Source organism: Anser brachyrhynchus, assembly GCF_964034855.1.
Source record: "Anser brachyrhynchus genome assembly, chromosome: 1".
Lineage (NCBI taxonomy): Eukaryota > Metazoa > Chordata > Aves > Anseriformes > Anatidae > Anser > Anser brachyrhynchus.
Genome location: NC_137694.1, coordinates 108710483 through 108782571, shown reverse-complemented (window position 1 = coordinate 108782571; position 72089 = coordinate 108710483). Strand labels below are relative to the sequence as shown.

Here is a 72089-nt window from a genome sequence, read left to right as displayed (position 1 = left end):
CTGGTAAATCGCAAAAGAGTCTTATACCAGCTAAAAGAGAGGCTGGTTAACTGGGCTGTCCTGGTAAACCTAGACACAGATCTATAATCAGTTCCACTTAGAAGGCACAGTCATTTTGTGTCTGTGGTGTTTCTCCCTCATTTGATATGGAGATTGGAGAGCGTACTGTGCCTTGGTTTGGAATGAAAACAGGTCACACAATATACAATGAAATCAGGAAATCTAGTTTCTGCAGTGGTCTTATTAGTATGCAGATATCAAACCTCAAAAACAATTTCAGCAACCCTTTCTTTCCCTGTAATCACTGTATTCCAATGGTGAATTCTAATTCATCACTAATGTTAGTGCTGAAAACAAAGCAGAATAAATAATACCCTCTTGGTCACCAGTAAGTTGAATAAACCTTCACATCTTCAGGAACTATAGATTTCTTCCCTAGTCAATGAATGTGATTGTCCATGTCTAATTTGCAAGGCTTCACTTCCACTGTGCCTTCAGGTATAAAAAATAACATTTCCACTTTGCTTTTTTTCCTTAGTAGTCTCATAACTTCCCTTTAAATGCTTTCATATTTATGTATTTTTAATGTAGGGTCTCAAATGACTAATGACTGAGAGCAGCCCTAACACCAAACAGATTTATTTAATCTTTATCACAAGTTAGAATAGCAAGAAATCTAATGATTATTTATGTGGCTTTATAGCTTAAAAAGTTGTTTGGATATGTTGATGATGACTAACCATTGTCATTACAGTTCATAACAATCAGGAGACCAATTAACTGTTTGATCCTGTGCACAAAAGAACAATCAGTGTTCAGCAGCAGCTAACACTACTGTCTTTTCTTTGACAGTGGCCAGATGAGGATGCCTCAAAGGATATATGAGAGTGCAGGACTGTACAGCACATCTTCATGTTTCAAGTGATTGGTTAATTAGTTAAGTTCACTATTTTCTGAAGGACAGTTATCTATTGTTAAAATGGAAAAAAAAAACAAACAAAAAAACCAGCTCCCCCCCCCAAAAAAACCAACCAACCAACCAAAAAAAAACTCCAATAAAAAATCCAGCCTAAAAATATCTATGTGTATCTGTGTGTGCCTTTCCATTTATTGCATATGGGACATAATGTAAACAAGAATGTAAAGGAAAACAAAACATGCTATTTTTTTTTTTTCTCTCTCTCTCTCTCTCTTTTATTTATTTATTTATTTATTTATTTATTTTTGAGGAAGCAAATTCCTGCATGTTGGGTCTGAAAGGCATTACCATCTTGCAGAAAGTTACACAACTTCATTAAAATAGCACCTGACATTAAATTAAAATGATTCTTCTTGCTGTTGTTGTTGTGGTTGTTCTATTGTCTTGTATGTGTATGTTTTGTTGTTGATGTCGTTGTTTTGTTTGTTTGTTTTGCTTACTATGACATTTTGTTTCCCTCTTATCCTTCTATATTTATCAGAAATCATCTGGACTATATATTCAATCCCAACACATGTGACTTTATAGTCTGCTTCCAACTTCACTACAGAGATTTACTGCAGTAGAAAAGCAAGTCTACATAACAAATGAACACAAAACTACTTAACTGGATACAGAACTATTTAGCTCACATCCAATCTGTTTTCCTTTAAAATTCAACCATAGTTCTAATGATGTCAGTTTCTGAATAAGCTGACAGGTAAAATGTAAACTGGAAAACTAGTGCTTTGGTTTTTATTTTATTTTTTCCCCATCTAAATTTACATTGCAATGAACTTAAAAACAATTCAGAATATTGACATGTAGCAGCTTTTATGGAAACAGAAAAATGGTCTGTAGGCATAGAAATTATGAAACTAAAAAGCCTTTGCAAAACAAAGCATCCATATAACCAAGATGGGAGTATTATAATTTTTTTCACAGAATGTGTTCTGTTAAAAACAACAACAAATCCCAGATCTACTAGGTTTAATCTCAAATAATATCAAATACATAATTCTTTTTAAAAAGCCATGAGTTTGCATACAATTTATGAGAATGCTTAGGTACCATTTTGGTCTGTCTGCTCTGAATACCTTTAAATATGAAACTGAAAGTACTAATTTTCTGTATATTTAGACCTTGTATGTTAGATGTTTCGAACATAACATACATTTTAAATATGTGTACAAATTAAGATGCATTTAAATCCTAAGGTTCAGTCATCTAGATGCAGTTCATAGTGGTCACATTCTATATCTCTTAATTAGACGAAATGGGGAATTCTTAGGTAAGACCTGAGAAATAGATTTAGATAGTTTAAGAAATAGATTGCAGTCTCTATCCCTTATTTTTGACATAAAGCCTATTTAAATTGCAAGTGTGAGTTGATACATCACCCTGCCCTTTTTTTAAGCAAAAGATTGGACAGCTACAAAAACTCACACTGAACCAGACATGGCTGTCTTCCACAAATCTGCTGCTCCCTGTGAGACAGTAGCTCCCGATCCCACCAATTTTGGGCTGACTTGTACTGTGGTGAGCAACTTCGTCTTTGAAACAGTGACTTCCAGGTCAACTACACTGCCTGAAGCAACTCTACAGGTGCTGAGAGCAGCAGCAAGGCCAGGAACAGCTGTCTGACTTGGGTTTGCCTTTTTGTGAGATAGACTTTTTTGGGTCTCCTGAGTTCAGAACTCTGCAGGAACTGCTGCCTCACCAGATAAGTCTAATATGTCTTTTTCTTGCAAATCAGTATCTCCCATTATATAACGGCAGAGAGCCATGAGACCCTCACATAAAGTATCTTCTTTTTGAAGTGCTGAAGGTGTTGGCTTTTGCTCTCCTGATGACTTGTGAACTTGGTGGGGGTTGGAGGAGTCATGTCTTACACAGGAGCAGGGCTGCAAGCTGTTGCTGAGGATGATATCCATTCAGTCTTTCCATGTGTGAAATGCCAAGTTACTGCTTATTAATTGATAATTCTCTGTATTTATCTTGTGCAAGGTACTGAATTCCCAGGGCAATTTGGAACTGTATCCATCTTTTAAATATTTTTTATCTCAAGTTCAGAGCAATATATGTGATTTTCCAACTATTTTGTCAATAGGAATGTTATTAATAGAGCTACAGAAACTGTCAACAACAAGAAATATCAAAAAAAGGTGTGTGGTAAAAATGTCTAGAAAAGGCCTCACCAGACCAAAATTACCATTGGCAAAATAAGAAAGAAATGGTATCTGAGGAAATGACGTCCATCTCTACTAAAAGCTCCTTGCTGGAATATAACAAGTGCTCATGGGGCAGGAATGCTGTCAAATTCTTTAGTGAATCCAGCTCTCCCCAGGCTAACACTGGTGTAAAAGTCTACACAGGTTCATTCTTATAAAATGAAAGTGAACTATGGGAAAGAACTTTATCAGCTGAAGTATTTTTTTAACTGTTCTCTGTGCGATGTCTATTCCTGTTACCTGTGATGAAACAGTGGCACTAATGGCTATGAACAAGTAATTCTTTTACCAAACCTCAAATCTCTGGGTATTTTGCTATTGTGGAGAGCAATTCTCAGAACCAACATAATGTCTTGTTTTATGTTTTGTCAGCACTCTTGGCATCTTACCAATAGTTGTGAATTGCTACTTCTTTGTCTTACACAGAATGCTTCATTTTCATCCAGTTTTGATAGTGAGCAGCATTACTGCTTTTTGAGACTCTACAGTAAGTTTTATACAATTATTTATATTTTTATAAATATCTGGTCAGACAGGAGTTGTATTCTGTGCCATTATGTATGTAAGGACAGTTTCTTTTTAAACAAAACAAAACAAACAAACAAAAAAGCAAAGAAGAAACAATCAGAAAAACAACAGCAACCACAACCACAATAAAACAGTTACCAGTTCAAGCAAAATGTTACTTGAACTTTCTTACTTGCCATGTGAAAATAATTGTCATAAGTTTCTGAGTTGTATCCAAGAAAGGTAGTCAAGTGACTCAGGAGGAAAAGAAAGATACTGTCTGAGCATGCAGATTTGGGGGTAGGAAAGTCAAAGCCCATCTAGAGTTGAATCTGAATGGCAACAGAAAAGGACTCCACAAGTACATCAGCAGCAAAAAGAAGACCAGGGCCCATGGCTGAAAAGGGCAGTAGCCCTGGTGATGAAGGACGTGGAAGACAGGGTACGCAATGTCTTCTTTACCTCAGTCTTTAGAGGTAAGATTTGCCTGTAGGAATCCCAGGCCCCTGAGACCTGTGGGAGCAGGGAGCCTGGGAAGAAGTAAACGCATGCAGCAGTACAGGCTGGGTACTGAGTCGTTGGAAGGCAACTTTGTGGAGGAAGCTCTGGGAGTCTTGGTGGACCTGCTCTTGACAATGAGCCATCAGTGCAGAGGGCAAACAATGTCCTGGACTGTATTAGGAAGAATGTTACTAGCAGATCAAGGGAGATGATCCTTCCCTTGATGAGGCACATCTGTAATGCTGGATGCAGAGCTGGGTTACCTAGTGCAAGAGAGCAGGAACGTACTGTAGTGAAGCCAGTGAAAGGCCACAAACACGATTAAGGGCTTGGAGCATCTCATATGAGGAGACAGAGCTGGAACTGTTCATCCTGAAGCAGGGAATGCTCAAGAGGATCTTATCAAAGTTTATAGATACCTGGTGGGGGGAGTAAAGTAAAAGGAGCCAGACTTTTCTCAGTGCCATCCAATGACAGGAGAAGATGACAATGAACACAAACTGAAACATAGGAAAAAACATTTAAACATGAGAAAAACAAAACAAAACAAAACAAAGATTGTGAACACAGTGGTACACATTGCTAAACAGGGTTGTGGAGTCTGGATCCTTGGACATATCCAAAATCTGACTGGATGTGGTCCTGAGAAACCTGACCTAGCTGACCCAGCTTTAAGCAGGGGGTATTTTTTGTGCTCAATTGAATGCTTTGTTTTTAGTCTTTTTCCCCTTGCAATTGCATCCCTATTGTGAGAAGGAGTGATATTCTGGGGACCATGAAGTAACAGAGCAGTAAAATCAAACAAATCATACTGTCCGTTAACATAATGAGGTTTACTGTGTTGCTTAGGAACAGAACCACTTTCAATTGTCCCTCCAATGTCCAGTTTGTACACGGTAATTTTCAGTGGTGTGAAATATTTATGACACCTTGTTTAGAGCTTTTAGACCTTATTACATCAGATCCCCATGATGTTTCACAAATGAATGTGTTTTCTTTTATAAACTTTTTAAAAGGTCTTCCCATCTGGAAATACACTTGATGATAACCTTTTCAGGCTAAATTAAGATGAGTTCATTTTGATAATTTTTTATTTCACTGGTAATGTGCTGTTTAGTCACCAGATAATGGGGCTTTTCATAGATGATGATAACTCATTATCCCAATCTTCTAATAGAAATGCATCTTATAACAGGTGCATGACTGTTATTCTTGATTTCATTTGAGATCATGTCTGACAAAATGCATAAAATATGGTGTCTTTTTTGTCTGTAGGGCAGCTTGCTAATAGACAATGTCCAGATCATTCACTGTGAAGTCCAGATGTGTCCTGTTTGCCCTCTACTGAGAACAGAACTTTTTATAGTCTGAAATACAAGTTAAAAGTGTATCTATTAATAACAATGAAGAAGTCAGACCTCTTTTATTCCTTACTTATCTGTGTGCACATGCAAGACCAGAAGAAGACATTTTGTCGGAGGTTTATCTCTAATTTTTGTTATTCTCAATTACATAGGGCTTTCAGCACTTTGTACCTCTTACTCTGTTTGGAAATTCAAGATGGGAACATTTGTCTTAAATTTTGATTTGATGATGGAAGGACTTCAAGCAATTCTAATTTCTGAAAAGGTTTTCATGTAGCATGTGAATATAGCTGAAAAAAAAAAAAAAAGATCTATCTTCATAAAGCATACAGCAGATAGATCTGTTCTTCTTGGGAAAAAGCAGTTGTTTTGGCCAAGAAAACAGAATTCCTCTAGAAAAGTGGTCAGACTGAAATTAGTAGATTTTGGGGGGGGGGTGCAAGAGACTTAGTTATGCACTACCCTACTGGTATTGCATAATATGCAATACGTGGCATTCTGAACCTTCGAGTTCCTGCAGGAGGTTTTATATTTCCCAAGATTATGATGCTGTGGAGATCAGGAAAAATATAAATATTGTAATTATATCTACTGCAAGGAGTGCAGGTTGTGGTTTCTACAGTTTTATTTTTTCATGATGTTTTCAAAATGAGCAGGAAAACAATTTTTACAGAGAGTCTTCCTCTGTAATGGTTTTCTTAGAGTTTCACCAGTCTGAATTTCAAGCAAATCTTCCTTTGCAAAGAGTGGCAGGCATATTTTTGTCTGTATTTTCAGTGCCATTAGCTTCTATTTGCTTCAACTCACTTGACTACTGAGTTAGGGTTGTTAGGTTGACATGCTTTGTCAATCAGAAAAAAAGTTGCTGTGGCTCAATGTTTAAAATCAAGCTCCTTGTTTTTGACATGTTTGATAGATATCAATAAACAGAGATCTATGAAGAACAAACAAAAAGTTTGAGGGAGGCATGAGGTTTAAAATATATCAATGGAGTATACATGCATTTAAGAAGTTTATCCACACTATTAAACTCAGAAAATTGCTTAGTCTAGAGTGGTCACTGGTCTTTTTTAAAAGACTACTTTCCGTTTTTTCTTTGCCTCTATTTCTCAGTTTTATTCCCTCTTTTTTATTTTAGCCCCCCCCCCCCCTTTTTTTTTAGGGGGCATTCTTTTAATTTGTCCAAGATAGACTCACCTCACACTTTGTTCTCAGTGGGTTTAGATAATTTATGTTGACATCCACTGCTTTCTAAGTACTCTGACATGATAGGTATGTAATAGGGATGGACTATTTGTAATATTTTTCAGATATTTTTCTATAAATATTCTTACTCTATCCCTTTAATTTTACAGAAAATATTAAAAGATAAATGCTCTTACAGAAAGAAATAACTGTATTATAAACCAAATCACAAGGAAACGGCATCTGTTGCTGCACTGTGCCAATATCATTGAAATCATTTTCATTGGTTGGTGATCTAGTTGCTGCTGCTTTAAGCTGGGCCTGCTCTGAGAAAGAGTTTGGACCAGATGACTCTAGAAGTCCTCTGCAACCTTACATAGTACAGGATACCAGGCAAGACTCAGGTGTAAGATCCTGAATTTGTTCTTAAGCATTTTCTCATTTGCCCTGTGTGTCTTTCGCCAATAGCACAGCCAAATTCATATTTGTAACTTTACTTTCCTGTTCCTCTCCTGAACTCTGTCTAGGCCAGGTCTTATACTCAGACAGGAACTTACACTTCCAAATACTGTTCACTGCTCCTTCTATAAAAATAAAGAAGCCATTTGCAGGTTAGATTTAGTATCATCTTTCATACCTGTCATCTATTCCATCTTTTATCTCCAGGCAACATACTCTTTTATGTTACATTGTGGGAAGGATCTGCTTTCTGGGCTACTCTTGGCACCAGGAGGCCATTTGATCACTCATGGTCCTGAACTAGTTGATGGCTTCTTTTTGTGCATGCAAGTACATCTAAAGAACAGGATTTTACAAATCATATGTGCCGACAAGCATTTAATTTATTTTTTTTAATTTAATTTAATTTAATTTAATTTCTTCCATGGGCAGGAATCCATTTACTTTCATTCAACTCCATTTTTTCTCTCTAAGGAGCTCCAGTCTCCTTAGAGATTTAAGCTTTTTCACATTTCTGCAATCTTTGCAAGTTTCTCATCCTCTTTTTGGAATACAAATCTGAAGTGTTGATTTGGAGTTAATGTAAAGAATTACTGCCTTTTTTCTACATACAGTATAGTTTAATCCATTGAGACTTTAAAGTGTTTCTAATAAATTTGGAAGACATCAATACCTTCCTACTAAAACTACAATATTCTTTACTGGCAAGCTATGACTTAGTAAAGAAAACTCAGAGTTAATGAAGCATGAAGGAGCCAGTTATTTGGTTAAGCAAAATTAGTGCTCACTTAATGTAGGGCCAGAAAAAATCTAAATGCATGTCTGTAATTTAAGTGGTATTTCACTTCTGTAGATATCCTTGTGTTTATTTTTTCTGGGATATGTAACAGGTATAAGTTCCCAGAAAATTCTAAGCAGAGAGGAATTTCTAATGTGATTAAAAAGCATTGCATGGGGTATAAAATATAAATATCTGCGTAAGGGTTCACAGCTCTGTAACAGGAACTTTATTGTGTAATATATAACATGTAATATGTCATGCTTGATACTATAAATCACCCATAAATTGCTCTGAGCACCTGTATTTGCCTTCCATAGTAGCACCCGCATGTCATAAAGCTAGAGTAATATACATCTGACACTTTAGATTAACTAGAATGTGTGTTTCCAGGAGACAAAGAGACTGAAGAAGCTCAACAGTTTTAGGAAAACACATTTTGTACATTGCTATTGGCATCATGCTCACTTTTATATCAAAAGATATGTGCAGAGTTTTCCCCTATAATTATAAACCTACCTTCTAATTATAATCTTTCAATTGAGGAAGTGACCATGCTTTAAAATAAAAGATGAAAAAGCCCAACTTTGAAGTCTGTAATTGTGTCTCATCTTCTATTTTACCTAAAAATATATCTGATCTTCATAAATCATTCTATTTTTAATAAAACAATTTTTTTTTTTTCTAAATACGTAAAAGCGTCTTAGAGTCAGCCAAATTCTATCATGTTTCTTAGTTGTAGCTTGTTAGGTAGTAGCTAAATTCAAGAATTTTTATTCTCTGTATATACTTAAACATGGAAACATTTTAATGATATCATGATATCATTATTTTAACTACTTAATTAAAAAAATAACCTCAATATCATTAATCTAAATTTTGTTATTCTCAAATTCTGAAACAATTCAAAATGAAAGGGAAATATAGCCTTATTTTTTAATCATCCTTCAAATGTTCCTATCTATCTTTCTGTCTGATCCTTGACACACTATCTTTCCTTCTATCTGTTTTTCAGGTCTCCCAAAGATGTTTTGAAGTCACCATCCTTGGAGATATTCAAAAGCCATGTAGATATGGTCCTGCACAACCTTCTTTAGGTGGCCCTGCTCTAAAGAAGTGTTGAACCAGATGGCCTCCAGATGTCTTTTCCAGCCTCAACCATTCTCTGATCTCTGATTCCATTTTTGTACTAGTGGTTTACCATTGCAGTGTTTGGAGCAGTAAGGACAGTTTTTTATCTTCTTGGACTCTTCCAAATACTGTCTTTATTCAGCATGTAATATCCCTTCTCTGACACCTGTAGCTTTTTTTTTTTTTTTTTTTTAATCGTCTTTTCCTCTTAGTTTTTCTCTGATTTAACCTCAATCTGCTGTGAACATTTCCTGGAAGTGACAGTAACATTCTGCTGAGCTGCTTATTACATTTTTGCTCATCTTCCTTCTGTGGCACTGTGACACTTAAGGTTGATATGTTTTTGTATTGCATGCATTATTGCAGGTCCATGGTCATTCTTTTCGGATTCTTCAGTCAGATTTTACTTTTGCCATGCAGCTTCCTTTTTTTACTAGCTTCAATTTTTTACTATTTGGTGGAAAGTCATAGCTAGTTTGGGGGCTTTTCTGTGAGTACTTATGTTTAACTTTAGGTTTTCTTCTATTCAGTGCTCTTTCCATCTTTTTAGTTTATCCCCCTCAATTTTTAGCCTAAGTCCTGCTTAATCCTCTCCTGCAAAGGTTAGTTATCTGGTTGCTTAAAAACTTTTTGAATATTTGGTAGCTAGATAGTTTTAAAAAAACATCTTTTGGAATACACCTTCAGCTTGTTTGACTTTATTGCTTATATTCCTCCTCTATTTCTTGATTTTGCAATGAGGTCTTTCATGTCCTTGATATGATGATTATGACATAAATCCTTTCTGTTGAAAGAATGCAAAGGCTGCTGTAAGAAAATGAGGGATCAAACCAAGTCATCATGGTCCTAACAGTGACAACTAATAAATGTTTTGATAAAGAGTAGGTAGAGTGATCTTTTCTCTAGTGTTGCAATTCAGCAATCAAAAGTCTGGGAGTAAATGACCAGGTGATCCAAATATATAATAGCTACTGGTGGAATTAAAATCACCTAAATCTTCTCTGAACATACATATTCCTTTGACCTCCATTAAATCTGTTGATAATATTTTCTACGGTTGAATTACACACTGAATAAGAAGGTCCTTTGTGTTAAAATGATGCCAGGCAATTTCAGTGTCTGTCTCTGAGAACTAATCACTCCCTCCCTATGCACTTATTCATCTTACTCACCATATACATTGTAGGTGGCATTACCCTTGCCCTATTCCTGAATTTTCTGGATTTCCTGAATTTACCTTGGACTTCTCCTGTTACTTTGCCTAGGCATAAAGTTTGCTGGATGTTGATAGACCCCTTTACAGTCACCACTCTGCTCTGCTCACTTACCATTGGTGCTGTAGGACTGTGCCCTGTCAGTAGGGACATTGTCTAGTTTCATGGTTGTCCTTGGCTCTGAGCTTGCTTTCCCTTAGGGAAAACACTGGTTTTGCTATTCTCTGACAGTACATGTAATTAAATGGTTTGCATTATATAATGCAGTATTATGGTGCACATTATTTTGTATTTATTGATATTTCTTTCTAATCTTCAAGTCATTTGAGAGGACCACTCTTTCTAATCAAGAGGAGACGATCCACTCATTGTAATGACAACAAAGAGGCTTCCTCTTGTTAATCATCATTTTTCAGCTGCTCTTTTGGAGTAAGCTGTCAGCGAGCATATCAGAGGATCTGGATTTCTACATGAAAAAGGCAACGCTTTCAGGTTAGAGCAAGCCTTCAGAATCAATCCTTTTTCTTAAATGCTGTGAGGGCTGAGCTATCAGGTTGTAAGTTAATGTTAATGTCGTCAGCTTTGTTTTCTCATCAAACCTTAGCACCAGCCATTAAGAAAAAAAAACACAAATATAAATATGTGGCTTTCTGGGTTGGAACAGTAGAAAGGAAGTCATACTTGACAGATATTATTTTCTTAATTTAACTTGAATTTGAAAATGTATATTAAGTACTGCAGCAATGACAGGAAGAGATAATAAGACCTAAAGTGCAAGAGAACAGGAGGAAATATATCATGTATTCCTATGAAGCTCTCAGGAAAAAAGGGCAAGGAACAGTGATGATGTTAGCTAAGAAGCTAGGGAAACTGACTGATGTATGGCATAAAGATGTGTAAATTCTTCAAAGGGGTATGAGACTTTCCCTAAAGTCCTTATGCCTTAAAGAATATAGCCCTGTCAGAATTCCAAGTGTTTTTTGTTTTAGTTTATTTGTTTGTTTTTGTTTTTAATCCCAAAATGAAGGGAACTTTCATTTTCAAACACCTGAACAAACAGAAAAGTCAGCTTTGATTTTTGATTGTAGCTCTTGCAAAAATAGAACAAACACCAGACAGAAACTGCATGCTGCATCCCTTAGCTTTATTTGTGTTGTTCTTTTTTTTTTTTTTTTCCTCACTTGCTCCACATATTTCTTCCTCCTACTTGCTTATAGGAAATGCAAGTGACTGTGTAGTGACTTATAATTCTGTGTCAGCTGTTCCCCAGTGTCTCTTCTCTAGTTTCTCTTATTCTTTACATGACAGCTGAAATCTGTCCTTTTTAAACTGTTTAACTAGCACAACTCAAGAAAACAATTTTACCCCTTCCAAAAAATATTGAATATGGATGCAGATGCATAGCAATGCAGGAAGCTAACAAAACCAAACCAAAACAAAAACTGCTGGATCTCAGAAAACCAAACATTTTCATGTTTAGTATTGCATCCCAAATAATTAGAGTAAAACTTAATGGAAGCATGAACGCTTATCCCATAATACTAGATACCAAAGATTTGTCTGTAATGGGTATCTCTGAAATTACAATCATAATCAAAACCTGGCATGGTTAGCAGACTTAGAGAGCCACTTATTTTCTGTTAAGTGTCTTTGTATTGTCAGCTTGGGACATTTCAATGATCAGAAGCCCAAATGTCTCATTTCTAATACACAGAAGCAAGGAGAAATGCAGTCTTGAGGGGATGAATGATATATTCATTCTGGCATTGTGGTAGGACAAGGACAATTCCTGGAAAGCTTACAATATATGCTTCTGGGTCTTTAGTTCTACTATTTGAAGTTTAAGGAGTTAATAAGTCAAAAGTAATAGGTAAAATGTAAGAATGTAAAGAGGTAATGAGATAGAATTACAAAGATGAAGAAAAAAAGGAAACAACAAATATTAATTATCTTATTCAAATTGTACCGTCAGTTTCTTTCCTTTAGTAATTCTGTTCAATGGGTAACCATTCACTTTTCACGCTCTCTACACAAAATGGACATAGTGTGGAGGGTTCTTTTTGTACAGGTTTTTAAATTCCATTGACAGTATTTGGATGAAATGGCTCAAGAAATTTTATTTGTACTCCTGTGGTAGGTAGTTTTCTTTCCTGTCAGTGATGCCCTACACTGACTTCCTGATTTTAAATAACAAACATTATCTGAGACCAAGAAAGTGGAGCTTAATAAATAAAATAGTAACGGGCTGTAAAATCCAATCTGTCATCTAGATCAGTTATATGCAGTAAAATATATAAGAGAAAAAAAGTATGACTTTACAACCTTGCATTTGAAGTTTGATAAGAGGGCAGACATAAAAGTGTAAACCAACACTAAAGGTAGGATTTTTTTCTTTTCTTCTTAAGCACCTAACTACCCTATCTTTCTTAAGGCAGAGTATAAAATTCCATAATCTCTGACAACATTTGCCTAACTTATATAGAAGACTTATTAAGGCAATGATTTTTCCTTGCTTGAGCAAATTAGGACATTCAGCTCAGGAACACTCACATTAAAGAGGTGTTTGACTGGAATGTAGTTATCTATTAAAGTGAACTATTTGAAAGATCTAGAACTTTGCAATAAGGGTGAAAAGTGTGGGATCATGATCCTTCATGGTGTAGCCCCAGACACTTCTCTAATTTACCACCAAGAGTCTTGTAATTCAGTACATCACACTTTGATGATATGCTAATAAACATGGAAAAGGCTACTTCTTGATGACAATTAAATAAAAAATTAGTTTCAAACCTTGAATGGATATTACTTAGCTCACAGTGGCTGTACAGTCATAAAACATTGCAGAATTTTGAACAGTTTTTATAGATATGAAAATACTATCTACGATATCGCTCATCTTTGCTAAGAATAAAATAAGCTTAAAGTATGTACATTCATGGCAAGACATTTGTCTCTAGGAGCCAGATTTGGCACAAAATATCAAAGTATAAAAACTAAGTTTACAATCTACCTATGGTTTTCTTGCAATAAAATTTTTAGTATTTCTCTCTCTCTCCATTTACTTTAAGAACTAGCTAGCTATAGACAGTGTTTAACCTTTACATATTCTTTTTATCAGATTCAAGTACTGTAAGATAATTCAGAGGAGTAATGTCTGAGTGAAAGACATCTAATATGTTATTTATTGACCTCCTTTAACTTTGTGTTCCTTGCTTCAATCACTTGATTGTTTTATTTTTCCAACTCTGCATCCAAAAAAGTAAATTATCAGTCCATCAGCACAACTTGTTATATTTATCAGCATTAACTGAGACTACCTGGATCATCTGTCTCAGTTGAGGTAGTCCTTCTCTAATTTCTTATTTTCATCAGAAACTGTCATGTTCTTATTAAAGTGTCACAAGTACTATTCAAAATAAATTTGATGTTAATATACAGGTATTTTCATCAACTAGGGAGGGTCAAATTTGATAGTCTGCATAACAGTTTGGTCTCTGTGTTTATAAAGAGGTTTCCTACTTGATTCTAGACTTTAGGGCATTTATGAGGCCAGACGGACTGTTAGATTATATTTTCTGAACTGCAATCCTATTCCTTGAATAGTAATTTTTGCTGAAAAATAAAATTTGAAGAGTCCAAATACATTTTCAAAAACAGGAAATAGCTACAGGTATATATATATTTTTAATTATAAAATGTTCATTCATATATTTTTATAATAAGCTATTAAGACAATATCAAATTTTAAAAACACTGAATTAAAGTAAGAACAGAAGGAAAAAGCTGAAGGGTTTACAACAAGCAAAATATTTTGTATTGGCTTGAATTACATGCTTTGGATTGTCCCAAATCTACATTTCTGAAGAGGAAGTGGTGTAGGAGAGAGGAAATCTATTTATATTGTGATAGGAAATTCTATTCTTCACTCAAGTCAAATCACAGACAGTTATATTTTGTCTAATTTAGTTTATCTGACAGATTAAACGATGACCAGTGTTTGATTAGTATTCTGGGAGTTGTAGTTTGTCTCTTTTGTATTTGAGACATCAAAGGTGAGCATGGACATCTTCCTTTTAGTTTGTTATGGTGATTAATCACTCTCAGTGCAGTGAAATTTGCACTCAGGATATTATTCCTGCTCATTTGAAGGTATGTGTGTGTGAAAGTATCTAACAAAAGTAATGCTTAGTTTCTCTGATGACCTTTCTTTGCTATGTTTAGTTTCTTTGAGGACAGTCAAAACTTTTTACCAATGATAATAATGTTTTTATCCATTAGATCTTCATTTGGTTCTTAACCATCTCATCTTAGTTTACTTGTTGTCTGTTTTGAATAATTTCAGCCAAAGAATTTACTCAGTAACTCATTCTACTCCCTCTTTATAATTCCTATTTAGCTGTAGCATTTACCTTTCCAGAACAATAAGACCCCTAAGATTTTTCTCTGGAGATATGATTGCAAATTATACCTAGATTATATTTTAACCTCAGAAAGCTCCAATGCATGCTTTGTTTAATAGTCAAAATTTATCAAAAATTGTGTCTGAATTCCAGTTCTTCATAACATCCTTTTCTCTCCCTTCCCAACTTGTTTTTTTTTGTTTGTTTGTTTTTTTTAAGATCAACTCTTCAGACTTAGATTATACACAGCTTCTGTGTTTTCACTTTCTGCACCTTCTGTTTAAAAACTTCCTCTTGTAATTCCATAGTTCTCAACTGCCTGCCTTTTGCTCAGCTAAGGTTTACAGCAGTCTGTTCATGTCATATACCCTTGCATTCTGTGATGTATAGTAGCAAACTGAACACTGTCTAGATGTTATCAAGTTTAAACAGAATTTCAAGAGGAATCCTGAGTATGGCTCCATCAGGTCATTTTATATTATTTGCTGGACTTGAATATGTACATCAAGAACAGAGAAAGGGTTCTCTCTGAAGCTATGATGCCTATTCCACGTGTCAACAGTTTGGAAATAACAACAATGGGAGATGGCTCATTGAGACTTGAGTGAATAATGTGGGCTTTTTGTCTGAACCCTAGCAATCATCAAAAGGATATTCTGAGACAGCAGTACTATATTTCAAGCAGATTCTATTCCCCATTTTCAGGTATTAGTAATTTTACTGTTCCCTTTAGGAAAGACAAAAATTGACAAGTCAGATTAGATTTGGAATTGTGTAAACCTTTCACTCACTACTTTTCTAAGGCAACACAAATTCAGCAAGTGAAATGTTCCATGCAAAGGATGGTTTTGGATATTGTGAATATCCGTATAGCAACTGATGATGTACAATAGCAGTTTCAGCCACGGCAGAATGTGATCAGAAAGACCTCAGTTTGATAATACTAGACCAGTTTATCACAGAAGTGTCACAAATATCAGTCATTCTCATTAGATGGAGTTAAAACCAGTGAAGTATAATTGAAGCATTGTGTAATAAAGTGCTGTGACAGCAAAAGGCAGGACTGTGTAATCTGTCCAGCTCTATGCCCCAACAAACTTGTCATCTCAAAGGCAGATGCAGTCAAAAACTGAACAAAATAAAGTTTGAGCAAGAAGGATTTATTGACTGAAATGCAGAGTACAGAAGTACATTTTTTTCAGCACCACGCTGTTTAACTCATGAAAGTACCTGTAAGATGGCCATATATATTGCATCAAATGAAGAAACATTATAAAGCCATATTCATCCTTGAACTAGGAAGTGTTAAACATGTCAGGGAGCAGTATGTGAAGCATACAGTACTACCAGAAGAGGAGATCACTGACAGAAAAGGATAATCTATTTATGTAAGACTTATTCAGAAGAGAATAGATGGATCCTGTAATGTGAGAATAACACCAGTGGCATATAAGGGCTGTCTGTCTAGAGGTAAACAAAATAAATTATGGGTATTTTTGGATCTCAAAGACACTATTTCACTGCAGCACGTTTTATTGATGGTGGAAGACAGGAACATTTTTCTTAACAATATAAAGCTGAATCCGATTACCTGTTTATAAGAATCACATAGAAGACTTTCAATGAAAAAGATCTAAGCTGGTCAAGGGATACATTGACCAGATATAAATCTCCATGTAGAGAATTTTATAGCTGGATGGAAAGTGTGTCAAAATCCATTATGCTCAATTTCATGAGATTCCATATCTAAAATATCAAATGTTAAGTAGTGTTTTTTGTTGTTGTTGTTGTTATTTTTTTGCTGCTGCAGATATCCTTATTTACTGATCTTCAAGATTTTGTCCCTCTTGAAAAGAAATCCATCTTTGTTCTTCATCAGCCTGAAATCTGTTTCTCTATCACTAATTATTTTAAGAATTGGTCAGTTGTATATCCCATGTGAAAGCAGAAAAATGATTTTGGTAATTTTAGACAAGTAACAGGAAAAAAAAAAGATAAATTCAAAATGATTAAATTAAAATTTTCTGAGATAGATGTGCCAGGGGTAGGGATGGTGCTTTCACACACTTTTGTATGGGTTATTCAGGCTGGATATCAAGAAAAGGTTTTTCACCAAGAGGGTGCACTGGAACAGGCTCCCCAGGGAAGTGGTTATGGCACCAAGCCTGCTGGAGTTCAAGAAGTGTTTGGACCACACTCTCAGACACATGATCTGATTGTGGTGGGTTTTTTTTGTTTGTTTGTTTGTTTTTAGGTTTTATGTGGTCCTTTGGGGACCCACACGTTGGACTTGATGATCCTTGTGGGTCCCTTCTAACTCAGGTATTCTATAATATTTCTGGAGTTTAGCAATTTGCAATTGTCAGCTCAAAATGAGAATGACTATACATTCAGTGAGATGCTCCACAGCTCATCAGAAGATTTATGACAAATGAAAGCAGAAAAGAAGGTAATATGACACACAAGTTACTGTGTATGTTGCATCACTGGAGAGCTGGTATGCCTGAAAATAAAGGAAGATTGGTCAACAAATAGAGTGGCTTTATTGCCATATTTTTTGTTTTCAAGTAATTTGTGACCAAAAAAAAAAAAAAAAAACAACAGGTATTGGTTATCCTTCTGTACCATTTCAGAATTCATTTTCATTTTTTTTCTTTTTTTTTTTTTTTGTTATTGTTCTCTTCCTTTTCTTTTGTAAATTGTGACGTAATTTCCAGACCGTTCTGAATGCTTGAATATTTTATACTCTGCAAAGGCAGAATGATGGTCTGAAGGGTGCAGAAGGATCCATGATACACTTACCTGGGGTTTAAGCCGTCTAGAAGTCAGACAGCTCTTATCTGATAACAATATTGCTGTGTGAGCACAACACTCAGCAGACAGTACAAGTATCATCACTGTGCACAGTTACATATCTGCTTGGTTTTGAAGTTGCAGCTGCTGCCATGAAAATACTTGGGCTATGGTCAAAAGGTGGCAGAGCCTGTCTTTAAACATTTTGTGTATATACATCCTTTGATTCTTTGCAGACATCTAGTCCCTTTAAAACATTAGAGAAACATAACATTCTGCTGCTTCTAAATAAATACTTTTGAAACAACTTTGGTGTTTTTCATCTAAGCTACTTTGTATGGTTGAGAAACTGCTTCTTTTCTATTGCTTCTTCTTAAAGCTGACATCCTGTCTCTAAAATATTGCCCTCTTTAGAAAGATGGCATATTACAGCAGTGGATGAGGTATTTGCAGAGCTTCTTTAGGGTCCTTGCATCCTACCAGCCTTAGCTCCCAAACTGCAAAACTAGTCCCTTCCTATTCCCAAAAATCAGGAAAGAAAAAAATACATATTTTTTACTCCTGTGTTATTTCAAATTACACAAGGGATAGAAACTAATAGTCTGCGAGTGATTCCTTGAGTTTGCAGACCTATAGTAATTATTGTAGCCGCACAGGAGCTTGACAGACCAAATATTAAATGTTTCTGGATTAGGGCATAGTAAAGTACATGAAAATTGATATTTTCTTCCATTCCTATAGCTTGCTTGTACACCAGCTGTTCCTGAAAGAGGGAGCTTTCGGCCCTCTAAACATGTCTCTCAACTGCTCAATTTCTGATTAAAGGACTTTACAGACAACTATTAAAAAGAGAGAAAGGGAGAGAGAGACCTAACTATATCAAACCTTCTGGATATCAGATTGCCTGCCCAACTAAAACGTGGTCTGAGTTTTCAGTATCATTGCTTTAATGGACAATGTACTACTAAATTTTAAACAAGCTTAAATGTATTTTTGATCTATGCATTAAAATTATTTATTTCAGTAATTGATCAAGGATTTCTGCTTTTCTCTTTTCATTTTTATTTCCTGAAACAGTTTTGTGTCCAGTTACACTTTTCAATGTTCACGTATCTTTTTCTGTATTCAGTTAATTACCTAGCATTATATTTCTCATTCAAAAATAAGTGTTTTATAGGAGATATTTTGAAGACAAAATAACACCTGAAGAAGCATATTATGTAATGTGTTCTTTATTTGCCAAGGGCATTTTTCTGATCATCACTGGGATAAAGTTTTCTTACAGAAACAGTAACTCTCACATGTACACACACAACTCTTCTAGTTAATTGTTAACATATGCCACATTTCTGTGCTTTGTTGTACAAGCTCTCAATCTTCTGAGATCCCTGCATAAAATTAAAAGTACCTAAGATGCTGATAAAGAAAGGATAATATAGAACAGACTGTATTTACTGTGCACCATTTATATATATGTACTTTAAAAGCTGTGTCAGTAATGAATGTTAGCACTGCATTTTCTCATTTTCTTGCTTAACTTTCCAAGCGATACATGGCACAGGTAAAAGAAGGAAAATGCTCATCAAGTGGTGCATACTGTTGGGACACTAATGAAATCTGATTGTGTTTTTTAGTTTTCATTCCATCATTTTCTTGTCTCTCTTACAGTCTTCACCATACTTTTGTCCTTCGTCTAGAGTGAAATCTTGAAGGTCTTTCTTTCATGCTGGAATTCACAAACTCCTGCCCATTCTGAACCAATGTTTACTTCCCTGAGGGTGTGAGTATTTTAGGAATCTGTGTCTCATCTCTTGAGATAACTGTGACTAGTGGCAGAGTGAATGACAGATGTCTTGACAATATATTTTATTTAAGAGTAGGAAGAAACAACAACTAGAGAAAGGTGGACTTTAAAATAATAAAATTTATGTGTCTCTATCATACCAGAGGTATTATGATCATATGAGTGAACACGACAGGCTTAGCATTTTGTGCTTGATCCCATGGGTTCCTGTGTCTTATGTGTTCTTCCTCTACTGACTTCCCTCAGGAAAAATTGTGTAGTTAGTAGCTGTGTATGAATTTATTTATCCACCTTGGAGTATTTTAATCCTGAACTTTTTCTGACTTCCTTCCTCCAGTACATTCAGCTAGTTTGCAGGCTTCTCAGAAGAGCAGAGTAAACCCATTAAACTGTTCTGTCTGGTTGTTTCTCAGAACAATCCTAAAGCATTGGAAGCCAGGTGTCTATAAGAAAAAAAAAAGAAAAATCCTTCCTAATAGGGATGTTGCTACCTTGGCAGAATCCCAGCTACAATCCTCCTGACCACCTAACAGCCCTGAATTTACATTACTAATTTTTCATGAGCCTTCCTTGAGAGATAAATGAAAAATATTTCTAGGTGGAGTGCCTGTGTTTGCAACTGGTATAATTAAGAAGATAGTAGCAAAATTCAGAGGAATCTGAGATTACGCTGTCACAAGCAACTCATAGATTTACTTGCTAGTCTTGCACAAAACAAAACAAGAACAACAACAACAAAAAACAGGAATAAAAATAATAGAAGAATGCAGCAGAAAATACCATTGCAGAAGCAAATTGTGAATGTTCTCTCTCATCTAAAAATTTTATGTATCTACAGTCCAGTGTCTTGACCAGCAGACAGTTGTCTCCATGGCTTCAGTTTTAATTCACAGATGATGACCTTAAATCCTGCTTTACTTTTTACATTTACATTTACAAATGTTCATGAAATTTCCTTTTCTTAGTAATGCATCACTGCTATACATATATATATATATATATTTTTTTTTAGAAATGGAACAAGGCATAGCTAATTTTTTGATGTTTTATTAAATATCTTAATTCTTTAAATAACAACAAAAACCTAAGGAGAAGTTCAATGAACCTCTATTTTAGCTTTGTGCACTGTGATTTAATAAATCAGCAGATATAAAACAGCATGATAATTAATATTGAGATACGAATCTATTGTTATGTGACAGATTTCTTTTTACAGGGTGTAAGCCACAAACTGAAGCCTTTTCCTGAGTAATGTGAATTGGTTGTAAAATCCTAATAGTCAGTAATCTGTCAACCCATTCTCAACCTATGTATTTTGAGAAGTGATACCCATTGATAACCATCTATAATTAAGATTACAATATATTTATATTATTAAGATAAGTTACAGGAAAAGGCTGCCTTTTTTTTTTTTTTCCAGATAGAATCAGGGCAGGCACTGGGGTCACTTTGGACAATTAGATACTCATAATTAGATAATAGAGATTTTACAGATGCAAGAATACAGCCTCTCTTTTAATTTGAAAACCTAAGGATATATTTCACCCTGAAGAGTGGCTGAGCCAAAGGCTTCTAACTCTGAACAACTTAGGGGGAGTGTTGTAGAAGCTTTCTACTGATCCCATATCTTTCACAGTATCTTTATTTTAGTCTGAAATATCAAAAAGTCTCAGGAGGATGGTTCCAACAAGGAAATGGGAAGTTCATAGAGAAATTCTAGTGAAAACACTGAACTATTTATTGAAGATAGTAAGCTCATTTTTATATCATAAATATCTTTTTTATACATTATAACACACAAACTAAGGCTATTTCCTTTCAAAGTAAAACCTAGAGAAGGAAGAATAAAACCTAGAGAAGGAAGAATGAAACCCAAACAAACAGGAGCTGGTACATTTATAAGTTTCAGTGGGAAAAGCAGTAATCTCTTTGTTCTTCCTTATTTAAAAAAATAATAATATTTGATCAAAAAATAAAAGTAACATACAATGGTCTGAGAGCCAATGTCTGACACTGTTATCCCCGTCTGATGTAAAAGACGCAGAGACTTCAGTAAAGACCCTAAATATATTAAGAAAATGCTTGTAGGAAAAAATTTCTAATCAGAACACCGAAGAACCTAAACAAAGGCCTTTGTGCTCAAGAAACTTGGTTGCTTTTCCTCCAGCTGGTCTGAATGAAAGACAATACACCATATTATAAAAGTTATCTGTCTTGTATCCATAGTACTGTTCTAATCAGACCAACAATATGGAAACGATCACAAGGTTTGCTTGGAATAGGGGGGAAATGGGAAGGAAGGCACACTAAACTGAAGGTGTAATTTGTTTTGGAAATAGGCACGAACTGCCTACTGTGGACCTCTTTGCAGATAGCTGTTTTTTGTCTGTTTGTTTGAGAGAAAATGACACATAAATGTCTGTTTCAAGTGTTAAAATTTCTGCTTCAAAAATTCTTTATTTATACAGTCTTTGGTATTTTTGGTACATCTGTATATGATAAAACCAACCCCTGCAACTCTCACTTCTGAAGGCATTCTAGTGTCGTCTGCTTTAGCCTGGTAGAGTTCTGAAGCCAAACAATAGCTCTATAAATTTGACAAATCTGACAAGCTTTTTGCAGAGCTCAGTTGCTATTACCAGAGTTAATGGTAGACAAGAAAAGCAGAAGTGTACCACTCACCTCTGTCCTGAGAGCCAATCTGAGGATTCTTTATAACTTGTCTTACTGCAGATGTACATTAAAATGTTAGCTAAAGAGTTGGAGGAGGGTTGTTTTTTCTTTATTCTTTTCTTTTTTGGTTGAGGCAGGGTGTGTGTGTAATTTTTCAGGGTATTTTATCTTCCAGTAAATAACAAAATATTTGGAAACTGAGTTGCAGGATGTTTATAACAATTGTAGTTTCAAAATTGGATAAAATATAATGCATTATTTTAGCTGGAATAAATAGGAGGAACTTGATTATTTTGAATTGTTCTGTTCTGAAATACTCTGTTTTGATATTTTCACAGTAGCATATATTTAGTATGTGCTAAAATATTTATTTAGACATATGGAAATTAAACATTTTGATTTTCCTTTTGAAATGACCTTTCTTTAAGCTACAACAAATTTGACTTGTATTAAAAATGTAGAAAAAAGGAGAAATAAAACAAAAGAACTTACAATGTTGTTTCGAGCTAAATCTAGAATCACTTTTTTCCTTTACCAACATTTCTAAAAATATGCTGATTTAGTATAAATTTTTCTTTCTCTGTTCTCTGCCCTGCTACAGAATAGAAAAACAAACAAACAAAAACAAACAAAAAATGTAGCTTTTTTTTCCATGTTTGATTCTACTAATTGGTAACAGAAAAAGGAGGTGAGAATTTGCAACCTGTGAATAAATTTCAAATCCAGTAAATTTCAAATCATCTCCCTGGTCACCAATGACAGGATGAAAGAGAATGGCACAAAGGTGGGCCGGAGGAGGTTCAGACTAGACATTATGAAAAATTTCTTTACTGTGACGGCGGTCAAACTCTGGAACAAGCTTCCTAGTGAGATGGTTAATGCCCCATGCCTGTCAATGTTCAAGAGGCATTTGGACAATGCCCTCAATAACATGCTTTAACTTTTGGTTAGGCCTGAAGTGGTTAGGCAGTTGGAGGTCCCTTCCAAATGAGCTTTGAAGGTCCTTTCCAAATGAGCTATCCTATCCTATCCTATCCTATCCTATCCTATCCTATCCTATCCTATCCTATCCTATCCTATCCTATCCTATCCTATCCTATCCTATCCTATCCTATCCTATCCTATCCTATCCTATCCTATCCTAAAGATACTTCTTACTTCTCTTTCTTATCTGTTTGTTGATTTCACAAGTTGTAAGAGGGGTTACCATAACACTTTGCATACATTTTTATAGTTCAATATCTCAAGTAGCTGAGGCTTGTTGAAAACGAGTGGCTAGGAAAAAAGAACTTTAAAAGTAAAGTGCAGATTCTTCTGTCTGTTAGAAAGAAAGAAAGTTTATAATATTTCTTAGAAACTCTTAGGGGCAGTATTTCTTTATGCTCTCTTTCTGTAGACAAATATAGGTGAGTTTGAGTTGGAAAAAATTACAGATGGGGATTGGACAGAGTTTTTGAGCATGGAAGCCTGCATATGTGTGAAGAGAAGCAGAACTTCCATGTGTTTTGAAGAAATGACATCTGGAAAACATCTGGAGAAATTTTTCTGTTTGTGAACTAGTTATAGTGAAAGTGAAGTCTGAAAGAGCAAAACGTGATGGTCATGATGAGCAGGGGAATGCAAAAAGTAATGAAAAATACTAAGGAACTTACTGGTGAATCAGAGATATATGTGTCTGCAAAGGCGAAAGGAGAGGAAGGGAAGGTAGTAAGACAACTGCAAACTAAGATAACTTTGAAGGCAGCCAAGCAATTTTACGGCTCATTGATTAAGGATTAAGTATTACTTTATATGTGATTTGGTAGTACATAGCTTGGATATGTACTTGCATACGTCCGATGTTTTGTTGCTGCTAGCAGCTGGTTGGTTGCTTACATACAAAGTGGTGGTATTTGTGCCTTTTTTTTTTTTTTAAGTTAATACAGTAAACACAGTTTATTATTGGAGAAAATTTTACCTGGGATAATTTCTCTTCAGTAAAACTGTGACATTCTCATAGAATGCTCAGGTAGAAGATGAAAATAAAATTATATATATATAATGATATACCATCTTACAGAACATTTTAAGTATTACAGAATTTTCTATAGATTGCATGCCTGCAAACTGTTAGAATTATGGTCAGTCTTTCTGTACTCTAAGGACAACTGATGTAAGAGTCTGCAAAGCTGACTCTTTAGCTTTTGGGTAGCTACAGCAGGAAAAAATGTACAATATTAACAAAGTCAACACAGTTTTCATTATTAAAAAAAGACTATTTTTAAAAACTCAGATGATAAGAACTGATGTTCAAGATCAAATATACATAGAATGTACTGCAAATAGATGACATTAATAGCTAAACCAAAAAAAAGTATTTCAAATATTGCAATCATATGACTTTTAGAGGATATTTTTTCTAAAATTCATACTTCTGAGTGTTCACATTACTTATTAAAAAAGAAATCCAAAAATCCTTACCTGAAGAAAAACATTAACTTTCTTTCTCTCCCCTTCACCAGTCGGAGAAAGAAAAATCATATTTCCCTTTCTGATGTTTCATGAATTTACGATAGATAGATATGTAACTTGTATTGTCCAGTTATACAACTGATTATCCAGTTGTCTATGTGGCTTATATGTATATGTATGTGGTGACTTATATGATAAATTTGCAGAGCCATATGATAAACAAATGTTGCTTATAAGGCTTCAGCATTTATCACCTTAGCAAGAGATTAAGTTCTGGTACAGCTATAACTGTTATCATTTGGATTGGAATGAAAGTGAAGTAAAGATGATGTGACATCCATGAAGTCCTTGAAGAAGGATCAAAGGAGGCTACATTTAAATTTTACACAGTTTCTCTTCACTATCATCCTGCTTTTTTTTTTTTAAAAAAAATTTGGAAAAAATAAAACGCAGTGTTATGATGATTATGAAGATTATAAATCTGTATTTGAAGATAGAACATCCGTAATTCAGTACATTTTACTACACTGCTTGGAGGGACATTCATTTCTTCCCAACAAAATTAGAATCATCCAATGAAGAACAAACAAAAGACAGCTCAGCTGCTGCAAATCCTTCAGCCTAACAGTTCAACGATTCTAAACAGCGATCAATCAGTGCAATTTTACTTACTTGATTTATCTATAGAAGATCTCAGAGCTTGAGGATCACCAGCCCAAACTGAAAACAAACAAACAAAAGTTTTCGAGAGACTTTCCAGAGATATCAATCATGTTACTATCATTATTATCAATGTCAGGTGCAAAAGTATGGGCTATCAGAAACAAGGTACAGAAGTTGATACTTTGAACAATATCCAGTAAAAGGATGCAGTAGTAAAATGGAAAAAAGCTACACAGAGAAATTATGGTCCCTTGTCTAAAACATGGGGAAGATGTAACTGAGAAAATGTATTGCTTTCCCTGTACAGCCAGACGATCTATACTTTTGTTCAGAATTGCTGGCATGGACAGAAAGGTATACAGAATGAGCTACTTGCTAAAGGATTTCAGTAGCTCAACTTTATTAGCAGTTACTCTGGGCTTTGAAGCAGCTAATATTTTTTTTATGCTGTTCTGTGGGTCACTGGAACTTCTGTGACCCATAGACATGTTATCTCATCCTGACTGGAGCCAACAATGTAAAATTGCAGATACTTTGAAGAGAATGTAAAATCCATCTCAAACAAGCTAGTTGTATTCATTGTGCTGACAGCTTCCAGCTGAGGTGGTATCACTGGAGCAGAAAAATTCTGGTGCTGGTAATGAAGATGAGGAACAAGCAAAAAAGAGGATTTTAGTTGGGGTTCTTGAATCCAGAGATAAAGGAAAGAAGGGGAATAAAAATCTCTAGGAAACAAAACTTTTATTTTTTTATTTTTTTTTTTTTTTTTATTTTTAAGAGAGGCAACTTCTGTGTTTTTTGAAGGCTATCACTGACTTCCTCATCAAAAATTCAATGATAAGAGTACAATATTCACCTCCTATAACTGAGCCTCCTCTTACATATGAGGAATAAAAGAGAAATTGAGTCAGAAGTGGGGACTCAGGAAATATGACAATTTATATGTCTGCGTATATATATATATGTACATATTTTTAATATTACTTTCTGTAATCTTTTTGCATAGATTTACTGCATCTTTGCTTTTCAAATGGAGTAGAAATACGGAAGCTTCATGTCATTCTGATACCTGGAAGAACCATATATAGAAAAATACAATTTGTTATGCATCTGAAAGAAGTGAAACAAAAATTAATAAAAATGGAAATAAAAATGTGTGAATGTATATTGCACTCATTACAGGTGCTTGAATGGTCTTACTGTCTCTTCTTTTAAACTGAGCAGTTTTGTTATTTGACTAGACAAGACCTTTGGACCTATTCAGTAACTTATACTCATCTTAGTCTTTGTATGCATATTGCAAGACTCCTAAACACCTGTTTTTCAGAACATACATGTTACCTGAACCTAAAGTAAAACAGAATGCTGCATTGCCCCTGTGACATTTTTAAAAAATAAGCCATGTCACCATGTTACTAGATTAAAAAGGAAAAAATGGTAAAAAAAAAAATCATATATAGATAATAGAAAGTTTGGGGAATCTGAAAACCAAGTAAGAAAACTATGTGAGAAAAAGGAAAAAGATTAGTTTTGTGTGCCATTAGCTGGAGAAGAGCTGAGATGTGTGTAGTCTGGTAAACTAGGAACATAAGAGGAAGTAGTCATACTTGCATTTTTTTTGTTTGTTTGTTTTGTCTGTTTGTTTTTGTTTGTTTGTTTGTTTCCTTTTGGTTTTGCTTGGGATCAGAAATACCTGATGGTTTTCATGCCCAGAATTCTGAATTTCAATAGGCAACTAAATAAGCAAATAATAAGGAAATAACAAAAAGGTATTATTTACCAAGAAAAACTGCCTTGTCACTAAGTGAAACCCCTGCATTTCCCTGTGTCAGGTCTTGAGCCGTGTCAAAAAGGCAAAGGAGAACAGCAGAAATAATGCAGAGAAGAGCTTACAGCTGAATTACTAATGCATTTCATTAAAGAGCTCAAATTGTAAAGAGGATTTCATTGTCACATGGTGAACAAGTAATAGACATTGCCCTGAGCATAATTTTAATCATTTTTCATTTGTTCTATATTGTAGCTTAAGTTAGGGAACTGGCTCTCTTTCCATATAACATTTGAAGCAGTGACATGAGTCATTGACTTTGTTTATTTATTTAGAATGTTATATGCCAGAAAAATCTCAGTATAATGAACATATATCAATTCCATCACCAATGTGGGAGATAACATAATCAGTACGGAGTAGAAAGAATATTACAGAGATTGTGGTTTAGCAACAGAGCAACATATATTGACATTAATATTAAAACATTCAATTTTCCGCAACAGTGAAACACAAACAAGTATATCGTATATTAGTAAACATGAACTATGTAGACCAAACTACGTGTCTTTGAAAACTGTGTCTACACTTGCAGTCTGAGTATTGACTGGCTCAATTGTTTTTGTTGTTGTTGTTGTTGTTGTTGTTCAGAAACAGGATTTACCTAATGGCACAAAGCAGCTTTCAGTTTGCTTTTGTGGGGAAATGTACTGGGTCTGGCTGGGATGGAGTTAACTTTCCCTGCAGCAGCCCATACAGACCCGTGCTCTGCACTTGTAGCTAGAACAGCACTGGTGTTGTGTCTCCTTCTGAGCAATTCTGGCATCGTGTCAGGACTCTCCAAACCCCCCAGGAGCCAGCAGGCTGCAGGTGGGCAAGAGGTGGGGAGGGAACATCACCAGGGTAGCTGACCTAAACCCACCAAAGGGATATTCCATACCATGTGGTGTCTCACTTGGCAGTAAAAGGTGGGGAAAGGAAAAGGTGGTGGTGGTGGTGGGGGCTCTCGTTATGAAAATGTCTGTCCTCACAAAGAAGTGCTACACATGTTGAGGTGCTGTGGTGCTGCTTCCTGGGATGTGGCCAAACATCGCTCGTTGATGGGAAATAGAATAATTTCTTTTCTCTCTCTCTGTGCTTCTACACAGCCTTTGCTTGTTTCTTTTCCCTCTTCCTTTTCCCTTTAATTAAATTATCCTTATCTCAACCTGTGAGTTTTTTTTTTCTTTTCTTTTCTTTTCTTTTCTTTTCTTTTCTTTTCTTTTCTTTTCTTTTCTTTTCTTTTCTTTTCTTTTCTTTTCTTTTCTTTTCTTTTCTTTTCTTTTCTTTTCTTTTCTTTTCTTTTCTTTTCTTTTCTTTTCTTTTCTTTTCTTTTCTTTTCTTTTCTTTTCTTTTCTTTTCTTTTCTTTTCTTTTCTTTTCTTTTCTTTTCTTTTCTTTTCTTTTCTTTTCTTTTCTTTTCTTTTCTTTTCTTTTCTTTTCTTTTCTTTTCTTTTCTTTTCTTTTCTTTTCTTTTCTTTTCTTTTCTTTTCTTTTCTTTTCTTTTCTTTTCTTTTCTTTTCTTTTCTTTTCTTTTCTTTTCTTTTCTTTTCTTTTCTTTTCTTTTCTTTTCTTTTCTTTCCCCAGCATACTTTCTTCCCCTCTTCTTCTAAGGAGGGGGAGTGAGAGAGAGGTTGTGGTGGAGTTCAACTGCCCAGCAAGGTAAAAATCACGAAAAAAAGATATGGTGGCAGATGCTTTCTAAAAGGATATTAATTTTTTCCACAGAGCATGTGAGGTTGTTGTGAATGATAACCCTAATACTTAGCTAATTACTTACTAGTGCTAAATACTTAGCACTAATACTTCACGGAAAGAAAGAAGAGCTGGTCTGAAATTTTCTCACATAAAATGATTTTCACGAAGTATGATTGCTTATGAAAAAAGCTTTTTTTTTTTTTTGTGTGTGTGTGGATCATTTATGGAACTTTTACAAACAAAACTTCAGAGAGGCAAGAGAGAGAAAAATGGCAGCTAGTCTCTTCAAAGGTGGCAACAGCAGGGAGCTTTCCAATGTTACAAACAAATCTGCCTCTTTGTACAGTCATTATATAAGCATAGAAGACAGAAATGAACTTTGGTATTATACCTCTGATGTAGCTGTTAACTTCTCTGGACTATGGAATAGATTTGTTTGTTGTAATTAATATGCACTTAATTAAATATATCAAGTCTCACTAATTAAATTTTCCGAGTGGTATAATTTTTTTTTCCACTCTCCAGACTAGTCAACTACCCAATGATTTCTCATACTTGAGATATGGGGAAAAAAAATTAAGTTCAGTTCCTGGTTTGAAGACAAAAGGTTTGACTTCCAGTCTGTTTCATCAGGATTCTGAGAGAATGAAAAGAACAAGTTGTGCTAAGCTCCCCCCTATCCCCACCATTTTTAGGAGAATTTTTTAAGAGCGCTCGATTTCATCCCAATGGAAATGGAGGAAAAAAATAAAAATATGAAAATTTAATGATCTTCTGTAGGATGAGAACTTTTCCCACTGATCTCTAAGAGTGAGTCTTTTGAGCTCTTAAAAATGAATGAAAATTATTCATCTACAAACAGTGTAGGCATTTCCTTACCATTCTTACAACCACAGGTATTGCAGGATGCCAATGCTAACATTAATATGATAGTTTTAACACAGAGATTGAAAGTAAAGTAGACCTATTTTCCATCTCTGTTATCAGTGAAGAAAAATAAAAGTCATATCATCTCTTTAATATCACAAATTCATGTACAACAAAATTAATCATTACTATCAGACACGGTATGCCCAAGAAAAGGCAGTGAACCAAAAGCAGGAAGCAAAATAATTAGAAAAAATTGACACAATTGTTGTTTTACTCAACCAGGCAAATTCACTCAATTAAACAGTTAATTTAATGTAATCAATTGTAAGCATCTCTGTTTATAGCAACCTCAGTAGCCTACTAATTTACTTTTGCTTTGGGGCTTTTGTTTATGATGCATTAAGATTATGTAGATAGAAGAGTTATAAATTTTCTATATCCACCTGTATAATAGAGATATCAAGTTTCATACAATAAAAGCCCTTGTACTTTCACAGCACTCATCTGAAATAGATCATTCTGATTAGGCCTTATCTACACTAGAGATTTTTGATGTTTCTAGTACTACAGAAACAACTAAAAGTTTCTATGTTGACATGTATTTCAGAAATCTTTCTAGCACTAGGAGCTCATTACTGTAAAGAAATCTTTTCAGTATCCTCAGTCACACCCATAGAAACATAAGTATAATGCTTCCCATAGAAACATAACTCCAGTTCTTTAGGTTTCCTTAAGTATTTCTTTCCAAATATATTATTATTCTGCTGTTCTTCCTCTTCACTTGATTGGTTAAATATGGTTAAAAGACTGGTGAAACGAGGAGGAGTAAGGGAGGGGGAGTGTCTCAGAATTGAGGCATATCACTAGTGGATAGATATGTGATAGAGTACATGCTGACTATGAAAAATTGCCAACAGTGGCTGGGCAGTACATGTGTATAGGGTTTACATGGCTAGGTTTGGTAGCAATGGGGCTGCAGGGGTGGCCTCTGGGAGAACAATCCAGCAGCTGCCCCATGTTTTATAAATGATTTGGATGTAGGACTAGAATGTGTTCTGAGCAAATTTGCCGATGACACCAAACTTGGAGGAGTTGTGGACTCGGATGAGGGTGGAAAGGCCTTGCAGAGAGATCTGGACAGATTGGAGAGCTGGGCGATCACCAACCCCATGAAGTTTAACAAAGGCAAGTGCCGGGTCCTGCACCTGGGACAGGGCAACCCTGGCTATACGTACAGACTGGGCGAGAAGACGCTGGAAAGCAGCCCCACACAGAGGGATCTGGGGGTTGTGGTTGACAGCAAGTTGAATATGAGCCAGCAGTGTGCCCTGGCAGCCAGGAGGGCCAACCATGTCGTGGGGTGCATCAAGCACGGCATTGCTGGTCGGTCGAGGGAGGTGATTGTCCCGCTCTACTCTGCGCTGGTGCGGCCTCACCTCGAGTACTGTGTGCAGTTCTGGGCACCACAGTACAAAAAGGACATTAAACTGTTGGAGAGTGTCCAGAGGAGGGCGACGAAGATGGTGAAGGGCTTAGAGGGGAAGACGTGAAGAGCGGCTGAGGTCACTTGGCCTGTTCAGCCTGGAGAAGAGGAGGCTGAGGGGGGACCTCATCGCAGCCTACAATTTCCTCGCGAGAGGGAGTGGAGAGGCAGGTGACCTATTCTCTGTTATCACCAGTGACAGGACCCATGGGAACGGTGTTAAGCTGAGGCAGGGGAAGTTTAGGCTGGACATCAGGAAGAGGTTCTTCACTGAGGGGGTGGTCGCACACTGGAACAGGCTCCCCAGTAAAGTAGTCACTGCACCAAGCCTGTCTGAATTTAAGAAGAGATTGGACTGTGCACTTAGTCACACAGTCTAAACTTTTGGGCAGACCTGTGCAGTGCCAGGAGTTGGACTTGATGATCCTTACGGGTCCCTTCCAGCTCAGGATATTCTATCATTCTATGATTCTATGTTAGATAAGGGCAGGTTTCAGCTGGCTCCAAAGGGACCCACTGTTGGCTAGAGCCAAGCCAATAACCGATGTTAGTTGTGCCTTTGTGAGAGTAGATTTAAGAAAGGGAAAAAAATAAATAAATTGCTGTACAATAGCAGCTGGGAGAGAGGGGTGAGAAGCAGCCCTGCAGACCCCAAGGTCAGTGCAGCAGGAGGGCAGGAGGTGCTCCAGGCACGCAGCAGCAGTTCCCTTGCGGCCTGTGGAGAGGCCCCTGGTGGAGCAGGCTGTCCCCCTGCAGCCCATGGGTCCCACACGGAGCAGATCTCCACGCTGCAGCCTGTGGAGGAGCCCCCGGTGGAGGAGGTGGATGTGGCCTGGAGGAGGCTGTGGCCATTGGAGAGCCCCCACAGAAGCAGGCCCCGGGCTGGCGCTGCAGCCCATGGAGAGGAGCCCACGCAGGAGCTGCCAGGTCTGGGGGGAGCTGCTGCCTGTGGGGGACCCGTGCTGGAGCAGTTTGCTCCTGGGGGATGGACCCTGTGGTACGGAGCCATGTGGGAGCAGTTCTTGAAGAGCTGCTGCCTGTGGGCAGCCCCCGCAGGATCAGTTTGGCAAGGACCGCATCCCGTGGGAGGGACCCCACGTAGAGCAGGAGCAGGGAGTGACCGTGAAGGAGCGGTGGAGACAAAGAGTCAGAGACTGACTGCAGCCCCCATTCCCTACTCCCCTGTGCCATTCTGGGGGAGGATGGAGAAGAGGGAGGTGTTTTTAGTTTGCTTTTAGTTTCTTACTGCTCTAGCTTTTTAGTAATAGGTAATAGATTTTATTAATCTCCCTATGCTGAGTCTGTTTTGCCTGTGACAATAATTGTTGAGTGATCTCCCTGTCCTTATCTCAACCCCTGAGCCCTTTCCATCATATTTTCTCCCCCCTTTCCCTTTGAGGAGGGGGAATGAGAGTGAAAGAGTGGTTGTGGAGGAGCTCAGTTGCCCAGCTGGGAATAACCACCACAACATGGCAGACAAAATTCAGTGTGGGTAAGTGTAAACTGACATCCATGTGGAAAAGCAATCCTAATTTTACATAGGAATGATTTGTAAAGCTCTAAGCTGACAGTTACCACTCAGAAGGAAGATTTTGATGGAACAAAATTCTATGAAAGTATCATCAGAATGCACAATAGCAGTAAAAAAAAAAAATCAAATATCAGTTAGACTGTGTAAAGAACAATACAGAGAACACCATCATTACACCACAGAATCCCTAGTTTACCCATACTTTGATTAGCAAGATATGGGTATGTCCCATATCCTGATTCTTTCATCTCAGAAAGATAATAGTTGAACTGGAAAATGTCCAGATAAAGCTAACAAAGATACATATCACAGGTAAAGAATGTCTTCTGTATGAACAAAGACTGAAAAGGCCATCTCTTTTCAGTCTGGAAAAGAGATAACTTAGAGGGGATATAATATTAAAAAGAATAAGATAAAGTTCTAAGTAATCATTAGTGGCATTTGGAAATAGGTATTAGTTTTTCACATTCCCTTCCTTACAAGTAGTAAGAGTCAAAAGAAAATGGATAGAGCTGGTTTGTCACATATCAGAGAATATGTCTGTGTAATTCATTGCAGCAGCATGACATGGATACTTAAAGTAATAAAGATTGCAAGCAAAGACAGACAAATACATCGATTATTAATCCACAGAGACTTACTAAATGACCAAGACCACTCCTGGTTTGGTTAAGTTTACTAAAATAGTTGGAGGTGATTTTATTGGAAATGTTGAGTACCCCTACCTCCTCTTACTCTTTCCTTGGCTTCCTCTGTTAGCTGTTACTGGGGAAACACATGGCACTGGATAGACTCTTTATCTGATCCAGTAAGTTATTATTAATTTTTTGCTTTCTTAAGAATGTTGAACTGTATTGTTTTGTAGTTTTTTCTGTCCTTGTATTTTGAGTTCAGCCTGATAGACAGGCATTTTTAGTTATTTTGTTGGCCCCAACCTTATCTCAGCTTCCAAAAATGTAACGAGGAGGTGTCTGGTGGTACACATAATATTTAGGTTATTCAAGGCATCTACGTTTAACAGGATTTAGGGAATCAGTGCTGAGTTGAGCAGACCCCATGGTACATGTCATAATTAGCCTGAAGCAGCTAGTTTCTCTGACTGTCTCACCTGCAGGGCCTGAGAGTACTACTGGTGACAGAGCCCTTTCTGAGAATTGTATTTGCATCTTGACTCTGTATACAGTGTCTTCCATGATATCTTCGTTTCCAAGGGAGGGAAACATTGAACATATGGATTAGAAGGTATAAGAGGATACCTTGTCATATGCCTGTTGATCAATCAATGCATAGATTTGGTCTCTGTTTTCTTTTTCAGCAGATGTCTAGGAAGCTTCAGGTCCATTAAAACCAAAGTCAGTTCTTTTCTTGATTGGTTCAAATGAAAATCTTATTGATGTTTTCCATCTGCCTAGCAGATATGTGCTATCAATGCCTGACAGCACTAGTCATTAAAGACTGAATTTCTAGGCCTCAAGACATTCATTTTGACAGAATGTGTGGGGAGAATTGATTTAAATTATAGAAGTGTGAGTTATTGAGAAAAGTTCTGTTAGACTGGAGGCACTTCACATTAGGCTTAGAAAATACATGAGTAGCTGTGGCAAATATGAGGAGTTAGTGCAACCTGTCTCATCAAGAGTGTTTGCCTGTCTATTTTTATGTTTACCATTTCTACTCCAGCATTTGTAAATCTTCTCAGAGATCATTTATTTGGCACACCTGTGACATGCTTCTGCTCTATGTTCACTTCATAAAACTGCTTCTGTACAGAGCTGGTGATATAATACCTGGCAGTTTATGTCTCGCTATCGGTTTTATGTTTTAAGCACAGAACATCCATTGAAGGACTTCTACACATTTTAATGTACATAGATATTCTGTTAAACTTTTGAGATTAGTTGAGTTTGATCGTATTTTGTCTATCTACACAGATTCAGATAAGGTTAAATGCTAGCTTGACACACAACCCCTTCAGAGTGCTCTTACTCATTGCCATTGGCAGCGGTTCCATAAAATTACTTTGTTGCCTATTTTTTGGGGGGAACCTTTTCCTGCATAGAAGCAGGATTATAGAAAATTTATGTTTACACAGCAATTATTTATAGGATAATATGTATAGTAAAATGACTGGGCTATGCCACTCCTAATGCAGGCACTTGGTGAGTTGATGCATGCAGGTGGTGGCAGCCAGGTGGAGAAGGTAAACTCTTGCATTTGGTACTGGCTGATCTGAATTGCTGTCTTCCAGTTTCCTGTTCCTTTATTGGGACAATTTTTTTTTTTTTTTAATTATTATTATTATTATTATTTTATTTTTACAGCCACACTTCTTCCTGGAGTCCTTGGCTGTTACAGACCCCTATCTTAGCTTATGTACTTTCTCACAGCTTGACAACAGTTCATTTTATTTCATTTTATTTCATTATTTATTTTCAATCAGCTGAGCCAAAATCATACAGCAATGCTTCACAAAGCTGGATATTGGCTCAGGAGCAGCTGGGCTATGGACTGTCTTCACCCTGGGAATGGGGTAAACAGGTCACTTCTATCTGGGTATAACTGTAAGAACAAGCTGTCTGAGTCAGTGCTGCAACCTATGCACAGCTTATATAAAATACATCATATGTACTAAAATACACTAAAACCAGACAGACACTCTCACCATATTAAGTGTCAAGTGCTGAGCATAGCCATTTTCCTCTGTGACTGGGCTTTTGGAACATTACCTTTTCTTCATAAGGGTCGTATCTCTTTAGTGGTAATATCACAATTAAGAAGTGATTATAAATCACTGGGGACAGTGTGTTTTCAAAGGTGGAAATCTTTGTTTACAGGATTCTATAGTTAATGCAGCTAACTGTAGCCTATCTCAGAGTCAGTCCTTAGCAATTCATCACCCCATATGCCAAGGCTAGGCTTTTCTCCATGTCTCAGGCAGATTCCCTTCTCTGAATGACATCAGTAAAATCTAATTTGTTTCCTCATATTTTGTCTCTTGATTTCATGTTCTTTCAAAAGTTAACATGCTCTTCTTTACAAAAATTCTGGTCTTTTCGGTAACGATCAGGTATGATTTCATAGGTTGCTCCAAAACCAGCAATATATTTGCTAAGTACTCACATTTCATTCAGATAGTCCAAAAGTGAGATTAACCAACGCAACTCCATTAAGAAAAAAGTGACAAGGAAGTCAATAAAGTTCTAAATGTGTCATTTATCTCAGGTGTCAGTAAAAACATATATCTGTTCAATAAAATTGTTGCAAAAAATTGCATATTTATATCTACATCAAAGACCCAAACTGTGAAGTCTGTACAAATATGTGTTTTGATTCTGTGTCACCTCACCACACCTGGGAGTGCTTGAAAATGAGTACTTGTGCAAATTCTCATTGATTGATTTCAAGATTTGGGAATATGTCTTTGTTTTAAGAACAGACTGGAACATCCAATTTTATACCATGTATAGAAACTTCTTGGGAAATGTGGAGTGTTTCACACAGTCTCTCCATCAGAATGACATTAGCTAAAGTTACAACATCCTTACTGCTTGACAAAGTTTTCCAGTAGGCATAAATCGAGTTTGATCCCTAAGTTGAGTTGTGGACTATTGGTGTAAGAATTTGCTTCTGCTTCCCTGCCATTTTACTGAAATAGATGTTTGCATTAATGCTGTTTGCATTAAATGGTGTTTTAATTATGCCAAAGGTGTTTACCATGTTCATTATGACTGTTCTGCAGTTCTGGAATTCAAGAGGAGTATTTTTGTCCAATAGTACACATATTCAAGATATATTACAAGCCTTATACTTACAGTAGTCTTGGAAATAAGAACGATAAAAAACAGTCTTTCTGTTTGCTGACCTAGTACCAGTATTTCCTTAATTACTGTTTATTTCAGGAAAACAGATTGACCATTATATCTGTAAATTCTTGTAGATCCTTCTTTTCTGATTAAACTGAAATCCATGTATATGTAGATTTTGATTGCTCTTTATGTATAGCTATATTTTAATTCCATGTAATTTAGAAAGATGCATTTTATTTACAAGTATATAGTTTAGTTTATTAGTGCACTTACTAACTTGAAGGATATCTAATAAATTATTTTAGAGTCATTAATTGCATTATTGCTAGTAAGTAAATACTATTGTCACATACAAAAATGTACATAAATTTAACTAAAAGATAATTTATGTAAACTCAAACCTTCCAAGAGTGTTTTCTATGCAATTAAAAAGAGGGAAATATTTAATGTTACAAAATTCATTTCTTATTTTGAATTCTCTTATGTTTTAAAAATGAAGAGAAGGGTAATTGAACTCTAGGAAAAGCTGATCTAATCATTCGTTCCACATCTCTGATTTATCGCTGAAGAGAATCTCCTAATTAGCATTTTGACCTTTATGAAGATAATTTAGTGAATCTTTCATTAGTAGTAGATCAGGCAGGGGTTGTGGATTAAAATGCTAACTTTTTCTGATGGTACAAAGCTTAGTTTGAAAAGTTTTTTAAAGTTCCTATATTTACTTAATTTGGTGTTTGGTTCTCAGGTGCCCATTGCTGATAGACTGCATTGCTGATGGAATGCAACTTAACAGACAGTGCACAGAATTTCAATCTGGTTCTTAGGGAGGCTTTTTCAAATCAGATTTCCAAGCTCAGTTGGACAGGCATTATTTCTTGCAATACTTTTTGAAATAATTGTTAAGTGTATTAAGAATTAATGAGATGCATCAGTATAACCAAAAGCCTCTGATCAGTGTGTATGTGTCCCACTGAGAGAGCAATCGTGTTTTTATATGTACCATACACAGAATAGAGGAGGCCAGCTGATATTTTACAGATGTTTGCTCTCTGTTTTCATGTTCTAGACAACAGTTAATATGTGTCCAACCATTTCTCCTGATAAGCAGTCTTTGTAAACTAGTGGTTGTGATGCCAAGTTCTCAGAGGCTTCAACATCACTCAGATTATTAACACTTGTGGAGTCTCTTCAGCTGATACTTGTCTCAGCTCTACTTGTTAGCAATCGATGTAACGCTGTTTCTCCACTCTAGGCTAAAGAGGCTGTGTGAGTGCATATCTCACCACTCCTGAGTTTTAGAGAAGTTCCTGGGAACTACGGACCAGGGAGCATGTCTTCTTTATAGGTAAGATGTCACAGTCTGTCATATGAATTAAGAAAACTGAGAACATGCAGAAACAAGGTCTGTTGGGAAAAGGACATTATGACTCCAGTAAAGGTAAAAACTGACTTAGCCTGCTAAAGTCAGAGCAGACACGGTAAATAAACACGTAGGCAAAGGGAATCCAGTAGACCTAATGCAGCTGACTTTGCAAAATAAAACAACATTGAAAAGTTTCCATACAAAACATTAGTGAAGAAACAGAGTTGCTGTGGAAGTGAGTTTGCAAAGTCACAAGGCAGCATATAAACTGAACATGGAATTTTACTTTCAATGCCCACAACATTAGAGCTAGGAAGCACTTAATAAAACTAGTAAAATTGATTTGAGACAGATAAAGTAGTTTTCACAGTAGACAGTAAACTTGTGGGACTTGCTGTCACAGGAATTTTTTGTGGGGTGACAGCATCAGCAGGTCAAGGAACTAGGCAAATTCCTGGACAGCAGGTCCAGAATGAATGCTAATAGTACTAGGCAGCAACATACTCTCTAAAAACCCTAATGCAATTATGTCTGCCAGAGAAGTATGAGGAGGATAGACAGCAGAAGCTGACCAGTTTTCCATGCTCTGTGTATTCCTAATGTCATCTGCTAATGCCAGCTGAAGGGATGAAATAGATAGCCCATGCTTCTGAGGCAGCAGAATATTTCTTACATTCTACTTTTGTAGGGAGTATTCCTTCATTTTATGTTCAGGTACCTTGGAGTTTGATCTATCATTTCCTGAGTAACTCTGCTTTGCTGAAGGCCATTTTGTAGCACCTTCCACAGAGCACTCGTTACTCTAAAAACGGATTTTTGGCCAGACAGAATAAAAATTCTTTCATTCTGATATGATATGGCACAGCTGTGTCCCTGGAGTCTTTATTTCCTCACTTAAAATATAGAAAGCTTCTCTGAGTTAAAGGATAAACAACATTAGTGTCAAGACACTTCCAGTGGAATGTCCTTGACTTTGTGTGATTCTAACTCTGTAGTCCCCAGTCAAGAGCAATTCTCTTCTTTCAGTCATGGAACATAATCTGTAGTGCATGTAATCTGTTATCTTATGCTTTTGATGTATAGAAGAAAAATTGCATATTGACAAAATGCACTGTGTTTTACATTGGAGCTTTGTAGTCATAAGTAATAGGTTTTCTCTCAAGAAGTCTGTAGGCAGTGTGAACTGTGACTTAACTGGTGGGAAATGAGAGTGGGAAATCTACGAGGAAAGTATATAATTGGCCAATTCGTATGTTGTTGGTGTAGAATTTCTTTGAAAACTGCCCATAGGACAGTCATGTGTCCAATATAATGACTGCAAGCCCCAGCAGACAGATATACTTTTCAGCAAACAACCTAGCATTGACTCCTGATCATAGAGCCATGTTCTAACTACTGATACATCATACAGCAGGATAATGTTTATTCATTTATTTTAAAATTATACTTCAGGGAAGAAATCTAATACCTCTTTAAATTGTAGGGCTTTGCAAGTACCCAAAGTGCAGGAGGCTGTGGGAACTGATGTGTATCTTGAGTTGAAGGTAAATGCTGCAAATACCATGTTGTAATGAATGTGAGTGATCCCTTATAGTGAAATCTCAAGCCTGGGAGAAGTGGAGCATATCCTAGTAACAAACTCCAGATGGAGATAGCAGAAGATGTGAAGAGAAATGGCACTTGGAGGGAATACCTCCAAAATATAATTAAGGGGGCAGAAGGAGTCAAACAAGATGAATGAGCCAATATTTGATTTGAGGTCTTGAGACTTTTTTTTTTGAGGATTTGTGGATATCTATGATTCTTAAAATAAAATGATACTGTTCTTGTTTTAGCACTAGCATTTATATTTGAAATCTGTTGAACTTAAGTGCAAGTCTTACTTTATGACAGAATTCCTACATCTTTCATTTTTTATTTTTCTGTTGATTACATAATGCTAATTGGAGTATAAAACCATGTTCTCCCAAGTAACAATATCTGAGAATTAGACTGTTAAGTATTGCATTGCATTGCTTTTTTGATATTGCCGTCCAAGTATGATGAAGACTATTTAATGAACCAATGATGAAAGTAGGTATTCCTTTTAAAATAGACAAATGCATGAAAGTACAGCCCATTAAAGGTTATTAAATACAAAGGTAATACACCTGATTTAGGAGTGCCTAAACCTCAGGGTGCCTGAATATACACCTTACTGTGCTAAATTCTTTCTTTTGCTTACATGCTTCTTTGAGTATGTATGACCATGGGATTAGACCTTTGATCCTGTATGTCTGTTCTTATGATTCCTATACACTGCTTTTCAATTTCTAAAGAGAATAAAAACTTTTGTGCCCACCGTTCTCCTACCATATAGAGGACAGAAATAATTGGTTTTAAGTTCTTTTGTTTGTTTGTTTTGTTTTGTTCTTGTAACTTTCTAACTAGAAGGGTTGAGGTGATATAAGTAGACAGAGACTTTGGAAAGATTTTCACACTCATTCTGACATACACTTTGAAAAATAACCTTCAGTTGCATCGTATTCAGTGGTGTAATAATTTAAGATTGTCCCTTATATTGAATTCCTTGTTGAAGTTTGATTGAAAAATGTAGATAATATCTCTTCACGGATACAAGATCAATAATTAGATGAGACTCTTAATTTACTCACTAGTTTGGAGTTAGTGTGTCTGAGTTAGAAAAGTAGAAAGAAGAGATTTTATTAACAGAATAAGCTTTTTAAAATTATGGTGATATATGAAGTGAAATTTTTCATTCTGATTTGGAAAATAACTTTTATTTTAGATATATCAGGTAAACTTTACTCTCTGTATATTCATTTCCAATAGCTTTTGAAAGGGTAATGCTAAAAAAAACAGCTAACAGTCATATCAATACTTTGTGTGACCCATGTGGTTAATTCAGGTGGCGCAGATGACACCCCAATATGTAATGCCTGCAAAGTCAAAAGATTGTGTAAAAAATGTAGCGCAGGTCCAAAATATGCTATCAGAAGACAAAACTTGGGTGGCGTTACTGAAGGTGAACTTTGCAGATTTAGGGGCTTGGGAGGAAGCTGCAATTTTCCTTCTGATTTTGGGAAAAAATAAAATATATAAATAATTGAATCTCTGTGACAAATTGCTCTTCCCCCCTCCTCCCCCCTCCCCCCCCCATATTAGCAACTGACTGTGATTTACATATGTTGTAAGATATTTCACTAGCAGTGCCATTGCACACATGCAATCTAGAGGAAAGGTGAATCTTGATGTCCACTTTTTTAGTATATCACCTTCCCAGGAAATATATATATTTTTTTCCATAGAAGTAATTTATTCCATTTTATATTAATAATCTAAGGTTCTAGCAAGTTCCTAAACCTCAGTTTGTAACGTTGGGGTTTTCATCTGCAGATCACAGTTGTTTTGGAAGATAGGATCTACAATCAGCACACACTTGCTAAATTAGAGAAATGGATTGAATTCCTGAAAAATAAGCAGACTTGCAGAAGAAAATGAGAAGGGTTAAACAATAGGTTAGTTGCACAAATGTAGAAGAGAAGAGCTGTCTAGATAGTTGTATCACACAGTAACATTCGGAGATTAAACTGAATGAAGAAGACATTGATTCAGATATGCTGCATTACGATCATCACATCAGAAAATGAAGGAAGATTGTTCTGATCTATTATTGCTCAATCAGGAGCTACTTTTTTTTTTTTTTTAAGAAAAAAAAAATCTGATACAAGTCAGAAGACACCTAAAATAATAGTCTTTGAAAAGAAAGCAAAGGCCACTACAGATAATGTGAAGACTTCAGAAACATTTGGACTTCAGTGGGTTGGTTTTATGGAAGTGTAAACTATCCATAGAAGATGACCTTTGAGATGGGAGGAATACATTATTTCTATTCATAATTGACATGTTGCAGTGCTGATGATAATGCTGCAAAATAAAAGATTCCTTATAACTCCTGTGCAGCTGAAATTAGGAAAAAATAACAGGAATAAAAACAAGCAAACTCATTTAATTAAAAGTTTATAAATTTTATAGCAGTTTCTACTTTAAAACAGAAATGAAAACTTTAGAGTGAAAGTTGAGAGGAAGAATGTAAAGAAATTCTGCCTTTCAGACTTCCTTTCAGGATACGAAACATGGAAACAAAATCCAGTTTATATGGGAGTTTAAAAATTATATCATATTGTTGCATTCAATAATTTTTAATTTGAAAACAAATTTCAATAACATTTTCAGTATTCTTGCAGTGTTAAGATTCTATTCCCACTAAGGTTTCCATCTTTTAACATTAATTAAGCAGTAACTCTCATAGAGTATTCTTTATCTTTGTGATGGGTTTATACAACAAAATAAACCCTAGGTCTAAATCTGCATTTAAATCAAGAATCTGAAATTATCGATAGATTTCTATTTTCTTTGGATCTAAAATATGAGATCAACCTGTATTTTACCATGTCGGATTGAGTGTGGAGAAAGCAAGAAAAGGAGAATTCCCCTCTGCCCCCCCAATTAACAAGTGGGTGCTATAGCAGAAACAAAGTGTCTCAGATGCCCCACAAGAATCTGACACATGAATAGGGAAAGAAAAAACTCTGCATGTAAAAAGTGGTTCATTCCCTATTAAAAATGTGTAGACTTTCAAAGAGAAAGAAAAAAGTTCAGAGGGTACAGAAAGTAAATACTGAGCTCTGTTTTTTTCTGAAGCCTCCGATAAGTCTGAAACCATAAGACTTCTTAACTTTTTCAGAAGTTTTATGATTGCTTTATCTGTATCACAGGATAAATAATAATAATGAAAATAAAAATAACATTTTTTATTTGGATTGTATGTTTAACAAAAGCTACTCTGAGAGGTGGAAGGCCAAAGAATTAGGACAGTACTTTAACCTTCCTCTTAGTGCCTCATCTTTCATATCTCTCTGAACTCAATACTTTCCCTTTGGACAGATTTTGAGCAAATAAAGCTTTTCTGTGGCCTGAACTCTCCTGGGTGAGTAAATGGAAAATCAACATTCTTCTAGATTTTATAGATTATTTAAACAGACTTAATGGGATTCTCTTATATACCAGAAAAGAATATAAAAAGAAAATGTAATGAGGTGAAGATACTATACAGTATCATTAAATAGAAAAAAATATTTAATCACGAAAATGACATTGCTCTGATGGCTATTTGTTCTGAACTAATACACTCTGAAAACAAACGAGATATAGAGTGTGAGCTATTGTCTGCAGCCTTTTGAACAGTTTGGCAAATTCATACCAGAAATTCATGTACTTCCCAATGCTTTTGTGTCATAAAATATGCACTTTTTAAAGAGCAAGTACTTAACTAATAAGGTTCGTGGTCTTTTGAAGCCAGCCTTTATGATGTTCTTTCTCTAAAGAACAATTTAATTAGATATCAAAATGTCACCTGCATTGAATAAAATCCCTAAATACTTAAGTTAGAGCAGTATGTTATCTGCAGAACTAAAAGGCATTGATATTTCTATTTCACCCTGTTGCTTTAGAGAGTAAGAGGGAAAAGTCACAATACTTGTTTAGCGCCAGAGAAAAGTTGTTGTCAGATAGCAATTTGAGTTGCTTTTTGTTCATGAGAGAATTTCCATCAATTTCACTGAGTTTTGTATATGATTTCAGGGTTTTTGACTTAGCGGAAAAAATAGGATTATGTTCAGTGATTAATGTTATTAATGACTATTAATGATTATAAATGATTAATGCTGTGTTATTTATAAGATACAAAAAGAAATAGAAGACTAAACAAAAAAAATACTTAGAATGTACCCAAAGTTATGATTTTATCACACAGTAATGCATGTCCTGGTACAGGTGGGAAGACGTTTTTCCTCTGTTAACTCCTTCAACTATGCCTAGATTTTTTAAAATTAATCATTTTTGAGCACAGCATTATTGTGTGTTATTGAGCATTGCAAGATTTCACTGCATGACATCAAGTGGCAGGGTGGGATATTGGTGTCAACGTAGTTCTACAGTAAAACAGCACAAAAAGCTATTAAGAAGTGGAAATGGTGAATTAATGTATTCTATCTTATGCTTTTAAAATTTCATCTGAGGATCAAATTCCATAGACAGCAGTAGTCTTACAATACATGCCTAGTAGATAAACCATAGTATTCTCCCTGAAAATTTGCATAGGATAGAGAAGGCAACAGACTTTTACGGTTGTTAAAAAATGCAAATCCTTTAGAAACAAGTAAATCAGTATTTGTTCTTGAATCTTGAGATGGGCTGTCCTGGTTTTGGTTTGGACAGAGTTAATTTTCTTCCTAGTAGCTGGTATGGTACCGTGTTTTCGATTTAGGATGAGAATAATGCTGATAACACGTGGATGCTTAGCTGTTGCTGAGCAGTGCTCACACAGACAAGGACATTTCAGCTCCTCATGTTAGCCTGCCAGAGGGCAGGCTGGAGGGTGCAAAAGGAGCTTGGAGGGAACAGAGCCAGGACATCTGGCCCAGGCTGGCCAAAAGCATGCCCCACACCAAGTGATGTTGTGCTCAGCAATAAAAGTTGAGGGAACAAGGAGGAAGGGGAGACTCTGTGTGATGGTGCTTGTCTTGCTAGGTAACCATTATACGTGATAAACTGTGCTTTCCTGGAAATGGTTGGATACCAGCCTGACGCTGGGAAGTAGTCAAAAACTTCCTCACTTTGTTTTGCTTGCACACACAGCTTTGACTTTACCTATTAAACTGTGTCATGCCTGTGATTTTTCTCACTTTCACCTTTCAGATTCTCTCCCCATTCCCATTGAGGGGGAATGAGTGAGAGTCAGTATGGGGCTCAGCTGCCCACTGGGGTTAAACCACAACGCAGGGTCTAGGGCCAAACTTGTGGAAATCAGAGACCTGTCTCAATAGACCTGCAAGATATTTTCTAATAAAACAAACAGCTTCATTTAAAAAAAAATAATGTAATTTTAAATGCACATTACATTTTCTTCCACTTCAAGCAAATGCTGACATTTTTAATCTTATTCGCATTTTCTGTGTATTTTGATTACAGATGTAATTTAAGAGCCACTAAATATAGAGCCCAATAGAATTGTGGTTGGGCAATGAGTGCAGAATGTGTTTTATTGTTAATTAGAGTACTTAAAAGAAAATATTAACATTTTTGTAAAGATACAGAATATTTTATGCTTTTTAATAAAGTTCTAGCCTTTTTAAATTGATATATATATATATTTTTCTTTTCAGGCTTTCTGGATAACAGCTGCATTTCAGACCAAAAACCGTGGCCCAGTTCTTACATTGATGAAGACGGGATAGCAAGTAATAGCAATACAGCTGTAAATGTTTAAATTACTGTTCCACATACTGTGGGAGGATGTGTGAGGATTAGTGTGTTTGCTGCTGAGAATCAAGGTCTCCCTTGTGACAGAAAGAGAGACCAATTCCTTCCTACTACACTGTGTAATTCAGTATAACTGTCCTCTATCAGGACAGGACTGGAAGGATAAAAGTCCAATAAACCATTCTTGAAAGTAGGTGACAAGGAGGCATGTATGTCACAGCCTGGGGGCCAGGAAAGGGTAGCTATAGGATGTGTTTTCTTCCTCTGATTTTTAATATATTTTGTCCTGCAGTCTGCATTTCCTATATTGCAGCTGCTATATGGATACACCTTCAACAGATTTCCTGTGGCTTTTCTGTGTTTTATTTATTTTTCCTTCATTTTTCTTGCAGTCTAGAAATCTAATTCACATGGACAGGCTTAAGCAGTGTTCCCAAATCCGTTGTGAGTTCCATATCAGCCAGAGATGAGCAGGCAAAAGCCAGGACTGTGATCCACACAGCTTGTCTGTGATGGTCAGTAACTTCAAATGACCCCAGATCTGCCTGCATTTCACTGCTTTCAGAAGCATGTGAACCACACTCCCATGCTAATCAGTTGCAAACTGCCAGTTGATTTCATTGGCAGTAGGACTGGACCAATACATTTAAAATGTGGGTGGAGTATTCAGTGAAATTACCTGTCAAAATCCATTTGTAAACAATCATTCAGTCTGTAGGGTGACTTGTCACCCTTAGGCATAATTAAATAGATCAAGCTCTTCTCTTTCATTTCATGCTGCTTTTTATTTTTATTTATTTATTTATTTCCAGCAAATGTTTTGTTTAGAGCTTGTGGCTTGGTACAAAGTACCTTTTTATTCTGTGCTTAAAATAATTTAATGCAAACACCTTCTAATCAAGGAGAAAGTAAATTTTCTTTTTGTTGGTTGACTCTTCACAGTGAATTACAAAAAGAAGTTAAAAATGTCAGAACACGTATACAAAATCTTGGAAATGAGCCATCCAACTTGCCTATTTTAGTTGGTTTTCTACCCTCTCCATCACTTTTTTTTTTTTTTTTCCAAATCCTCACTAGCAGTATTTTAATGAGGCTGTGTGTAGCTAAAGGAAAGTACAGATTAGATCAGATACCACAGGGAGTTTGTAAGATCAAAGCTTATCCTTTCAAAAGTCTAATACTGCTAGGTTGTGCTGAAAATCAGAGTTCCAGTTAAATAACAATATTGATTTATCTTTAAGGCACAGTATTTCCTATCTGTTTTACATATATATATATATATACAGTTAACATTTTCTATAATGAATATTATATTTATTTTTGTTAAAGAATATCATGGACACTTTTTTATGGATTTTTTGTCTAATTTTTGTTTTGACAGAAACTAGCAGCAGTCTCCTGGCTGAAAGTATACTGTTTAAAAACATTATTAAATCTGTATTCGGAGCAGCTTAACAGAGTTTCTCAGTATTTTTAGGAGTGAAGCAGTAAACCAAATATTTCATCATTTTCATTCTTAATAGGGTCACTCTGTTTCTGGATGGCTTTGATCTGCATATTCTGAAAAGTAATCTAACATAACCCTCGATTCTAAGACCTAATTTTAAATGTACACTAAGAGAATCTTAGGAAATCCTCTTGTATTGTAATAAGTTTGGTTTTCTTAAATGAATTTCTGCAATAACACAGTATAAAATAGTTATTTGAAAATTTTGGCTTATCCATCCGGGACCATGAAAAAGTAATTTGGTAAAGTACAGAAAATTCTCACAGCTACTCAAACTGTGAAATACAAATGTTCTTTCATACAATCAAAGAACATTATAATTTTAATGGAATCTGCTGCAAGTAAAAATATGAAAGAAATAATTACAAGTTTTATGTACAGGGGACAATCTGAAATAGTAACACTGAAATGTGATTGAAAAGCAATTGTATTATATCATTCAATACTATTTTAACAAAAAGTAGAGAAAGAATAGTGTTAAAAGTTATTCATAAAAGGGGAAGATATCATATAGAAAAAAAGACTTTTCACTCTTCTTTCATTTGGCAGTGTATTTCTAACTTCTCTTCGTCCTTTCTACCTTTCTAATTTATTTGAAATAAATTAGTTGTTAGTGTACATAAATTTAGATTTACAAGGTGAAATAGACTTTTGCAGTCAAGAAAACTGACCGTTCTCAGCAAATTATCTATATTATCTATATTATATATATTATATATATATTACATAAATAAATGGTATGAAAAGAAGTACTTGTGAAAAATGTTTCATATTCCACAATGTATCTTTACAATTTAGCAAGTTCCAATGTCAAAACTGAGTGAAAAAAAAAATTAGAAGCATCATTTTTCCCCAAAAATTTTAACCACTTCAGAATCTGAAGTGATACTCATTGATTCCTTTTGTTGCAATAAATATTTTTTAATTCGTTGTTCATATTTGAAGTCAGTGAAAAATACTAAGGTTATTGTCAATAACTTGGATTGTACTGACACATTATGCTTTGCCTTTTTTTTTAAATAAAGTCCTTTTAAGATTTCTATTTTATTTATATTTTTTTCCTTTTTATACGTATCCTAGATAATCACCTGTGCAAAAACAGTGAAATGTTATATAACCTTTGCAAGCTTGTGTCTGTGAATATATGCTTGTGCACCTGTGTAACTGGACTACTTAGGAAGCAGCTAAACTGAAGCCTTGGAAACTGCAGTCCTCTATTAATCTCTGATAGAGATCCAGCAGGGACCATCCCTCTACAACATTTCTTAGTTCTAGCTTGAAAGTACCATGTTTGATCTTTATAATTTATCAGTTTTCTCCTAGTTACTTTGACCATAATTGTAGCAGTAGATTAATAGCAGGAGGGACTTTTGAATTTTTAGAAATTACAGACATAACCAGTATATTTTATGCGGACTGTGAAGTGGTTATTTCTAATGATCACTCAAACTGCTGAAAATCAAACTACTTGCAGATTAAAAGTATATGTATATATTTATTTTATTATTTATTTATTTATTTTTACTTAAGCTGGCTGAAAATCTTTATTATCTATCTCCAGGATTATGTTTTGTCCAAAAACCTACTGATAAAAATATATGCAGTCATGTATTGAATCAAGATGATGTTATGGCAGATGCTCCTCTGTCTCCCCTCCCTCCTCCTTACCTCCCACCCCCTCACCAACCCCCCCTTTTTTTTTTCTTCTTAAATTCTATACTGGATGGCCAAGACAGAAGCATTAAGATACTTTCAGATAGTCCTACAAAATGTTTGGACACTTATGTTATTTAACAGAACTCAACAGATCATAAAAAATACTTCTGGAATTTTTTCTTGGTTTTGTTCATGACCACCAAATATTTCACTAGTAAGAAAGGACAATTATCCTTTCAATTATCTACTTCTCCCATTTGCTTCAAATTGACCGTATGGGCAATTGATGTATTCACTGTCTGTTTTGTGTTTTTTTGGTTGTTTGTTTGTTTTTTGCGAGGTCATGTTCCTTGCAAATAATGCATAATCTTGATAGCATGCATCCCTCAATCTGTAATATCGAGTTTGACTTACCTTTACAAATTCAAACTCAAAGAAAATGACAATGTGTTTCAATATCATAAAACATCAATAATATACTGAGGACCTTTATCCTTAGTGATTGTGACAACAAAGTGAATTCATTAGATCTTATAAATGTTTAATCTCATTTCAGCTTAGTATGGAAACAAAATTATCTGCCTTCTGACTTGCTAAGTCTTGTGTAACAACAGAAGGTGTGGTGGTGGTGTTGATGGTGGTTGTGGTAAAAGAAGTAAAAAATTGACTTATGGTAGTTACTGGTAGAATTATGCAAAGGAAATGGAAGAGATCTCTATATATATGTACCTCTTGACAAAGTGGTAAGGAGTGAAAGATTCATTATAAATTGAGCTGTACAACTACTACAAAAATAGGGTTAAGTGAACATTTGTTTCAGTTCTGCACAGCTGTTTCTCCAGATCATGTTCCTGCTCCTTAATATTCATTGCTAGCAAACACTCATGCAGAGAAATTTTTGTTCAACATGAATATTTAGGAAATTGCTGTTCTCTAGAAGAATATTTAATTTTACATGCGAAATGCCCTGCATTCATGAACAATTCTACAGATTTGTTATTCATCAGTTACTGTTCTTCTCATTCATAAGTTTCATTCCTTTAGTCAAAAAACAATGAAACTATGTCTTTTTAGCAATCATATGCAAATATTATTATTATAACAAATAATCACAGCAAAAAGATGATAAAAAAATGCAATAGGTTAATCTTTCTCTAATCTTTTCAAAACATTATTTACAAAAAACTTATTAAAAATTATATATATTTTTTTCCTTTTGAAAGCAAATGGCTGAAAAAAAATCATTTGAGTAAGTTCGATACATTTACTTTAATTCTGAATGATATATGCAGGGAGCATACAAAACTTAGTTTATTTTTTTAGAGAACTTGCAAGGCCAAAGATAAGACTGAAAGGGTTCAGCTGACCTATTTAGCCCCTTTAAAATCCAGAAGTTTTAGACTAAAGAAAAATCTCAGAAGTCTGATATTATTGTTAAATATTGATTGTAGTATTTGCTGCTCTAGCTGGATGCGTGTAAGTCTATTGGGCCCAATGGGATTCATCCAGGGTACTCAGAGAACTGGCTGATATTATTGCAAGACCTCTCTCAATTATTTTTCAGTGGTCTTGGAAATCTGGAGAGGTCCCAGTTGACCGGAAGCTGACAAATGTCCCAGTGTTCAAGACGGGTAAGAAAGAAGACCCTGGTAATTACAAGCCTGTCAGTATCACTTCAGTACCTGGTAAAGTTATGGAGAAGATTGTTCTGGAAGTTACTGAAAAAACCCTGAATTACATTGTGGTCATTGGTCAACACAAAAATTGGGGAAAGTCCTCTTTAATTAACCTAATTTTCCTTTTATGACAAGGTTACCCACCTAGCTGACCAAGGGAAGCCAGTTGGCTTAGTGATATGGTTTAGTGGAGGACTTGTTAGTGTTAGGTCAAAGGTTGGACTAGATGATCTTGGAGGTCTCTTCCAACCTAGATGATTCTGTGATTCTGTGTAGTCTTTTTGGATTTCAGTGAAGCTTTCAATACTTTTCTCACAGTATCCTTCTGGACAAAATCTCCAGCATACAGCTAGATAAAAATGTAATATAATAGATGAACAATTGGCTGATGGGTCAGGCTCAAAAGGTTATAGTAAATGGGGTTACACCAGGCTGGTGACCATTTAGGTCTCCATATTTAGGGTCAATTTTCTCAGTTTTCATAAATGACTTGGATGCTGGACTTGAATGTATACTAAGTAAAGTTGCAGATGATACTAAACTGGGTGGAGGTGTTGATTCCCCTAAAAGTCGAGAGGCCTTGAGGGGATAAAAGACAAATTAGAGAGAAAGCTGGGTAAAATATGAAGTTTAACAGGAGCAGGGGTTTGGACTACAAGATCTCTGGAGGTAACTTGCAGCATAAGCAGTGTTCTGAATGCAACACGATTACTTCTCATATAAAATGATCTTCAGTTGCTAAAACTGAGCTATTCAGGCAAGTCTAATACACGTGAGAGAGGATCTGAGGCTTTAGCCATTCTTTTTGCTAAACCATGCAGTGAGGCAGATTTAGATTAATTTTTATAAATGTATCTAACTCCCACATTTGAGTGGGAAAGACACAGCATCAGTCTAAATGACAAGACTATGCTGTATCATGTACTGTGGATGTTCCTGCTATGCAAACCCATGCTAATGGAAGTTGATATCTAAAGCCCCTCTATTCTTTCCAGTATATTCCATAAATTCTTTCTGGATTTGATTTTATTACCTTTCAACAAACTGATGGGTTCAGCACTCCCTCCTCTTGTTTTTGCTCTATATACTTCTGCTTCTGATCCAGCTCTGCTGGAAGTAATTATATGTCACTTTTTGAACGAGTGGTACAAAAGTACCAAAAAAATAACACACAAAGTAAACCACTCAGAGCCAGCAGCTAACTATACTCATATATAATTGTTTTACTTTATCAATTGTTTTTACTACCATACTTCTAACAAATGCATTGAATATTTCCATTTCTGTGTTTCTTGCTCCAGAAGAGTATACATTCCCAAACATGTATCCAAGTGAAGGGGATTAACAGGTTTCTATTTTTTTGAAAGTTGAGAGAATCAAGATTTGTGTCCTATACTTCAGCTACAGCAGTACTGGGAATAGGACAGCAGAAGGATCTGTTACCTGACAGCAGTTACATGTACACGCAGACAACTTCCCTGATACTGAAGAACATTGGTAGATTTTGATATACTCAAAAACATACCAAATTTTATCTACAGGTTTTTTTAACGAATATTTTTCAGTCTGAATTCCTCTTACAAAGTCTAGGTTGTGTAAGGAGTTCAGATGAGCAAAACGAGTGACCTACTTTTGTATTCACATTCATTATGAAGTTTTTCATATTTGACATGATAGGTATACATGAACGTCTGGGCTACACATGTATACATTATGTATTTAATACTCCATTCTACTCAAGTTTTCAGACAAGAAAACTCATACAAATTCTCCATTTAAAATATATACCATCTTTGCATTCAGACACACTATTGCTGTATGAGTATTTTCTCAATAGCTTAATAATATAACATTATGTTATTTAATTTAGTGGTTATTCCAGTCCTTTTACTTTGAACCATGGTAGTCACTACTGTAGATGGACCAGTGGATACAGCAAGGGGCTGCTGTTGTCTTTCAGAAACTATTAGCTTAGATATCTGATTTTGATACAGTACTCTTAAAGAAAAGAAAAATCCAGAAATGAGATAATCTTAAAAAATAACTGATGAAACAAGGAAAGAAAATGGAATGGCATGAACATATCCTTCAAATAAAAATAGAACCAAGAGACAAGAATGAAACATAAGCAGTCCAAATTTGCTACAGTTTTTGGTTTTGTAGATGTGCATGATCTATTCCCCTCTGCCCCAGTTTACTGTTCTATGTGAAAGCTGGGCCCCATAGAGTAAAATATGTTGCTTGCTCTATCACATTTATAAATAATGAAAAATAACATGACAAGGATTATTAAGCAGTGTAAAGCAAATAAAACAATGGAAGCAGAAATAACTAGGTATCAACATTCTTCCTGAACAGTTATTTCTATGAATTATGACAGCATAGCTCAGTACATCTCTACTTGGTAACAGGCAGAGACTAAAAATGTGTCTGAGCTTTTACTTTTGCTGAACAGTCTCTTGGACTGGGCAAGAATACCATAATAATAATAGTAATAGAAAATCCATAGATTATTTCTCCTTAACTGAAAACATGCTCTTTTTATGACACTCTGAAATATTTATTTAATTTACTTCTACAGATGATATGCAAATGCATTTAAGAATGCTATTTACAGCATTCAATTTATTTAAAAAGTAGTACTAAAAGAAATGTTAATCATGAGGGATTGTAAACCTTTACAGAATGAAACCTGTAAAAAAAGTTTTGGAAAAAAAATTACTACCACCCCCACAAAAAAGTGCAGTTACCTGCAGAAATGCCAAAGTGAAGTTATCTTGTTTTCATAATAATAAGAGTGGAAGAAATTTCCTGGGGTATTTAGTCCAGTGCTCTGCTGATTTACTTGCCCTGTTAGCCACTTTCAGGTTCCTTTAGGCGGCTATATCATACTTTATAGTAACACCTTCTCAACAGTTAACTCTCAATTTAGATGTCTGTATTTCATATCTCATGGTCAGGGTCCATTGCTCACTTTTTTCCCCTCTCCCCATCTGTTCCCAGCAAGTTAAGTCATCACACTGCAGTGCAGTCCCTGTCACGTTAAAGAAGAAGGTAGGCAGATAAGACTTGGTAAGGTAAACTCAGCTGGGTGGGGACCAAAGGGACCCTATGGGCATCCCAACCCTGTGGGAAGTCCCAGCAGACAAAGCAGGAGTCAATTGCCACAGATGTATTTGTTCTGTAAGTCTGCTGCAATTCACTCCATGGCACATTTGTGGTGAACTTGTGAGAGAAGACTGGAAGAAAATCCACACTAACCACTTTGTGTCCCTGTTTTTTTAGGTTTGGGAGACTGCAAGTAATATGTTCACTTCAGTATAGCTATCATGCAATTTTATTATCTTTTGTGAGAGAGGTTTATCCCAGCTCATGTCATGAGTCCCATTACTAATTCACACCGCCACTAGCAGCTGGGGCCCTGATTCCTTATAACAGGCCAGCCAATCTACAGCATCCTCAAGAAATTAATCAGCACTCTCTGCAAACAGATTAGCTCTATGGTGGTCGGGTAAACATTTGGATTACCGTGGTAGAATATGAGAGACTGGGCCTAGACCAAAACTGGAAAAAAAACCTTCCTTGCCAACGGGACCTTGTTGTTGTTATTACATTTATTATTTACGTTTGTAAACAATTGGCTGTTGTTATTATTTACATTTCTATTATTTACTTTTTTGCATTGTTGGAATGGTTTGTATAGATTTTATACAATTTGCTCTATATCTATACTTGATTCCCAGGTTTCAGAGAAGTTTATTTTTACTGTGGCTATCTTGGTGATATTCTTTCATGATAATGTACAGGTGATGCACATATAGGTGATTCACACAGTTTCAAAACTACTTCAGTTTACAATCACCTCTTTGTTCAGCACCTTGTGCTGTCAGACCAAGCAGTCATGTCCTTGTATCCTAATGGATAGAGACCAAGAGACTTACAGAAGACTCACTTTTGAGATGCAGATTGTTGCAGGTGAGAATTCACTCTCTGCTTTCTGCTTTGGACTCCTTACTGATTGACTTAAAACTTTAGTGAATTTTTAAGTAAAATAAATCAAGTTTATTTTAATAAAATGCAAAGATGGGGCGGGGGGGGTGTGGAGCAACTGCTTTATTTTGAGGCAGAGAAAGAGAACATAAAGTTTATGGTTTCCTTTAACATGTTTCTCCTATAACTCTCATTCTGGCTTGGTTTCAACGTTTTCTGTGTTCTCTTCTGCTAGTGTAATAACAAGTCACTTATCTCTGAAGTCAATTCAAACATCTCCCAGGAAATAAGCAGCAGTCTGTTAGATAAATTTCAGTCTTTTATTTGCTGAGAAGAATAGTGCTCTAAGATGAAGTCTCTCATTATATCCTTTTTTCTTGGATGACTTCTGCTGAATGGAAGTTCAGCCCTGGGTGTTCCTATAATCTCCAATACCAAAAGTGATTGGATAGGGCATTATCTCTTTTCTCCTACACTGCACTGCTGCAGTCACAGTTTCAGTCACTTGCCACCATCAGAAATTTCCTTCCACTCTTGAAAGAGCCATGCAAACTTAACCATTAATTGTCTGCAAAGAGTGTAAAAGAATTTCTCCCTGGCAAAGAGGTAAGTGAGGAAGATTTCTAACATCTCTGAGTATAAATGGAAGTAGGTAAGTTTTTAATTGTTGTAACCTCAGAACATTTACATGACATAGGACTGGATACCTTTAACAACAACAAAACCTTGAAGATGACTGCTGGGAACAGACAACTTCTAAACACAGGTGATATCACATGCAGTGATAAGGTCTGTTAAGATTGTTAAAGGAGAAATAGGTTTTGGAAATACTTTTTTTAAACAATTGCATGAAAACTCAGGTGAGGAAGGTGTTTATGATTTCCTGAAGTGGCACTTTTATCTGTAACCCTGATCATTCAGCACATACCATTATAAACCAGTGCGTGTCATTTTGTTACATTATTCCTATTTAAAATTGGTACTACTTTTCAAAGCATATTCTCAGGGGTGAAAGAAGATGTAAAGTAAAAAAAGTAAAGATCAGAATGATATTTTCACTTCAATGGTCACTAAAACTGGATTCTGTATGTTATATAAGGAATGACAGCTCCTATCTAAAGCAGTTATAATGTGATCATCTGTCTGCACCATCTAAAAATCTGATCTGGGTGCCTACTTATTCTGAATATATTTATCTGATTAAAAACAAACAAACAAGCAGATTGCACCTATGGGGTGAATTATGTCAATGAAATAATCTCAAGGAAATTGGCATCCTCATTTCAGTGAGAGGCTTTACAATGAAGGATCAGACCAAAGTTAACATGAACAGATCTGGTGCACAAGTTGAGATGCTTGCTGGCATTTCTTTCTTCTCCTTGTTCTTGTTCTTCTTTCTTTCTTTCTCTTTTTTTTTTCTTTTTTTTCTTTGCTTTGGATTTTCATGAAGTTAATGTTAATAGATTTCAGAGCTGAGTAAGACATTTCATCTAATCTGAGAGTTCAGAAAAATCTGTGATTTCACAGATTATTCATAAAACTTAAAAGAAGATGACAGAGTGACTTTACAATCATTTTTCTCACTTAATGGTAACATTTTTGGCCCCAGTAACCATTGTCAGAGCCTGTGAAATACGAAATGATTTGCCAGAATACAATGAGCTGAGAGCAAATAAGTTGCTTTCCTTTTCAGTTGTCAGAATATTCAATCCCTTCAACACATCTTGTTATATCCATAGTATATGGACCAGTAATTATCAGGACAAGCAGCATTTCTTGTACCCCTGATACTGTCACTTTCAATTACTAATGCTTTTTCTACTCTATCCATAAAATATTAAGGACATACATTTCCTTCAAAGAAGGAAAACAAAAACTTCTGAGCATAAGAAGTAGTATAGCAATAGGTATTAGAAGCCCATTGGATATAAACTGGTTTTTAATTAGAAGGACTTTACAAACTCTCATACAAAAGAAAAAAAATGACATTTGGATTGCCACATTCATAATGAGGAAAGTGAGTCTGTGTACTTAACATTAAATAGACATCTAACTCTTTCAGTTGTTGAGCTAAGGTAAATACCCACTGACACTACCACTGCTGAGGCGATGGTCTCCAGGTTGTGTTCTGCAGCAGTGTGGGGGATCACAGCAGGCAGGGGGGTACCTGCATCGAGGTAATACCAGAGAGCAGAGGGAGCCACCACCAGCAGCTCTCACAAGAGCAGCCAACGAGGCTTGTGCAGGTCCAGGAGCAGCACCTTCCACCCCCGGACGTGCAAAGGCAGCCATCAGGGAGTGTGAGCGACCAGGACGTGGCATAGCAGGGTGCTGTCACTGCTGTTTCCAATGTCAGTTGTAATCTGCGTGTGAGAAGTTCCACCATGGTGTCCACCCAGAAGAAAGCCAAGTCCTCTGCATCACTTACTGCCTCTCCAGCCACAGGAAATGATGCTACCCAGATAGAGCTCCCAAGGGAGCAGTGGCCACCCAGATCTGAGGCTGCAGGGTATGCCTGAGTTTTCTGTCAGCATCTGACAGAAGCAGTGGGTTCACCTGTGGGAGGTGTGCCTAGCTTGAAGAACTGCTCAGCCTGGTGGCAGAGCTTTGGGAGGAGGTGGGCAGGCTGAGGAGTATCAGGGAGTTGGAGAAGATTCACTGGTGGAATCATACTTTACCATCCCTGGGGCAGGCACATTGGCCAGCCACAACACAAGAAATGGAGGATCCTCTATGCCCTTGCCAACAGGCAGTAGGTGGGGACCTAAGAGAGGGGGGAATGGAAGCATGTTTCTGCTTGGGATGGCAGGTGAACCCTTTCTGTGCCTATCTCACCTTCCTGGGTGCCCTTACAAAACAGGTATGAGGCACTGGAACTTGATGGTCAGGCAAAGAATTATGTGGATGAAGGTCCATCCAGGTTGGAGGGGATGCCTAGGGTAAGTCAGCCCACCTCTCGTATCACAATCACCTCCATCAAGAAAAAAAGAAGGGTTGTTGTCATAGGGGACTCCCTTCTCAGGGTGACTCCCTTCTGAGGGGAACAGAGGGCCCAATATGCTGTCTGGACCCAACCCTCAAGGAAATCTTCTGCCTCCCTGGGGACCAGGTAAGATACATGACTAGCAAAGACACTTGGGTGGTGTGGCCCTCTGATTATTATCCATTAATGATTTTTCATATTGGCAGTGATGAAGTAGTGGAGAAGTCCAAGAACTTCATTGAGACGATTGGTTAAAGGATCAGGTGCACAGGTAACATATTTCTCTATTCTTCCAGTAGCAGGGAACAATATGGAAAGGAACAGGTAGACCCAGCTGATTAATATGAGGCTGATGCTACCAGCAGTGTATTTGATTTCTTGGTCATGGGAAGGTCTATGTGACACCAGGACTACTGGCTCCTGATGACATGAACCTTTCTTAGAGGGAGAAAAGAATTTTTGCACAGGATTTAGAAGGGCTGATCTACAGAGCTTTAAACTAGATTTGAAGGGTGAAAAGGATAAAACCAGGCCCGCTGGTGATAAGCCATGAGACAGCATAACAAAATGAGAGGGACTGCATGCTAATGAGATCCTTCAGTCTGCTCCGTAAATTGCTGGTGCAATGAAGCACATTTGAAATGTTTCTACACCAATGCATACAGCATAAGGAAAAAGCAAGAGGAGCTAGAAGCCTTGGCTTAGTCCCAGAGCTACATTACTGGCATAAGAAAAACCTGGAGAAAGGAGTCCTGTGACTGGCTTGTTATGACTGACAGTTATAGGCTCTTCAGAAGGGATAGCCAGGGCAAGTGAGGTGGGGGAGTGGCACTGTATGTAATGGAGGACCTGGACTTTACAGTTGGCAATGACATGGTTGGGGGCCTCTGGGCAAGGATTGAGGGAAAAGCAAATGAAGGAGATGTCATTGTGGGAGTCGTCTATAGACCACCTGGCCAGGATGATGACACCAATGAGTAATTATTTAAGGAACTAAGAGATACCTCAAGGTCAGCCACCATTGTCCTGATGGGAGACTTCAACTTGCCGGATGTGAAGTGGGAATATCACACAGTTGATACAAACAGGTGCAGGAAATTCCTAAACCACGCTGATGATAACTTCTTGGTACAGATACGAGGAAAGGTGCCCTCCTAGATCTGTTGCTTGTGAACAGAGAGGATCTCGTGGGAAAAGTGGCAATTGGTGGCCATCCTGGCCATATTCACCATGAAGTAGTCAAGTTCCAATGTTTGGTGATAGGAGGAAAACTGCCACCCAAACTTCAATCCTGGACATAAGGAGAGCAGACTTCATGCTGCCCAGGGAACTAGTTAGTAAGGTCTCCTGGGAAACTGCTTTTGAAGGTTTGGGGGTCCATCAGTGCTGGTCACTTTTTAAGTGCCCCCTCTTAAGAGTACAGGATCAGGCAATTCCAAACTGCCACAAGTCAAGCAGGTGGGGCAGAAGGTTGGCTTGGCTGAGCAGGGATCTTTTAGAACTTAAGTGGAAAAAGAAAGTATCTGGTGACTGTAACTGAGGTCGGTCGGCGTGGGAGGACTATAGGGATTCTGTTTGCCTTTGTAGGGAGAAATTTTGTGTGGCCAAAGCTCAATTAGAGTGGAAGCTGCCCAGTACTCTGGGGGACAACATATATGTTTTAATGTATTAAATATATTTAATAAATATATTTTTAAAATATGCCAACAGCAAAAGAAGAACCAGTCTCACTTCAGTACCTGGTAAAATTATGGAGAAAAATTATTCTGGGAGTTATTGAAAAACACCTGAATTACAATATAGTTATTGGTCACAGCCAACATAGGTTCATGAGCGGGAGCTCCTCCTTAACAAATCTAATTTCCTATTATGACAAGGTCACCCACCTAGTTGACTAAGGGAAGCCAGTTCATGTAGTCTTTTTGGATTTCAGTGAAGCTTTTGATACTGTTTCTCACATTATCCTTCTGGACAAAATTTCCAGCATACAGCTAGACATAAAACGTAACACGATGGACGAACAATTGGCTGTTAGGTCAGGCTCATAAGGTTATAGTAAATGGGGTTACACCAGGCTGGTGACCAATCACAATGGAGTTCTGCAAGGCTCCATTTTTGGGCCAGTTCTCTTCAGTGTTTTCATAAATGACTTGGATGCTGGACTTGAATGTATACTAAGTAAAGTTGCAGATGATACTAAATTGGGTGGAGCTGTTGATTCCCTTGAAGGTAGAGATGCCTTGAGGAAATAAAAGACAAACCAGAGAGCTGGGCAATCACCAAAAAATGAAGTTTAACAAGAGGACGTGCCGGATTCTGCACCTGGGACTTGGCAACCCTGGTTGTACATAGACTGTAGGACAAGAAGCTGGAGAGCAGCCCCACAGAAAGGGATCTGGGGGTTTTGGTCAACAGGAAGTTGAGTATGAGTCAGCAGCATGTCCTGGCAGCCAGAAGGGCCAACCATACCCCAAAGTGCATCAGGCACAGGATTGCTAGCTGGCTGAGGGAAGTCATTGTCCCACTATAGTCTCCACTGGTGCGGCCTCAGCTTGAGTACTATGCGCAGTTTGGGGCACCACAGTATAAAAAGGACATACAAAGAGTGTCCAAGGGTGAAAGAAGATGGTGAAAGTTCCAGAGGGGTAGACATATGAGGAGCAGCTGTGGTCCCTTGATTCGTTCAGCCCAGAGCAAAGGAGACTGAGGGAAGGCCTCATTATGGCCTGCAGCTTCCTCACAAGGGGAGTGGAGAGGAAAGAACTGATCTCGTCTCTCTAGTGACCAGCAATAGGACCTGAAGGAATGGCATGAAGTTATGACAGGGAAGGTTCAGATTGGATGTTAGGAAAAGGTTCTTCACCAAAAGGGTGGTTGAGCACTGGAACAGGTTCCCCAGGGAAGTAGTTACTGTGCCAAGCCTGCCAGAGTTCAAGAAGCATTTGGAAAATGCTTTCAGAAATACATTTTACTTTTTGGGTGGTCCTTTGGGGACACAAGAGTTGGACTCGATGACCTTGTGGTTCCCTTCCAACTCAGGATATTCTGTGTTAGGACCTTTGATAGAATAAGGAATCATAGCTGCACTGAGTTCTGCACATCACGAACAAAGAAAGCAAATGCAGCTTGGAGGGAAAAGGAGGTTCTCCAGCTATTGCTGTATCAAGGAGTGGCATGATTGTTACTGCGGGAGGTTACAGTCTCCTGTTTCATGTCCTAAGCAATTCACATACCATCTATAGTGTAATGAAATATAATATGACGAGGTAAATTGACAGAATATACATATACATTTGTAATATGTATATATATGTTTAGTTCAATTTAGGTCCATAGGAGCAGTAGCATCCTTGCTCTTTTAATTGAATTTTGTACAGGTCAGAAGTTGGCCACATTACTTACCAAGTAGTTAAACATTGTCAAGTAAATAATGCTGTTGGGGATGTAAACCATGACTTTAATAAGCCCACAGGATCAATGAAAAACTGCTAAAACTGTAGAATCATGGAATGGTTTGGGTTGGAAGGGACATTAAAGTTCATCTGTTTGGAACCCAAGGGGCACCTCCCACTAGACCAGGTTGCTCAGAGCCTCATCCAACCTGGCCTTGAACACCTCCAGGGATGGGGCATCCACAATGTCTCAGGGCAACCTCTTCCAGTGCCTAACCACCCTCAAGAATAAAGAATTTTTTCCTTATACCTAATCTAAATTTACCCTCATTCAGTTTAAAGCCATCACTCCTTGTCCTATCACTGCACTCCCTGACAGAGTCCCTCTCCAGCTTTCCTGCAGGCCCCCTTTGTGTACTGGAAGGTCACTATAAGGTCTTCCTGGAGCCTTCTCTTCTCCAGGCTGAACAATAGTCTTATGTACCGTGATTTTACAAAAAAATAGTATCACGTTTATATGCTCTTATGCATGTAATAAAGTGTGGCCTGATGTGTGCACCCAACTTGTATATTTTCACAGTTTATGGTGGGATAGGTTTCTACTGAATGGAAAAATTAATTCTACCTACACATGCCAGTGTCATATACTGACACTGTAACAGGCTTTACCTATAGGTCAGTCAGATGCCTTTAACTGTATGTTGAAAACATTTGCAAATGTCTGTTACACGCTGCAGTCATTTTGTATGGTTTTACAGATGCTATCTCCCCATGTACTGGAACAGGACATTATATCTGCCATTCCTTTTCCTGGAGATACCATAACTTATTTTTCTTTTATGTGTCCCTTATATTTCAAGGGAAAGAATACATAGGAATAAACACTGTATTTAGAAGCATGGCAGCAGAAGGGGAGTTACCTAAAACAGTGATTGAGACAAAGAATATTTATATATTATAGTTTTGCAACTTATAAAATACTTTTATTGACTATACAGATCATCTTGTGTGGCAGCTTTTATGCCATTTGAGTGACTCGAGACAATTTTACTGCTAAGAACCAACTATAGTGTATGGGTGGTGATGGTGTTATCAGCTTTATCCTCCCTTTTTTTTTTTTTTTTTTTAAAAAAAAAAAAAGCATTTAAAAACTGAGTATGACTTGCCTTCAAGACTGGGATACTAAAAACCTGTTTTACAATCAGTATAGAACACAAATGGCCTGCTGCAAGAAAATTTCACCATGTTGATAATATGTTGCACTGGTATGGCTTTGGCTCACATAGAGAGATTCATCACATCAACAAAAAGGAACTGATGTACTCTTTCTCTAATCAATGCTTCTTTAGAAGTATTAATGTAATTTATCAGTTGGAAATTACAGAGCAATATTATTAGGGAATTACAGTGACAACCCCTTGAGAATGTTGTTTCTATGTCCTTAGTCTCGTTTATAATTAAACCACCTACAAGTAATACAAAATGTTAAGCTTAGACCACATAAGTGAATTTATTTATGAAAAAGATGTCTTTTTAAGAAGGTGTATAACCTCTAATTTGAGTTGACAAATGAGTGGAAAACTGTTTTACATACATAAAAATCTATTTAAATATAGGGTTGTGTATGTATATATACTCATTCATAGGAGAATATAGGTAAGTATTGTGGTTTAACCTGGCAGGCAGCTAAACACCACATAGCCGTTATCTCACTCCCCCTCAATGGGATGTGGGAGAGAATCAGAAAAAAATAAAAGTAAAACTTGTGGGTTGAGATAAATGCAGTTTAATAGTACAGAAAAGGAATGGTATAAAGATGATGATGATGATACAAAACAAGGGATACACAATGAAATTTCTCACCACCTGATGATTGATGTTGATCCCATCCCTGAGCAGTGGAAGCCCACCCCCAGACAATTCTTCCTCTTTTATTCTTCAGCATGATGCTGTATGGTATGGAATATTCCTTCAGCCCATTTGGGTCAGCTGTCCAGTATGCACCCCCAGCTTCTTTGCTGGCAGGGCAGCATGAGAAACTGAGAATTCCTTGACTCTATGTAAACACTGCTCTGCAACAACTAAAACATCAGTGTGTTATCAGAATTATTCTTACCCTAAATCCAAAACACAGCATCATACCAGCCACTGGGAAGAAAACTAACTCTATCCCAGACAAAACCAGGACAGAGAATATTAATGGATTGTAGCAGAAAGTCAAAATTTTTGATTCTGAAAACTTAAAATGAGCAGTTGGGAAAAACCTTATCCAACTGCTTAATCTTTTAAAAAAGTACTCCAGTCAACCTATATTTAGGAGAAAAAAAATACGTTTAGAAATGCTGACTTTGAATATAATGAAATATTTCAAATTATTCCACAGCTTCTAAACATTTTTTACTTTTAATCTGGGTTTGGCAATACATACATGCATACATACATACATACACACAAACATACATACATATCAGTAATAACAAATTGAAGTAAAAATATCCTGATCATTCTTACCTTCTCTTTTTATGATATTGAACTTCTGAGTAATAGTGTTTAAGTATTGTTAAATTCTATTAGCAACAATTTAATATGGGGGTGCTGTCCCAGTAGTAGATTTGGTAGCATATGCTGATTATATAATAGTACATGATATTCTAAGAACTCTTCATTAATAGACCATTTTTAACATGGGTGTGTGGGTGTCTAAGAAGTCTACAAAATCTGAATTACTTTTCTGTTGTAGTCTTTATTTTTAATTATCTTGAAACTTCATCATTACTTTTTCTTAATTTTTCAAAATATCTATTCTGCAGAATGAGTATGTATACCGTCAATGACTCGTGTTTTCATCCTTACTAATGCCAGTGACTCACTGTGGTAAATCACTGTATCAAATCAATCACGCTATAATGATCTTGCAGATATTGCATTATAGAGTGGAATGATATTTCATTTTGATATTTGAAACATAACTTACAAATTAAGTTATCTGAAAACTGTAAATTAAGTGTTTTTATTATTATTTTAGCAGGAAATGCATGGTAGTACAACCTTTGAAAAGGAAAAGCGACACAATCAAAATTATGCAACTACAACTCTACTAATTCACTGACAAAAATTTGAAGCTTAGCTACAGCTCATGAAAATTACTCTGCAACCTTCTTGAAATGAAACTAAATAATTGGTAAGAAAAATAGCTTAAATGAATTCAGAACTAGCAAGTATTCCACTGTAAAAATACCTTAATTTGTTATCTGTCATCTACAAAATTGTATGTGTCTAATACAGATGAAAGGACACATTTTCTTTCATAAACAGTTGAAGTTTTTTGTAATTCCTGTTGAAACTTCTGCTTTGGAAAGAGTGGTAAAATAAGAAAGATAAATAGGTCCAGGTAAAAGTCACAAAACAGAGCATCTCTACAACAAATGTGTTTTATCTAAGCTTTGAAGCGGGGATCTCAAGCTTTTATTTTCTACAACAAAGCTGTTTGTGTGGATCACTCCAAGCAATTGTGAAGCAAAAGTACAAAAAAAGCCAAAACCCAACATAACCAAGGTTCTTAAAAGAACATTTAATTCCCTCTTTGTATATAACTAATAAGAACTTAACTAATAAGAACTTAATCTGCAATGCACTCAGTTCAGCAAGATGTAGCAAGATTAGTAGATGGGCAGCATATTATTCTGAAATAATAAATGTTTTCTTTTTAATTTCACACCACATGGAAAAAATAAAGATTGAAGTTGCAATATCTTTTTTCATGCATGTAAAGTGATTTTTTTCACTGTGGCAAGGAGGCCACTATATATATATATATATATATATATATATATATTCTTTCAGCAGTTTCAATTTGATTATAAAGCTTTCTACTCAAATAAAATGGGAATGAAATACTAGTAATATGGAGTTATAGGCTAGAAGATAATCTTCTATAAGTCTTTCTCCCTAAACACTATAATTAACCAGGTAGCTAGCTAGGTTTCTTTTATGTATAGTTACTTAAACTGCATATAAACTATTCATTGAGTAAAAATAGCAAGTAAGCAAGTAAGTAGTGAAAAGTATGTCAGAGTCCTTCCTTCAGCTGCAAAATCACAACAGTTTTGCATGTGGTCTGTTGTTTCTTGTATCTTTAGCAACTGGCTGAGATGAGAAGTTGATTAATCAAGGTATGTTTCTTTTCCCTTCATGTTATCATTTTGATTAATTATTAATTATATATGTATAATTATTAATTATACACCTATTTCCTGCCTTTATAACCTCCTTCTTGTATACTGTCAAGTTTGGATTTATCATGACTTATCTCCTCAGATCATATTCCAATTCTTTCTTAAGCACAGAAAACCAAGGCGTTAGGCACTACACTAGGTCAGAGAACTTTGATTATGAGAACAGACAATTGGATTTGGTGTATATTAAATGTATATATACACATTAAGTGTATATCTGCTAATGTATATTTAATGCTCAAACCCATGACATTTAGCTGATGCACTTCAGCATACATGGAAATGTTTCAAGTATATGATGTTTATTCAAGCAGAATTCAAATGTTCTTTATATATGAAGTATAATTATACTTTTTGTTTGTTTGTTTGTTTCCCTGAGAAAGGTACAACAATTATTGAAGGCAGCCAATTTGGTAAAATGATTAAGTTAATTTGGGTCTACTGCATCTCATTTCAAACCCTCAGGTGAATGAAAATAAATTCTGATATTACAGAGATAGATTTATATGCAAATTAAATAACATTCCTTGCAATAAATGAATGGCAGACTGTCCTAGTCTCAGCTGAGATAGAGTTAATTTTCTTCCTAGTGGCTGGTATGTGCTATGTTTTGGATTTAGGAGGAAAATAATGCTGATAACACATTGATGTTTTAGTTGTTGCAGAACAGTGCTTACACTAAGCCAAGGACTTCTCAGCTTCTCATGCTGCCCTGTCAGTGAGCAGGAGAATGGGAGTGCAGTAGGAGCTGGGAGGGGACACAGCCAGGACAACTGACCCAAACTGGCCAAAGGGATGTCAAATGGGATGGCAAAGGGATGGCAAATCTTTTTTCTCCTCCTGTTTTCATATAGGAAAATTGAAATAGGATGAAGGAGTAACCTACTCAAATTCAGCTTGAAAACTGTGGCAAATTTTGAAACTGAACCCTTACCCCAAATCTTTGTTGAGGAACCAGAAAGAGCTACTTCTCTGCTGAAACTGCACATCTACAAGTGCGCTTGAAGTGTTGATAAAGGAAGGTTAGTGGCAACAACGGTCTATGAATGATACCTTGGTCCTGATTCAAGCTTACCCAATGGAAGGAAGGCTGGGACACTGTGGACCTGGCTTGAGGAAATATAGCGGAAAACCTGAACAAATGATTTCTGATTTAATGTGCTCAAATAGATGCCCATGGGTGGTACTATCTATAGTGAAGTCATTCATGTCTATAGGTCAAAGATACACATTTTAAAAGGTCTCCAAATATAATGGTATACTAATTAATATGGGTGGCCCCGCCTTTTTTTTTTTTAGAAAAATATGTCTAAACTCTGTTTATTCAAATTAGTTCAAAATGGCTGTGAATATACTCTCTGATCAATTTTATTTGACACAGTATAACAGTTCCTCTGAAAACATTTCACTCTGTGTCATCCTCACACATATCAAATATATTTCTCTTCAAAATTAGGTTGTTCTAATGCCCCCTTTTCCTGGAAAGAGTTCATCTATTAATAGAGCTACTTTCATAAACCATAACAATGAAAGGAAATGCTTCATTGGCCTGCCTTTGACAAGATTCCTATCACATTATTAAATAAAATAAAATAAAAATGTTGCACTAAAACCTATCAGGAGTTAATTTTAAATGGATTTTTTTTATATTTTATTCTGCAGGTTTGCTTCTTATGCATTGCCAAAGGACTGTAATTAGATAAAAATCTGATGCTGAAAATCAAATTAGCCTTCAGTTAAGAATCAGTGACTCACAAAAGGTGCTTGGTTAGTTAATACTTCAGAAGTTGAAATTTAATTAATGCAACATAGTTCAAAATGTTCACCCATGCCTGAATTTTGCAAAATAGCAACTGATGAACAGAATATTGGGAAAATAAAAGAAAACACGAAGGAGCAGTGTGTCTCAGAGGGTAAAACACTAACTTTAATCTCTTCTTTGATTCTGTGTTCGATCATCCACGGAGGAAACACTCTGGATCACAAACCCACACTTAATTTATCAGCACGGGCATGATCCCCACCTCTGCTCTCTTAACGTTTATGACTAATCTATCATGGAGTTTTAATACCCTCCAGCAGAAGAAAGAATTCTGGCAGGTCAGCATTGCAGTCACTATAATGAGAAAGATCCATGGTCTACAGATAGAAATATTGTCACCTTTACACTTCCCTGGTACATACGACTTTGAACAATTTTCAGGTGAGTACATTCACAGCCTCAGTTCACATATAATCTATGTCCTGAAAAACTCAATAATATTCTCCACCTTATTCATCTCTGCTTCAGAGAAAAGATTCTGAAATCTGACTCATAAAGACCTAACCATTTTCATTGTTCCCCATGATACCTCAAACGATATCTCTGCTTTATGTTTCCATATAATTAAAACAGACAACTATTAGCAAATTCACCTGACAGTGTATTTATTCTCTCCTCAATCTTTCATCTGCATTGGACCAAAGTCTGTTCTTCATATTACTGACCGGTAAACATAACTCAAGAAATCACATCTGAACAGATGAAGGTATTCATTTTAGTACTCAAGTTTTAAGTAGTTTTCAGCTACCTTATTTATTATCAGATACATACAGTATCAGGGCCTGTAACTCATACTGTTTTCTGCATAGAGCAGATGTAAGCCCAGTGCCTATGGTATTGCGACTGCTGGGGGCAAGTTCAAGGCCATGCCAGGACTCAGGGGTGGCCATGCTGCCCTGGGCCTAAGCGGGCCTGAGCTGGGTTTCCCTGGCACCCTGTGGCCCAGTGCCCATTGCAGGGCCTGGCTGAGCTTCAGCTCTGTGAGTGCCCTGGGGGGAAGGGGCTGACAGCCCCAGGCTGTCCATGTGGGGCAGCCCTGAGGGCACAGTGGGGGGGGGGGGGGGGGGGCTGTGGGGAGGGCAGCAGTCTGGGATGGGAAAGTGCATGAACAGAAAGCCAAGGGGACTCTAGCACAGAGGGAGGAAGAATATTCTACCATCAGCATCATACTCCTCCAGTGAAGACCTCAGAATACTGATAACTCACCATAAACACCCTCAGTCTTCTTGAAGAAGACTGAAAACTGACAATTTTGGGACACATTGGAACCTTGAAAGTGTGAGCACAACCCCAGAAAAATGGGGTAGATACTAGAAACATTTACTCAGATAACAATTTTAGTATTTTATTAACGTGGATTTTCTGTTTTGCTTTGGGCTATTAGTGTTACAGTGTTACAAACATAGTCTTTGCTCTGTGGCTATAGGATGTTTCCTTTTGATTTTGGTTGTAACAGAGCAACTAACAGAAATCCTGCAGAACTACTGAAATGCATAGTTTTACTTAGCAGAATTAGCAGTTAAGCTCAGTTAATTAGCTCATGTCTCTGCATCACTTTTATTTCCTCATACCAGAAGCTTTCCATCTTAGAAGGAGACATGATTAGCAGATAGAAAGTCAAGAATTTGACAACCTCTATGGTTTGCTTCTCCCTTGGAATTGCTTGTAGTACACTTCTGAAGTGAATGGTACAGTCACTCCCACATTAGAGTCATAGCATCACAGATCCATTCAGGTGGAAAGGTACCTTGGGAGGTCTATAGTCCAACCTCCCTCCCAAACAAGGCCCAGCTCTGGGGGCAGACCAGACTGCTCGCAGCTTTCTCCAGGCAGATCTTGGAAACCTCCAGGATGGCACCTGTATAAACTCACTGGGTAACCTGCTCCCATGCTTCACTTCCCTGTGAGTAAAATGTTTCACATACACACTCTGAGGCCACTTGTTTCAATTTATACCTGTTGTTTTTGTTCCCCTGTCCTCACAGGTGTCTTCTCCTGCTCCCTGAGCCTCTCCTTGGAAGCACTCCAGCCTTTACTAGCTTAGTACTCCTTCCCCTATAAACTTATTCCAGTTTATAGATGCTTTTGTTGTACTGCATGGTCCAAACTGGATACAGTTTCTAGATATGAGCTAACGAGTGATGAATACAGAGGAATAATTGCTTCCATCAGTCTACCATCTCTGACTCTATTCATATGGTCCAGGATGCTGCTGGCCATCTCTGCTGCCAGGGTAGATTGCTGGCTCATGCTCAGCTTTCTGCCAGCCCCAGAGCCTTTCTAACATAGCTACTCCCCAGTCAGCCAGTTACCAGGCTGTACCATTGCCAAGAGTACTTCTTCCCAGAGGCAGGTCTTCCCATTTGTCTGCAGTGAATTTCATGGGGTTCCTGTTGGCCCATTCCTCCAGCCTGTGTAGATCCTCTGCATAGAAGTTCTGCCCTTGAGCATGTTGACAGGCACCCCTTAATTTGCATGTCATTTGCAAAACTGATTAGAGTTCACACTGTCACCTCCTCCAGATCATTGATACAGGTGTAAAACAGGATGGATCCCAAGATAGACTTCTTACTGGCATCTAGATAGAATAACAACTTATTGACCCCTCCCCTCTGAGCCTCATCATCAAATCATTTTCTTTACAACCTAGCTTGTCCAAGCATCCATACTGTCATGTGTCAAAACCAGAATCTTTGTCCAAGAGAAATCACCTCTGCAAGGAAACATTGGGCTTCTCCTTTACCTGCTTCCTACCACAGCCAACATCTGTATAGCCTTCAGTACCTCTCTGCCTGTTACATCGAACAGCGTAAATATACTGATTTTTATAAATATTTTGCAGGGTGGGTGAGAGTGGTTAGAGTTTCAGGTAGAATGAAGGCATTGCTCTAGTTGTCCACAAAGGGGTGATGAATATTGCTATGATCTCCTATATCTTTAAATAAAATTATTCATGGTCCATGGATTGCAGGAGATATTGTCTGTAGAACAACTGGATACATAAGGGACTCCTGTGCACTATGTAAAAAAATAGATCAGTCCTAATGACTGAACAAGTTATAAATGGGTGCAATTTGCTACTGTCAATAAGAACATATTCTGCTTCTATTCAACAATTGGGCACTTTTGCTGGTTCATGAATTGCTTTCATGAACACAGGGATATAGCTATAGGCTCATTCATTCTTGCTTATTAGCCACACATCTACCCAGTTTCTGACACTGAAAAAGGAACAGGAAAGAGAGATTGTGGGAAGTGGGTATCTGGTATCACTGCTGGAAAAGCAGAAGTGAAAACAAGCCAAGTACAGGATCAGGAGTAGATAATAGGGCCTGGGACTGTGTAAATAGTTTTAAAGGAAGCGTGTATTGGGTAGTCACATGTTACTGCCACCTGTACAGAACAAATAGCATGATTCCCTGCCCCCGCCTCTAACCCCGCTCCGATGCATGGAGTGGTTGTCAGGACTTTAGCACTAGCTGTCTAATTACACAGGTTCAGTCGTAATGTCGGGACACAACAAAGGCCAAAGGCTCCCTGGGTCCCATAGGTTCAAGATGCAAGAGGGGGGTCTCCAGGCTCGCAGAACAAAGATTTCACAAGTCAGGGCCAATCCCACAGTACCTGAGCAAGCGAGCAGAGCAAACCCAGGGTTGGTGGCCAGATCCAGCCAAAGTCCAGATCAGAAGGCAGTATCATGGTGATAATGCAGGTCTGAGGTCAAGGCAGTAAGTCGATCTGTGGGTCAGGTTTAGGACTGGGTCCAGTGGTGGACAGAAGGATGCATAGTAACAAGGCAGGGCCAAGGTCAAGGTAGGGAGCCGGTGTGCAGGTCAAGGGGCTCAGTGACCAGGCCTGGTCACAGCCGTGACTTGAGCTGGACACCCACACTCTAGCATTGCTCAGTGAGAAACTGAGGGCCCTGGACTGAGCTTAAATATTGTTCCTAGGTTTACTGGTGTGGAAGGAGGATTCAGGTGAGGCTATTCATGCTTAGTACTATTCAGGGCCCTGATGTATTGCTCTCTTGTTACTGTTTGGCAAAGTAGAAACAGTCTTTGCCTGCCTGCTCACAGAATCCTATGGTCCAAACAATTCTGAGTACTTGAGATATGATAATTCCTTTTAAACACCCTTTTTCAGGGTGCTGTAAAGGAGCAAATAATAAGTACATTTATGGATAAGATGTTACATCCTAATGCTTTTTTTTTTTTTTTAAATTATTCAATATTGTTAAGTGTGTGCTTGAAAAGGTTTTTGCTATTGCTAATTTGGACCAGGAAATGTTTATGATTTCATAAGCAAACAGTGTGGCCAAAGGTGTCATTAAGTGCCAGTATTTATGTTGGCATAGTTTACATATAAGTTGAATAAAAGTTGATAAACAACTTACATATAAGTTGAATAAAATTTGAAATTTTAGAGGATAATTTAGATTTGTATTAAGAAAAACAAAATTAATATGCAAGAAGCATTTCCTTCTGAAAGTGATGTGGGAATTCTGATGCAAAAATATGCTATTCTGCTTATTGTGATAATAACTCCATTTAAAATTGGACTCAGTAAGTGATATGCTTAATTATTTGTAAAGATCTCATTTCCCAGAAAAAAATGCTTGATATATATCCCCAAAGACTTCATTCTTCTGCTTAGTCCAAAAACTAGGTTCAGCATGAGGAACGGCTGTAAAAATTTCTTATCCCAGTAATACACCTTGTTCAGATACATGTTTCTGAAGAGAGTGAGAGTCTGTCTCTTTGCCCATTCAGTACCTGGCAACTCTGCTGATATTGTCTGATAGTGTGCTAAATAGGCCATGGTTTTATTGATGTGGACACTTGGCTTCTGGCAATTGGATCGAGGTCACAAAATTCATTTCATGTAGTTCTTGAAATCTGAATTAATGATGTATGTGTACAAGAGTAATTTGTAAGTTGTTACTCTGCTAAAACTGCACTAAGTGAGAATAGTATTAAGATGATTTAATGTTACTTCCTATGTGCTAAACATTCTCTTAACCCATGTGTATTAACTCTTGAAATCTCGAGGAGTGCTCTGTCACTGTCTCACTCTGGAAGCAGAACCTTGAAAAAGTGTTTATTTCCAAGACTGACATCTTGGTGTCAGCAAAATCCTAGAGTTACATGCTATGTCATTTCCAAAAATATAGTCTTTAAATAAAGTTATTCCATGAAATTGATGGAAGGCCACAAGTGAAAACTTTGACATTATTTGTGTAGGCAAGTAACTACAGAGACAAGAATTTTCATCTGGTTGTACTGTCATTTTGTCCTGGTCTGATTTCTCTAACAGCTGCAGACTATGAAGTTTGTTATTCTACATATTTATACTGAGACCTATTTTGTCTTATTAATCACTTATTAATATATCCCACTTTATTTTTTATTTTCTATCCTTATTTTGAATTCTATTTAACTGAATCTTATTTAGTTCTTTCCTATGAATGATCTCATGCTTCGCTGTTTTTTGTTATTCACTTTTATCTAAGTATAGACAGTTCATTTCCCTCTCTAACAACATGAATAAGGGGCTATGCTCATAACTTTGCTAGGTTGGGGCACCTCTTCTTCCATATTTATATGGACAGCCTTCTCTGTTTTTTTCAGCTGCAGTTATGGCTCACTCTGCAACTGTTTTGCTGTGAGATGGTAGACCAGCTAGGATAGACTGGAAGAGGTCTGGCAACATTAGAACTTCCTGGAACAGGAAGTAGTTTCAGTGTAATCTCCGATGAGATTCACAAAATTAAGCTAAAAACTTAGCTCAACTCATATGAACTCAGCTGTGAGTAGAATTTGATGAGTATCTAGAATGC

At 36.7% G+C, this 72089-nt stretch overlaps 1 long non-coding RNA gene across 1 annotated transcript; it reads left to right on the top strand.

Moving 5' to 3' along the window:
* Positions 1-28499: 28499 nt before the first annotated feature.
* On the top strand, positions 28500-47521 carry LOC308188542. Its single transcript, XR_013945554.1, has 5 exons — positions 28500-28580; positions 37559-37651; positions 39153-39213; positions 44896-44970; positions 46374-47521. It is a non-coding gene; the product is annotated as an uncharacterized lncRNA (long non-coding RNA).
* The last annotated feature ends 24568 nt before the right edge of the window (positions 47522-72089 follow it).